The 71,014-nt window shown below is 41.3% G+C and overlaps 4 protein-coding genes across 5 annotated transcripts in view; 2 read left to right on the forward strand and 2 right to left on the reverse strand.

The window, feature by feature from the left end:
* Positions 1-15,299: 15,299 nt before the first annotated feature.
* On the forward strand, positions 15,300-18,450 carry LOC140542921 (uncharacterized). The gene is made up of 5 exons (XM_072665876.1): positions 15,300-15,447; positions 16,717-16,812; positions 17,169-17,226; positions 17,345-17,424; positions 17,528-18,450. Exons 1-5 carry the CDS (start codon positions 15,397-15,399, stop codon positions 17,597-17,599), a joined length of 357 nt encoding a protein of 118 aa, XP_072521977.1. The 5' UTR covers positions 15,300-15,396; the 3' UTR covers positions 17,600-18,450.
* Positions 18,451-18,757: 307 nt separating this feature from the next.
* On the reverse strand, positions 18,758-39,425 carry slc45a1 (solute carrier family 45 member 1). Of its 2 annotated transcripts, XM_072666329.1 has the most exons (10): positions 39,218-39,425; positions 36,614-37,057; positions 34,975-35,067; positions 32,039-32,263; positions 30,181-31,067; positions 28,353-28,506; positions 27,116-27,292; positions 26,291-26,496; positions 23,431-23,656; positions 18,758-19,514 (listed from the first exon to the last, which is right to left on the reverse strand). In XM_072666329.1, exons 2-10 carry the CDS (start codon positions 37,035-37,037, stop codon positions 19,486-19,488), a joined length of 2,421 nt encoding a protein of 806 aa, XP_072522430.1. In that variant the 5' UTR covers positions 37,038-37,057; positions 39,218-39,425; the 3' UTR covers positions 18,758-19,485. The 2 variants fall into 2 exon arrangements, with proteins under 2 accessions (XP_072522430.1, XP_072522429.1); XM_072666328.1 differs by lacking the exon at positions 18,758-19,514 and having other exon boundaries at positions 21,613-23,656.
* Positions 39,426-42,607: 3,182 nt separating this feature from the next.
* Positions 42,608-53,284, forward strand: prxl2b (peroxiredoxin like 2B). The gene is made up of 7 exons (XM_072665442.1): positions 42,608-42,777; positions 43,935-44,139; positions 45,080-45,131; positions 46,033-46,096; positions 46,189-46,264; positions 47,376-47,494; positions 52,831-53,284. Exons 1-7 carry the CDS (start codon positions 42,715-42,717, stop codon positions 52,855-52,857), a joined length of 606 nt encoding a protein of 201 aa, XP_072521543.1. The 5' UTR covers positions 42,608-42,714; the 3' UTR covers positions 52,858-53,284.
* A 4,275-nt stretch (positions 53,285-57,559) lies between these two features.
* Positions 57,560-71,014, reverse strand: part of mmel1 (membrane metallo-endopeptidase-like 1) — a 15,572-nt gene continuing 2,117 nt past the window's right edge. Inside the window, exons 2-24 of the mRNA XM_072665441.1 lie at positions 70,619-70,786; positions 70,359-70,388; positions 69,170-69,232; positions 68,934-69,095; positions 68,721-68,801; positions 67,954-68,049; positions 66,978-67,096; positions 66,571-66,636; positions 66,332-66,466; positions 65,203-65,292; positions 64,977-65,113; positions 64,132-64,225; positions 63,457-63,585; positions 62,612-62,710; positions 62,126-62,209; positions 61,801-61,904; positions 61,634-61,692; positions 60,674-60,793; positions 60,333-60,466; positions 60,065-60,130; positions 59,880-59,975; positions 59,299-59,375; positions 57,560-58,522 (exon numbers count right to left, since the gene is read on the reverse strand). Coding sequence (XP_072521542.1) covers positions 58,423-58,522; positions 59,299-59,375; positions 59,880-59,975; positions 60,065-60,130; positions 60,333-60,466; positions 60,674-60,793; positions 61,634-61,692; positions 61,801-61,904; positions 62,126-62,209; positions 62,612-62,710; positions 63,457-63,585; positions 64,132-64,225; positions 64,977-65,113; positions 65,203-65,292; positions 66,332-66,466; positions 66,571-66,636; positions 66,978-67,096; positions 67,954-68,049; positions 68,721-68,801; positions 68,934-69,095; positions 69,170-69,232; positions 70,359-70,388; positions 70,619-70,775 — 2,298 coding nt within the window. The 5' untranslated portion in view covers positions 70,776-70,786 and the 3' untranslated portion in view covers positions 57,560-58,422. The remainder of the gene's footprint in view (positions 58,523-59,298; positions 59,376-59,879; positions 59,976-60,064; positions 60,131-60,332; positions 60,467-60,673; positions 60,794-61,633; positions 61,693-61,800; positions 61,905-62,125; positions 62,210-62,611; positions 62,711-63,456; positions 63,586-64,131; positions 64,226-64,976; positions 65,114-65,202; positions 65,293-66,331; positions 66,467-66,570; positions 66,637-66,977; positions 67,097-67,953; positions 68,050-68,720; positions 68,802-68,933; positions 69,096-69,169; positions 69,233-70,358; positions 70,389-70,618; positions 70,787-71,014) is intronic.

Genomic DNA, 71,014 nt, shown 5'->3' on the forward strand with positions numbered 1-71,014 from the left:
TCTTCTCTTAAGGTTATGCAGAGCAGCTCCCATTTGTCCTTGCACCACTAGATGGTAGTACGAGTAGTTCAGCTGGTTTTGAACCCAGCAGGGACAGCTGCTGTTGCTAGGCAGTCGTGCATTTCACGCTCTTAGTGCCGCACTGATTCTCACTGATGTTCTGGACTTGTTCACTCCTGAGGTAATACTGGTTTTCTTTCTGCTTCAGTTTTTTTTTCCCCATCATTTTCCAAAACCTTCAACATAAGACCCAAAAGGGCTGACCTACTTATACTTACAGGTCTCCATCAAAAGCACACACTGCTCTCAAAGCCTTCTTCAGTGTATGGAGAATGAAAATGACAGTGCAGTCCATGTCTGCTGTAAACACATGCTACATGGCTAGGTAGTAGCATCAAACACACACCGGACTAACTGATTAAGTCCCATTTTGATTACTCCAGTACCTGGATGTTGTAGCTGTTACTGCCCAATCAGGCTAGTAATATACTTCCTGTTAACTACTGCATTTGCACACGTGTGATGGCTGCCTCACGTATCCTGCATCCATTTGGTCCATCGGTTGTCCTTAGAGGCAGTCAAAGGTGTTGGGTTGATTTTGACAAGGGTGGGGACATAAATGATGAGGCCTATCTGCATGTATGATAGACGTCTAACCTTTCTTCTGTCAGTCCGTTCCTGAGACAGTAAATATACAATGGTGATACAATGTTGACCAATAGCACAGCACAGTTAGCTTTCTGTACTTCCAGACTGAACATCTAAACAACGTTATTTAGGGATTTATAGGATTTTAGCCCACACTAAATTTCACTAATTCATTCAGTCATTATGCAACTTTACCTGTGACCCTGCCTCGCGACCTGCTTCTCCTCTATCTGAGCTATTACACAGGGCCGTCAATGTTCAGCAATTAAGATTTTTTGTCTTTGTGCACACTACTGCTCACTTAGCCTACATGCTAGCAGACAGTGCTTTGGCGCTTGGTATAACCACAGCCTCTTCCACGTTAGCAAGAAATTGCAAAGCCAACGATAAACGTTTGAAAAACGGATGTGGATAGTAAGACCAAATTATGAACTGGCAATGCTGTAAGAACAGTCAGTGATGTAGCCTGAACATGTGCATTGTTGGAGATGTGGTCAGCACCTGGCAAGGAAACGGTTAACTGAAACCCTGCAAGCTTGGTTATTTTCATCAAGCCATGTACAGGAAATATGCACTCGAAAGATTTTCAAGAGCTCTTCGTTTTGCTAACCATGCGCAGGCCTTCATTTGGTGTCCTTCATTTGCACTGCCCTTGACCACACACAGTTACTTCATCACACACCCTGAAACCTCTTAACGGACCATGGTGCTGAAAATGCCCCTCATTCTCGGCCCAGCTGGTCCCCACCCCTTGGTCTCTCTGTCCCTCTCTTTCTCTCTCTCCTGTCTTAGCTCCACTTACTAGGCAGATGGCTCTTTGTTGAGGCTTTACAATAGGCCGAGGGTCTGTGTGGCCGTCTCTCAGCACACACACACACACGTACACACACACTTCATGTCAGCTATCTTTGTTCCTTTTGATGCTTCATGAAGAAGATGTTGATCTCTTCACTGTACAGTGCTCGCTATATAGACAGGTCATTAAAAGGCTTCTTCTGATTGACCCCCGAGGTCGTGGTTCATGTATACGCTACATTTATTCTCTTATTTATTTAACATTGGATAGATCCCTCAGAACAGACAGTAACAACAAATGTCTAATGTCATAATAGTCTGTTTGCCTAATAACACATATAGCTATTTATGAATTGTATGGTAATGCAGATATTGTTATGTATTTACAGGACTGTACTGAATGAATAGTGCTCGCCTTAACTTACCAGACCTGGGCCTGGAGCACAGGTGTATACAGTGACTGTAGAATACATGTTCACCATGCTTCAATTTTTTTAGTCCTAAAGAAATTAAGCCAGAATTGTCTGCCATGTTGTCAAATTTGCAACCAGAGTCTGCGTAAAAGAGACCAGAGGCAGAGCCAGACTTGCCTACTCATTTGGTATACCCGTAGATTTTAAAAGTAGATTTTTGATGGGCAATTACCCAACCAGGACTGACCTGACACATGCCTCCTTCAACACACTGCCTCTATTTGAACTGCCACCAATGCAATGTCACTGGGCAACCAACGTGCTTGGAGGAAAGCGCCGGGTGCCCAGCATGACATTGAGGCGATGTGGGGAGAGAGGGTGAGCCATCTACCCATCCGGAGAGAGCAAGGCCAATTGTGCTCTCTCGGGCTCTGGCCGCTGATGGCAGGCAGCATAGTGGCCTGCTTGGTCACTTAAATCCACCCGGATACACAGATTGCTATGGGGATGAGCGGAGCTACACATCATACTGCAACCAGCCAGCAGAGGCGCTAGAGCTGTGGTTCCTTGACTTTTGAGAGGCATTGAGCTGTTCATGTTTTCTACAGTCATTGGGCTTATATGGTATTTTGTGCTAAATCATTACCCCATAGGTCAACTGTAACACAGTGAGGGGCTAGTTGCTACAAAGGTCTTTTACATTGATGTAAGCACAATGAATTAAATACAAATCTGTATTGTTTGAGTTAATCTGCTAACTCTCACTGTGAGTTAAGATATGCTTCTGTATTACAGCCACCAGATTAAACTTTTAGAAGGTTCCTTTTATTGGCATTATACGTCTACTCTTGTACAGTCAATCTAGGAAAGCTGGAGTCAGCCATGATATGTATCCCCTTGGAGCACAGAGAGCAAAGAGCCTAAAGTGTTCGCTTCACATAATGCAGCTTGGTAAGTGGGGGTCAGAGGGGTAGCAAAGAAAGCTAAGAGCCTTGTTTAAGGGCCTCCTAATGGTACACTACATGGACAAAAGTACTGGGACACCTGCTCATTAATTTCAGTCTCTTCTGAAATCATGGTATTAAAAAAGAGTTGATCTTGCTTTTGTTGGAGTAACTGTCAATACTCTCCAGGGCTTCAAGACTTTCTACTAGATTTTGGAGCATTATTGTCAGGATTTAATTGTATTGAGCAAGAAGAAAGTTAGTGAGGTCAGAGATCACCACCCCAACCCACCCCACCTCATCCTCAACTCTAGAAAGTACTGGATGAAGTATCATCATTCCACTGCTACACAGCTCAATGCAGAAGGGGTTTATACCCCTCTAGCCCACGCCTGGCATTTACATTTACATTTACATTTATGGCATTTAGCAGACGCTCTTATCCAGAGCGACTTACAAGGTTACACGTATTACAGGGGTGGGCCAATGCAGTGTTAGGAGTCTTGCCCAGGGACTCTTATTGGTGTAGCACAGCATAGTCACCCAGACCGGGAATCGAACCCTGGTCTCCCACATGGTGTTGTTGTAACGCAATGGTAGGTGGTGGTGTTATCTGTTGCGCCACACCAACCACTGGCATTAGGCGTGATGCCAATAGGTTCATGTTTATCTGCTCTAGAGAGTCCTATTTTATGGGCAGTACTTCTCTACAGGAACTAGACAAGCTGTGTGTGTAAACAACAGGTGCAGCTTGAATGGATCTAAATGCATTCATTTGTAGGGGGTGTCCATAAACATTTGGGCATATTGGACATATAGAGTGTGTTACCCCTGGAGCAGATTAAGAGCCTAAAGTGTTTGCTTTGCATATCCCAGCTTGGAACGCTGAGGCCAGAGGAGTAGCAAGTGAGCAAGGTTAGGGGCCTTGCTCACAAGGGCCTCTTAATGGCAACTTAGCAGACACAGGTATCAAACCCACAACCCTGTGATCAATAACCAAGCACTCTAACCACTGAGCTACAATACAGTGGGTATAAATACCGGTTATAATAGAAAGTTCTAATAGAATATAAAGAAAGGAAAGAGCAGCACCGCTAGCTAGTTAGTCAATAACTCTATAGGCAGGGGTACTGCTTTACGCTGCAGGATGCTAAACTGTGGGCCGCGGTGGCTCAGAGGTTAGAGCACCAGCCTATTAATGACAGGGTTCTGGGTTTGATACCCGAGCTCTTGAGCAAGGCCCATCACCCTCTCTGTTCCCTGCACGCCGCAGCGATAGCTTCCCACCACTCCGGGCACGTATGCTCACTGTGCCCACAGTGTTTGATCACTAGTGTGTATGTGTGTGGGTTGAAGGTGGAGGCCAAATTTCATCTGTGTCCAAAACAAAATGTTCAATATGGTTTTGTTAAAACTGAACAGATGCACCATGAATGAGAGCGATAGGTGTGCTGAGCAAAAAGAGAGTCCAATCAGGTTGCTCTCTGTGACACTCTGTCCCAAGCAGAATTCCAGTCATTTATGCCATCACTATCCTGCGAATTAATGCAAAGTGGGATGTCTGTATTCATCCTCTAGGTGCCTGTATCATTTTGGAGCATGGAAAGTACAACCTCCACACAGGGGGGTTAGTTTTAACACAGGATTACATTAAGGCCTCCTATAGATGTCAGTTACTATTACTCTGATACTTGTAGCCACCTTTTACTAAACTATTTACAGCATTTTTATGCAGATACTTGTTTGTATTTAGGTTGGAAAACCCATCTGATAACACCAATCATATATAACTGTGTTGAATTAGCTGTATTTGCATCGAGTACTTTTTCAAGCCCCTTATTCTGTTACAATAAACCCAGCCTATGTGGTTAGTTGTAACATTTGCATTACTGTCACTTTCAGCCAAAATGTTAATGAAAGGGGATGAAAGCAATGTTTACCTTTTCATTTGTAGTAAAGATGTACAGGCTGCCTGTGTAGAAATCTTATTAATCTCAATTAATCAAATATTTTCTAAATAATTTAACAAAAAACTCAAAACTGTCATGTTGTGACTCCGTCTCCTCTACATGTAAGCAAATCTAGCCTGTTAAGGTTAAAACTGGTCACTCTTGAGGGCTGAAAGAACTTCAGACGCAATCCAAAAGGGAGAACGTCAGCTGGAGCTGAAGAAAAAAAAATGCTAATTTGCCATCTGGATTATTAGAGGCAATCGTCTGATTCCCTTGTGCTGTAAAACTCCCCACAGGCCCCGAACAACTGAAGCTGAAGCTGAGTCTACTCAAAAATCAAGCCTTGTAGCTTAGTTGGAGGCAGTGAATTCTGACAAACAGTTTCACGATACTGTAATTTACACCCAGGACTGTAAATGTGGAGCTCTACATGTTCCAACAGCACCTCTGGAATCAAAAGAACCCTAATTTAAGACGAGTGCAAGCCAAAACATGCAGGCAGCCGGGCTGTAAGTAAAACTAGCTGTTTGGAAACTTAGATCATTAGCCAAGATCTGACGTCTCTGAAAAAGAAAAGAAAAAAGAAAAAGAAGTAGGACGTGGTCTTGGTGGTGGAGGGTGCAGGTAAGGGGAGGGCTGGTGGGAGGAAACTGCTGAGAAGACCCTCCTCTCTGTGAATCAATGGAAATTTCCACCAGAAAGCCAGAGGCTGAGGGTACAGTTCCTTCAAGGTCTCCAAAAGCAAACTCCTACCAGTGCTTTCACTCGTACAGCTGTACTTTACCCTACCTGAGGATTTGGAAGACCTATATTTACTTTCTTCTTATTCCCAGCCTCTGTGGTGTTGTCTTGACCAGACCTCTTGTGTTTTGTCTGTTATGCCATGTGTAGTCACCTGTTTCACTGGTGTTGAATGTTAAATGTGCTCTATAAATAAAGAAAACTTCAGGGGGCTCTTAATTGAAGCATCTTCTCAGAATTGCTTTCTTACTATCACTTCTTACTTATATCAATATATTACTCAAAAATGTGGTTTCACATTTGAATGGGACATCACAACGAAAAATCCCTCCAATCCCTGATGTATCCCTTTCCCAATTCTATATCCCGCCAAAATATTGTGATGATTCTAAGACAGTAACCATCTGAGCAGTAGATTCTTTAATAAGCCCTCTGCGTTGTGAGGTGGGGCCTACTTGAGCATTAATGAGCCTTGGGCTCCCATAACACTGCTGCTGGTTTACCAGTTGTCCTTCCTTTGAGCACTGTTGGTAGGTACTGACCACTGCATACCAGAAGAAAAAAAAAACACAAGTCCTGCCTGATGTTATGGAGATGCACTGGCTCAGTCCTCTAGCCATCACAAATAGGTTCTTGTTGAAGTGTCCCAGTTTTGTTATGCTTGCCCATTCTTAAGCATTTTAAACTTTAGATTGGACGTTGGACGTTTCACTTGCTGCCTAATATATCTACCTCTTGACAGGGTGCAGTGGAACCACATAATCAATGTTATTCACTTTATCCTTCTCTTTAACATAAATATTAAACATGTAAATAAATGTTAGTAATTACTACCCAACACTTATTCATTTTGACTTGACATGGCAATGGCTGCACTGCATTTACCTTCCTCTAATTTGTAACTACTACACCCTTCCTGAGACTGATGCACTCCAATCTGAACCTTTCCACTGAACTCAGTTTAAGTGATAAGTGGACTCCTACCACCCACATCACCTTCTATTAGGACGTCTGTGTTTACACAGGAAACCCTGTAGATTGACATGTAGGAGATTACTGTGCTACAATACATGTAACTGAAGAAGCTGTATAACAGTAGACCCTAAAACAGGGGAGGGGCTTGATTATCCACTTGTACTGAAGTCTGGAGACAGTATTCACTTGCCTTACCTATTCGAAATAGTAAAAAATGCAGCCGATTGTGGAACAACTCCTCTACAGAGACTCACTACAGCTTATTTACTGGCTATACTGCCAGTTATTGGGTATTTGCATAACATACTGGATCAATTACAAAAAATTGTGGTATAAAACTATATGTGAACTACAGATAAAGCTATAAAGTATATTGGCTATATCACAACACCCATTTTGCAAGCATTTTGCAAGTAGCTAACTGATGCTAGTCAGCTAATTAAAGCATTTGCCTCACTGACCTAATGTGTGTTTTGGTAGGTTCTACAGTTGTTAGTGGACTTAACCAAAACATACAGCTTTGAGCTAGGAGTGCCGCATTTCTTTTAAATATTTACGAGCAAATTATTTCGCTCAAAAAGCAGAATTAGCTGTGTTTGGTAAGACACTGATGCATTATGGGAAACGTAGTGCATGTTGTGAATTTGCGTGGCGTGTCCTGTAGATCTGCTCAGCAATTCAGGGTTAAATACATGTTTACTACTGTGATTTTAGTGGAGCACATACTGGGGTAACTGGTACCCGAGGAAATTGGGTCCTAATTACACCTCTGGTCAGAATCAGAAACATCTGTGAATGTCAGAATTTGTATGAAAAGATAAAAGGATATTTTTTTCTTAAGAACGATTAAATGAATGAGGCAGAATGTCTTGAAACAATAACGCTGACCAGGCTACTTCCATTTTTGGAAAATTCATAGGAGTATGGACAACTTTAGCTTCTAGCTTGGATTTATCGCTCAGGTTACTTTTGGAGGTGCTAGCACCACACAGCAGCTGACCTCAGTCCACTAAAAGGGCATTCAAGGTAAACTAAGAGTGGCCTTTAATATGACTGAGCAATTACAGCGAAATAGCTAATCACCAGCTCAAACTCGGTATGTTTACACTGCATGTCAGTGTTTTGCTATTAATGGTCATGAACAAGTACAGAAAGAGTGACAGTTTCCTCCAGTGTGTAATACAACATCAGGCTTCACTTTAGTGGGCTTTCATGTTGCACAGATTTTAGCCAGGTTCGCTGCAGGGTCATGAGAAAACCGGCCATAGGGCGCAGGACACTGCTACACTGAACAAAAGAACACAGTTTGCCCACAAAGCACCCCCTCTGGTTTTTCCAATTATCGTGACCCCTTTCCCTCCAAATCCTGACCCCTGAACCCCTCCCCTTCCTGCCCTGAAGCACCAGCATTCCGTGTGTCAGGTTTCAAGCTTTTGTCTCTAGATTCAGGTGTAATTGTGAATTACACTCCTGACTGACCAGAGAGGAAGTTACAGACTTAATGGCTGATCGGATGCCTCCATGGTTACCCTGGAAAGTGGAAAGAGGCTAAACTAAGGGGTTGGTTAGTATGGTTCTAAAGGGGTCAATTGGTTGCTTGCGGAAAACTTAGCCTCTTTGACCCTGCCATTCCATTCGGAAATCTGATATATGGCAATGTATAGATTCATTCAAACATATGATATACTGTATATTAGTATTAGAGTTATGGAATTCCCTAATATCCAACATATTGTTGCTGTCAAGCAAAACCATTTGCACCTACTAAGTAAAAATATATGTATGATCCATATATTATGCATGTGTCCAAAACATGATGTTCATTCAGATATGCATACAATATGTATGTACATATATAACATGTGCCCAATACTTAATGATATGCGTGCATATATGGCTATAGATCCGACTTCTGTATGGCTTTTATGTAAATTCAACAAGCAAAGGCTGAATTTCCGCCTGCTTATCCAGCAGAACCTTGGCAGGTGGTGTCTAGCGGTGGAAGTGTGGAGAGGGGAGGGGCCCATTTTAACTACAACGCCATGATTTTCTGCTAGCAAATCAAACGATTTGACAAAGCAGTATTTCCTGCTGTGACTCACACAGTCTTTCTTGATTTTTACACATCCAACGCAACCTCAGAGCCAGTCTGCTTAATTCCACTGTAAAATTATACATAATCCACACATCATTATGGATTTGCTTGCAGACGTGCACCAATATACCATATCAAAAGTAACTGCCTTGGAGGTGTTACTGATCCAGCATTAGATATTCCTCAGTGAAAAGATCACTCACTTCCAGGAGGGGGGACCTCACCCTATAGCTCACAGTTTCCCTGAAGGTCATAATCACCCTATAATTACTAGCCTCTAGCATCTAATATTACTGAATAATTTATCATGCTAACTAGGATATTCTGCACAGATATGAACACTGTGAACATCCAGTAATCCAGTGCCTTTTTACATTCATTTGGTTGCTACATAGAAAGACAGAATGGTTGCGTCTCATTCATGTTGAAGTTATATATAATGAGTTCTTTAGCTCATATATTTCTGAAAAAGGCAAAACGTAGGACAGCCAATCAGCCAATTTCTTGGCTCAAAGAAAAAAGTTTCGGTAAGTTACGAGAATAAAGTGTTTAAAAGGCAAAATCTAATAAATATATCCTTTTAAAAAATGATGAGAGGTTGGGAAATGTTCACGTGAAAAGGACAAATGGAGCTGGTTTGGGAAATTTTTAAATTGCTTAGAGCACCAATATGCTCAAACTAATTTAAAACATCATAATATATCACATAATATATCAATGTATAATATCATTTATCGCCCCATGGCTAATACACACAATTCTTCTGGTGTAGTGGCTTTCCATCTGCAGCAATTTAAGATAACTTACAATTTAAGATAACTTAGACATTGCCAGACATTATTCAACCCTAACAGCAATCTACCAACTGTTAAACATGGTGGTGGCACCATTATGCTCTGGGGCTGTTTTGCTGCCAGTGAAAATGCTACATCGCAAAAAAGTGAATGGAATAATGAGGGAGGACTACCTCCAAATTCTTCAACATAACCTCTAACCATGAAATGTGGACACAACTGGGTGTTAAAACTGGGTGATAAAGCAGGCTAACATTACTTTACTGGAATGGCTTCCCAAAGTCCTGACTTCAACCCTACCAAAGCACCTGGTCACACGGTGCAACTTAAATTCAAATGGAGTTATGAAACAACTAAAGTTTGGCAGAAGGCCCATGCCAAACTCTTCCTCTACATTATTACACACCCTATAGAAAAAAATCAATTAGAATACCATCACCACCCCAGCTCCACCTTTTCTTCCAGCTCATGTTTGATTTTTGCTCGACAAGAGGAGGATCTGCGAAGCTGGCCAGAACTCCAGCCCAAGTTTCTCGAGTTCCCCTTCCTTGCTTCAGCCCACAGTTAATGTGGTCTATAAACATTCGGTGTGTTGTATGTGTACGGTGGTGGCAGCATCATGCTTTGGGGCCGTTTTGCTGACACTGGAACTGGTACGGTGCACAAAGTGGATGAAATGAAGATGTTTCTTGATTTCTAAGGGTTAACTAGGACTGCTGTTCCACCTTTAGTTGTAAATGTAAATTTGAGAACCGAATATCATTTAATACTTATATAACACTACCGGTTCTAGGTGGGAGTGATCTAATTGCTGCACAGCTGCAACACCCAGAATGAAATCTCCCAGCCGACACCTCGAAAAAGCTAAAAATATCTCAGTGTGGAAATGTTGCAGTTATCAGCCATGTCGCATGAATGAAAATCGCTGGCATACAGAAATAAATGGATCCATTTTGTACCTCCCATCCCTGCCTCAGCGCACCCACTTATTCGCAAATCCAACCTCATCAAAAAAAAAAAAAAAAGAAAGAAAGAAAGAAAGAGGGGGAGAAAAAACACAAACCACTAAAGACCAGCAGGCAATTTTTGGATGTGATCCAGTATCCATGGAAACCAATGGAGCTAGTAGGCAGGCTGTGGGTATACCAGAGGGAAAAGCACTACAGGAAATGACCTAACAAAGCCTCCTCTCCCTTTGCTCCCATTTTCCAGTCGCACAGAATGAGTAATGCTTGGACCTGAGCTTTGGGTTTTTCTTCACCACACTGACTGCTACTTGTCTGGATCTGTACGGCAGACGGAGTGTGGCCCTCGTACTGCAGACGGCTGTCTGAGCATGCCGTGCTCTACACATGGTCTTCATTTCCTAAATGAAAGAGCCTTTCTGTATACAGCATGTGTTCCACTGGCTAAAGACAAACGACAGGCTTCATACGTGATTTGATTCATCTCTTTTCTACAGCCTTAAACGCTGTCCTTCTCCATGTGAAGGTCCATGGCCAGTCACAGAGTGTGGGGCTCTGCGGTTCCCTGGAGCATTCAGAATACATCCAACGCGTTAAGCGCTTTCATCTCCGTGTGTAATTACAACCAGTCTTCCCACTGGCCATAATTATATTCTTTACTTCAGAAGATTTGTGATGCCGTTGTCAGACCCCTGAAAGCTTTGCATTTGGCGGTTCTGAAGCTGGAGGAGATGGCAGGAGAACAGTCTTTGACAGTTCTAATCACAGGCATTGTTTTCAGCGAACGCTCACTGAAATGCCTCTTCACTGGTCACCCAATGACCTTTACTATTCACATTCTTAATAAATAACAACAGGCTTCAACTGCAGGCTCTTTTGTTTGAAAGACTTGTGCTTGTCTTGGCAGGTCTGGGGTACAAAGTTGGCCAAAGAAATGGCATGAAAGTGATTTTAAACAATTCAAACCACAAGCACTGGCAAGGTTGGGATGTAACAGTGTCCAAAATATTGGGTGCATATTACAGTGAATTTAAAGAAAATCAGAAAATCTGTAAAAGAAACGCATCAATAATCAACTACCAGCTATTTTAAAATCAGCATAATGTATAGGAAATACATGCACTGCATAGAAGCACTGCAGTTTCTGCTAAAGCATTAGTACAAATCACTGTGCTGATCAGTTATTTATCTCAGTGTTACTGAGCTCTACTAAAGCCTGAGTAGACTGATAAATCACTGTGCTGATCAGTTATTTATCTCAGGGTTACTGAGCTCTACTAAAGCCTGAGTAGACTGATAAATCACTGTGCTGATCAGTTATTTATCTCAGTGTTACTGAGCTCTACTAAAGCCTGAGTAGACTGATAAATCACTGTGCTGATCAGTTATTTATCTCAGTGTTACTGAGCTCTACTAAAGCCTGAGTAGACTGATAAATCTCTGTGCTGATCAGTTATTTAGCTCAGTGTTACTGAGCTCTACTAAAGCCTGAGTAGACTGATAAATCACTGTGCTGATCAGTTATTTATCTCAGGGTTACTGAGCTCTACTAAAGCCTGAGTAGACTGATAAATCACTGTGCTAATCAGTTATTTATCTCAGGGTTACTGAGCTCTACTAAAGCCTGAGTAGACTGATAAATCACTGTGCTGATCAGTTATTAATCTCAGTGTTACTGAGCTCTACTAAAGCCTGAGTAGACTGATAAATCACTGTGCTGATCAGTTATTAATCTCAGTGTTACTGAGCTCTACTAAAGCCTGAGTAGACTGATAAATCACTGTGCTGATCAGTTATTTATCTCAGTGTTACTGAGCTCTACTAAAGCCTGAGTAGACTGATAAATCACTGTGCTGATCAGTTATTTATCTCAGTCTTACTGAGCTCTACTAACTCTACAGTGCAAATTAATTAAAATTACAATAGCAGACTTTTCCCTGTGTGCTTAGACCAGGATTTCAGTGAACACTTACTGAAGTACCTCATTATTGCTCTCTGTGAACCCTTTACACATCTAAGCTGTCAAATGTGGGCGCATTGAGATGCTGTTTCTTTAACATTCAAATCCAGTCCAGGTTTTGTCATTCATGTCTGGAACTAGCATCACAATGATCACAATCACAATAATATCCAGACGGGGAAAACAAAGACTCCAACTTGACCCCTCACAGAGCATGCAGTGACTCCACACCATCTGTGGCCACCAAATGGGCTTTGTCACCAACGTTGACAGATCTGATGAAAGCAAGATAAGCCTAAGAGGCCGTTATTTCAGTGCGACCATTGGACAAATCCTAACACACCTTTCTTTCTTACAAGGTCTGTAATTAATGTGGAGCTCTCTGATGGTTTATGCTTCAGGTTATAAATCTTGCACAGTGATGCAAGACTTCACAGCACTCCATGTGCATCTCATATGAGCAGTATGGGGAATTGCACAAGGTAAGGCTCGATCCACACGAGACCAGAGCAAAGCGGAGGTGGGATGGCAGGGAGAGCTGCAGAATTGCACTCCTTGTGCAACAGGTTGGCTGCTTTGGCTCAGCATCCAGAACCAGGTCAGACAATGAAGACATTGCAAGCTGTTACAATATCAAAGAGGCGGTGATGTGTGCTTGGACCTTCGCTGGAGTGGGTGAGGGGGAGTTAGCATGTCAAAGTGGGAACACAACAGCTGCCTGCTGCGTCTCCATCTGGGCCACAATGGCCTTTTACACACAACATGCTAATGAAACAGTGTCTGTAAACAAAGACGCTGCAGCCGTTCGGGTCTGTATGTGCAGACAAGGTGGCCCGGGCTCACCACAAGCCTATTAAAGGGGCAGAAACAAAGACTGAGATGGGTGCTTGTAGTAAACTATGTATGGTGAAGGAACATAGTTTTAGCGAGTTAGTGGTTTTAAAGCTGTGGCTTGTGAAAAAGCTGTGGCATTGCATATAATGCATCAATGCATTTTTCCCACCAGAGCAGAGCTGAATGAAGCATGTTGTAGATCTGTTTCTGCACCACTGAGGCTCACAAAGGACCCTTAAAGACAATGGTCACCAGAGGGTTCTGCTATAACAATAAAAATGACTTTTTTAATAAGATGCACATTTCTTTATTCTGTCCTCAATTATTATTATTATTTTTTAGAATTGTGCCAATAGGGGAACTGAGGGCTAATTGTGATATCTAAAAATCTTTCATGAACATATCTGCCCAAGCTGTTATCTGTGCTGATGTGAATGTATATAAAATGCAGAAACTGACACTACATCCACTTGAATTAGCATTACAGAGAAATACATCATTACTTTCTTAATATAACATTCATTTGAACATTACATTTAGAGTTATACATTGCGCAAAATTCATAAAAATGCAAATATTTAATGATCTAAACAAACTGCTCTTCTAAAGTTCAATAAACACAATAGATAAAATCATATAACCAAATACTGAAATACAAGCAAATGTAAACGTTCATTCAGTCCTAATAATGTATTAGTTAATATATCTTCTGATAATGTTGTGATTGTAATCTCATTATGCACCCCTATAAACCTCCTGTAGACCGCATTCAGGTGTAGCTATTAACTATCATGTGATGACAGGCCTAGATTGCACAGTATCACAAGAACACTGAATTTGGTATTGTTTCTAGCTACTATCAGCTAGCATACTGCATGCAGCGGGAATAGACTGTATAATACGGCATATTTTTGGATGTGATATCTGCTGTTGTGGAGAAAAAGGCATAGCAGCATATTTTTTTTCCACTGCGGGACTAATAAAGGACTATCTTATCTAATCTTATCTTATGGGTATAAAATACTGCTCACAAGTGATCATGCATGTTCGATGGATTGAAGGTTGTGGCAGTGTTTGCTGCACACAGTCAGAGAGAAAGGCATAGCAGCATGTTGTGGGTAACAGCATATAGTGCAACATGAGTTACATCTCACCAGTGATCAGGTGGCAAAGTATTGTTTGTCAGTGTTGAATTTAACACTGACAAATTTGCTGTGAAGCTACAACCTACTTGCATGCTGTAGGAGGGATAGGCTGAAGGCCTATTTTTAGATGTGTTACCTGCTGTGGCAGAGTACGCTGCACACTGCCGGTAAAAAGGGCATAGCAGCATGCTGGGGGTTACTGTTAATTCTGGTGTAAAATGAGTTTTGGCGTGGCCTTTTTATACCGGCCACATGGAGCAAGAGCTCGCTACGTCACTTCTGTTACAAAACATATAGCCGGGGTAATCACCAGTACTCACCTGTAATGACTAGGTATTGTTTCTAATAGAAACAGCTTGCCTGCTGCGTACGGCAAATAGACTAAAGATGTATTTTTTGGATGAGGTACCTTCTGTGGCAGCCTGTCCCATTAAATATTGATAAAATACAAAAATATAAGTGTTTTAGACACAGAACAACTGAAGTGCCATCATTTTAGTATGTCTCACTAACTACACAACCATGTAACCCTGCCTTATTATGGGATGCTTTTGTGCTTTTACTGAAAATACAGTATGCTGAGTACTGTCTCACTTCATTGGGTAATGAGACAAGGACAAGCACTGTCTCTACACTTATACATGCTATGTCCAGGTATGAAAAGTTTAGGCGCCCCTATGTTCCCCGACACAAATTAGAGAACTGTGATCAGCAGGGATCCATCTTTCACTGATGCTTTTACCTTTATGTGAAGCCTTAAACGCTAAACGGCCATTAGTCTTCAGCTGATGTTTGTAAAAGACCGGGTAGGAGATGCTTCACCAATTAGACGACGAGAACGGCTTTAAAGTGGGCGGGGCCAGAGAGAGGCGGGATTTAAAACCAGCGCTTCTCCAATGACACTGTCTGACATTTTGACACACGTTCTTCTACCCAATCCGATTGCACAGCCCCCAGCTACGTCACCTGCGCCTGTCCAATCAAATGCCGCAGCGGGTTGCCGCGTCACCGGGCTGGTTTTCAGTTCTCAGGTTTGAGGCGCTGTTGGTTCACTCTCTCCGTCCTCATCCAGCTGCACGGGGCTCCTCTCCTCCACAACTTTTTACATTATTTTCCAGTCCGCACCTAAGAAGCCATGGCCGATACCGCTGTAGACACGACCACTGCCCCTGAGGTCACCGCAAAGGTAAGTTTTCTCTTTCTCGGGAGGGAAGAAGTCGGAAAGCAGAGGGGGTGGAGGTTAGCTGGTGCTGCGGCGGTGGAGGTAACTTGGCGTTGTAACGGTGGCTCAGCTCCATCAGTGTGAAGGTGAGGTGGGTATCAGTCAGGTGGGGGGTTTTATTATTTATTTTTTATTTTAAGTGAAATTAGTAGGTAGTTTGCTTATGTTAGAGGTTAATCTGACAGAAAGTGGTCCTGAAGTGTGAGGTTGGCTAAGTTTCATTGTTGGCTCGTTAACGCTCGCTTAGAGAAGCCTGTCAGGAGGGCAGGCTAACGCTAGCGGGCTTGCTAAGGAGCGTGGTAAGGTAGGTAGCTAGCTCTACTGTTAGGGGACCGCCTTTGTCGTCTGTTTTAGGGCTGTGTGTGTGATTGTTGTTGTATTTTAGATGTATTTTACATTCATTGGTTTACTTGAAACTTGCGTTTTGGGTTTATTAGAATTTTTTTTTTTTTTTTTTTTGCGGAAGGATAGTTTACTTTCGTCTTACCTGCTGTTTTTCCATAAAAAAAAAAAAACATTTATATAAACATCTTATCACTTATTCCTGTATTTTAGCTTATTTTCCTGCTCTGCTCTGAAGCAGCTCCGTGATTCTCACCGAAAGGGCGGGAAAGCGGGTCGGTGAGTGAGCGCGCGCTCAGGGCTTTGTTCGCGTCGGCCACGCGCTTTTCTTTTTGTCTTCTCCTCCTCCTCCTCCTCGTGAACGCGCCTCGGTGTCCTTCGAGCAGCTGCTGAATTCGGGGCGAACTGAATCCAGCCATAATTAATCACACTGTTGTGGATTATAAGTAAAATATTAAACACTTAACCATTAATTTAGAGATTGTGGATCAGCTGTTGACCCTTTTTTTAAGGGTTTTTGGTGGTTTAAGGTTTAATGCAGCACGTCTAACAGATGTCTGTTAGAATAGACGAGGGTAACGAGGAAGGTCGCCAGGTTTCAATGGAGGCTTTTAAAGATCCGTGCTGTTTGCTCACACATGGCTTTGTGTTTAGCTCGGCTCGACTCAGCCAGCGCTTGTGGGCTCTGTGGTTATGACGCTCATGCTCCTTGTGGGCGGAGGAGCTGGTGGAAATGCACTTCCACTCAGTTACTAATTTGGAGCCTGAGAGATCTGTGCTGAAGTCATACCACAGCCTTCTGACTTGTTGTGGTGTGTGTGTGTGTGTGTAACTTGATGCAAACGTGTAATGGTGCACATTTGTCTGAACATTTCTTGTAACTTTGTGTAGGACCTTAAGGAGAAGAAAGAAGCCGTGGAGGAGGTCGAGGAGGCCCCAAAGGAGAATGGCAGTGGGGACACACCTGCCAATGGCAATGGAACAACGGTGAGTGAGTAAGACATTGGGGGTATTTCCCAGGAGGCCTCGCAGCACTTGGCCCTAGCTTGCAGGTGTTTGGAGGCCCATCCCCCTTACCGCTGTGCTCTTTTGTTTGGGCTTGAGAACTGACACAGATGTAGCTGAGCAGAGCTGGTATTAGCTTCTGCTGTGAGCCTGTTTCTCAAAGCAGTGTGGAGCCCTAGTGGGAGTGGAATTTCATTAGTGGTCCTCCCACAATACATGGCAGCCTCAGGCTTAAGTCACGTACATCACTTTGTGTACATGGTCACAGTGAAATGCTTACCAAATGACTTTACATTTAACTTATTAACTTAATTAATTTGATTTTCTTCTGTTTTTAGACCAATGGCGATTCCCACAAAGAAACCAGTGAAGAGGAAAAGGAAGCTGAGGAGAAGGGTAAGTGGATGAGCGCTGAGCTTTATTGCTGTTTTGCAGCAGGCATTGTTTAATGTTGAGTGATGTTCATTTGTCTATAATTAAACTCATAAAATGAAACTCTGGTGTGGTGGAACAGCTCCAGAGGGGGAGGGTGAAGAGAAAGCTGCTGAAGAGGAAGCAGATGGGCAGGCAGTGAAACGTCCAGCGGAGGAGGAGGTGGGTTTGAAACGTTGCTCGTCTGCTTCTCAGCCATGATCATGATTGAGAGAAGTCACATTGCTGGCAGTCCTGACACCTTTTGTTTGTCTTGTGTCCCCAGGAGTCAGTTGAAACAAAGAAACAGAAGACAGAGGAGAATGGCGAATCCACAGAAGCTGAAGTGAAAGCCTAAAGCCTTTGCTATCCTCCTTGGTAACTCTGTCTGCATGGTCAAACTGACCTAGTAGAGTTTGTGCTTCTCATTTAATTTAGACATTCTGTTGTCCCCTTGGACCCTCCACAAGACACATTGCACTGAAACCTATATCATCATGACCCCTTCCTCTTTTGTAAGATGTTATTTATTGGTGTAGGAGCATTTTTAGGACCCTTTTGTAAGATTAACAAATACCTGTGATTTAAGACACAAGTTTGCAAGCACACATTCTACTGGGGTTTTTTGACCAGCAGATACACTCTCAATGCCGCTGTACCCTTTCTCTTCATGTTCTGACATTTACATGGGTGATGACTCTGATCCACTTAAGACCAAAGATAAAGTTTTAAGCAGGGGCTAATGGACAATGTTTAATCCTGACTGTTTGTGCTGCTAGTAGTTAATCCCTTGCCTGGCTGATCTGTTAATGCGACAGATGGCATACGTAAATGAAAGGGTCTCGTTACTGCGCCTAGTTGAAAAGAAAAGATGGCTTGTCCCTTTATGACTGGCTTATGTCATGTTAATTAACCCCTCTTAAACCTTAAGGTTTTTGGTCTTTTGTTCCACATGCATTCCAGAAGGATTGTACCTTTTTTCATATCCTTATGTACAGTTTCAGTTTTTTGTTTGGTCGGTTTGTTTTGTATGGGGGAGTGCAGGATCGAAACAGCCTATATCAGAACAACATGCTGGCACTGGTGTTCTCAGTCCTCTAAGCGATTCTTTTGTTTGTTTTTTTTATGATTGTGTTTTGGTTGCTTTTGACCACTGCTTTGTATATTCTGGTTCAGGAGTATAAATAAAATCAATCTTGTCTTTTTAAACCAGTGTTTCTTCATTGTCTTCCAACCGACTGTGGTAGTTTTGCTTTTAGTTAGGATTAAAGCATAACTGAGAATGTAGTTCCTCAAAGCTTGGCTTAATTTTAATTTGCTGCGGCGCCCTCTAGTGGAAACCTTGTAGATTACTGTACCTAGCTCAACTCTTAACAAGCTGGAGTACATGAGGCCTTTCTTTTGTCATCAAAAGACCCCAACTGAACAGTATCCTTTCCAGTAAAAGTGTCTAGTCTAGGCATGCTTATAAACTGCACAGTGGAGAAGATGGTACTGGGTTCATGAGCTTTATTCATCTGTTTGGATTGAAATGTCTTTCTGGACTAGATCAGACTTTGTTTCCCAGACTGGTTTAAAGGGGAATTCCCCATATTTGTCAAAATTGTAAAAGTCATTCAGGGGTTTTCTATTAGAGGCCTGTTTAAAGCGAAATGGCTTGCATGAAACTTCTGAATAAGCTTGAGACACGGTTACGGTGGTTCATAGAAAAGCGCTTAGCCTAAACGGTTTCATAAAAATAAAATGCATGCAGGCTGCTGTAAGGCAACACACTTAACAAACATCACACACAAAACCTCACTGGTCATTTAAGATATTTTTCATGATCAGTAAAAACCACTCTGAATGACTTTGTTTACATTTCAATTATGAGCTTAAACTCAATGATAACAGATTGAAACCTGGCATTCCCCTTTAAATACCTGAAGCAGTCTTTAAAAGCTTGGATCCCCGGGTTAAACCCAGTCCAGGAGCACAAACTCGACCAGATAAGTTGAGGAAAGCGCAGCTGGACATTGTGTGCGGGTTCCAGAGAAAAGCATGAAGTTCTGCCTCCTAGCGGCCATGGAGAGAACAGCCCCGCTCCTTATTACCAGGCTCGCCAGCAGCGCTCCTATCAGAGTGCTGAGCAGAGTCCGGGTTAGTCACTGCTCTCACTGTGTCTTCCTGACCTCCTGCACCTCCCGCCAAACCGAAAAAAGGGGGTTTGGCCCGTTTCTTCCGTTTTTGGACCCCTGTAGTCACTCACACCCCAGTCTCACCGTCCGCTCTGCCTGATAATGACAAGAACCACTGTCATTAAACCAGCATGCCGGCGCACAGGGCAGCAGGCGGAGGAGCGTGCGGCTACTATGGCTCACTATAGGAGGGTGCACGACAATGTTGTGACCATTTCATACAATCAATCGATCAATCAATCAATCAATCAATGGATAGATGAGGTTGTTTTTGGAGGGGGCGTGACTCAGCGGGCGCATGCAGTCGGAACAGCCGCGCTGCTCAGCTCTGTTAAGACTCTATGGTGGCAAATCCAGGTCCAGAAGGTAAAAATCCGCCCCGTGATTTTCTTCCGACTGCCTGGACTGTTCCGCTGCAGGCAGGCGACACAAAATCCTGGAGCGGATCTTTACCGGCTGGACCTGGATTTGCCACCTCTAGTTAGACTCCTTTGAGCTCCAAAACAAAAGCATGATGTCAGTGAGAAGATCAACCATCATAAATCCACAGTTTATGATTCTCATTTTAATTATTCGTGTGTCCAACTGCGTAAAGCTGTACATTCAGAGTGGAGAACATGCATGTGGAGTATGTGGTGGTGGTGTGTGTGTGTGTGTGTGTGTGTGTGTGACTAAAGCCTGATAGGCCTACCATAACAAATTAGCATACCCAGTCTATTGCTAGTGTTGCTTGGTAGTGTGTATGTATGAGACTGTGTGTGTGTGAGAGAGAGAGCAGCCTAATGCTGGTGTAATGGGCTAGTGTGTGTGTGTGTGTGTGTGTGTGTGTGTGAGAGAGAGAGAGAGAGAGAGAGCAGCCTAATGCTAGTGTAGTGGGCTAGTGTGTGTGTGTGTGAGTGAGAGAGAGAGAGAGAGAGAGAGAGAGCAGTCTAATGCTAGTGTAGTGGGCTAGTGTGTGTGTGTGTGTGTGTGTGTGTGTGTGTGTGTGTGAGAGAGAGAGAGAGAGAGAGAGAGCAGCCTAATGCTGGTGTAATGGGCTAGTGTGTGTGTGTGTGAGAGAGAGAGAGAGAGAGAGAGAAAGAGAGAGAGAGCAGCCTAATGCTAGTGTAGTGGGCTAGTGTGTGTGTGTGTGTGTGTGTGAGAGAGAGAGAGAGAGAGAGAGAGAGAGAGAGAGAGAGAGAGAGAGAGAGAGAGAGAGAGAGAGAGAGCAGTCTAATGCTAGTGTAGTGGGCTAGTGTGTGTGTGTGTGTGTGTGTGTGTGAGAGAGAGAGAGAGAGAGAGAGAGAGAGAGAGAGAGAGCAGTCTAATGCTAGTGTAGTGGGCTTGTGTGTCTGTGTGTGTGTGTGTGTGTGTGTGTGTGTGTGTGAGAGAGAGAGAGAGAGAGAGAGCAGCCTAATGCTAGTGTAGTGGGCTAGTGTGTGTGTGTGTGTGTGTGTGTGTGTGTGAGAGAGAGAGAGAGAGAGAGCAGTCTAATGCTAGTGTAGTGGGCTAGTGTGTGTGTGTGTGTGTGTGTGTGTGAGAGAGCGAGAGAGAGAGCAGCCTAATGCTAGTGTAGTGGGCTTGTGTGTGTGTGTGTGTGTGTGTGTGTGTGAGAGAGAGAGAGAGAGAGAGAGAGAGAGCAGCCTAATGCTAGTGTAGTGGGCTTGTGTGTGTGTGTGTGTGTGTGTGTGTGTGTGAGAGAGAGAGAGAGAGAGAGAGAGAGAGAGAGAGAGCAGCCTAATGCTAGTGTAGTGGGCTAGTGTGTGTGTGAGAGAGAGACTAAAGCCTAACCAGCCTAGCATACCCAACTAGCAAACCAGCCTAAAGCTAGCGATTTTGTGTGTGTGTGTGTGTGTGTGAGACACACTAATGCCTAACCAAACTAGCATAACTGACTAGCCAACGTCAGTGTAGAGGTAATGTCTGTGTGTGTGTGTGTGTGTGTGTGTGTGTGTGTGTAAACCAGGCTAGTTAAACCGACTAGTACACCAGCCTAAAGCTAGTCTCATGGGGTAGCATGTGTGTGAATTAAAGGGACGCTCTGACCAAATGAAAAATGTACCCATCACTACGTTTACCGTAAACATGCCTACTCTTCTGGTTCAGCAGTGCTGAGGAGCTCCTACAGCAAGACTTTCTCTGTTTAAAGACAAGAAACCCCCCCTCTGACGACGTATCTGGAAGGTGGGAGGAACATTTGAAAAACTACAACCACTTTGGGGCAGAGGCTCGATGACAGGCTGTCATCACATTTGTAATGTGTTTATTCCTGCTAAGAAGCCAAATATCACATCATTATTTATTAGCCAAAACACCAGTGGCTACATTAGCAGACAGCATTTCTTTACCATTGTTCCCAATGGTTGTAGGGCATTTACCTAATGCATGCTGGGTACTGTAGTGAGAAAACGTTGAAAACTGAAAACATGACAAGGCTGAGGGATTCAGTGAAATACAGAATACAGCATAGCACGACAAATAACACACTGAATGCTAGTTTTAGGTTAAAATGCCCCTTCAGGCCTAACCAGTCATGAAAATGAACTAGCTTAAGCTACCTTCATCCTAAAGTAGTGGGGCGGTGTGAGTGTATGAGTGTGTGTGTATATGTAATCGTGTGTGTGTGAGATCAAAGCTAAAACAGCCTACCATCATTCAACTAGCAAAACCCAACTAGCCCAAATACACTATATGGACAAATGTATTGGGACACTTGCTCATTTATTGTTTCTTCCGAAATCAAGGTAATTAAGAGAAGTTTCTCCTGCTTTCGTTGGAGTAACTGACTCTACTGTCCAGGGAGAAAGGCTTTCTACTAGATTTTGGAGCACTGCTGTGAGGATTTGATTGCATTGAGGTCAGAATATTGGAGGATCACCATCTCACCTCATCCTCAACTCATTCTAAAAGTATTGGATGGAGCACCAACCATCATTCCAGAGAGCAGATAGTCACACTGCTCCACAGCTCAAAGCTGGGGGCTTTATACCCCTCTACCCCACACTTGGCATTAGGCATGGTGCCAATATGTTAATGTTTATCTGCTCCAGAGAGTCCTATTCTATTACGTCTCTACTGGGACTAGACAAGCTGTGTGTGTATGTGTGTGTGTGTGTGTGTGTGTATTTGCACATCTACGTCAGCTATGGGTCCAGCTTAAAGTAGATGAATGCTTTAATTAGAAGGGGTGTCCACAAACATTTGGACATATAGTGCAGCAAAACCCAACTACCACAGCCCAACTAGCTCAATTCAAGCGTAGTATTCGTATAACTGTGTATGTGGTTTAAGGCTTACCTACAGCGTAATGCTCGTGAAGAGTGTATAGCTATGTGTGTGTTTGTGTGTTTTGTGATTTAAGGCTTACCTACAGCATAACTAGACAAATGCTAGTGTACGCAGCTTAAGAAAACGTTACGACACACACACGCACATTCTCTGTTTTACTGTTACACAGTCAGAAACAGAGGCCTACAGTAAGGCATTAGTGCTGAGTCACATGCAAATATACAACTGACATCTTCACACAGTCCATTGGCGAGTTCACCAGAGGGTACCCTTGCATTTTAGGTATGTGAGAGTGGATTTTGGTTTCGTTTGGCAACCCATCAGTCAAACCCCCTAAGATAAATGGGGTGGGAGTGGTGGGGGTGGGGGTGGGGGTTGTAACATCTTTGGATTCAGAATGTATTTTTCTTCCCCATCACAGAATGTCACCCGGGGCGAGACACACACTCTCACATATCTCCAACATTGCATGATGTTTGGGCGAACAGAACTGGGAGCGGAAACGCAGGCCGATGGTGGTGCGTGTGAGCTTATGATGCATCTTAAAGTGTGTGGAAAGGTTTATAAAAAATCTAAAGTGTGATGTCAGTGATTGGGACTGTGAAAAAAAAAACTATGTGCACGTCTTACGTGTTCAGGTGTCCAGATGTGTGTGTGTGTGTGTGTGTGTGTGCAGTATAAGACAAAGAGCGTTAAATTTAAATGTGCACCAGTAATGGCTGACTCTCACTCTGCGGGTGCTCACCCTCCGGAGGTGGCAGCTGGTACACCACACACAGCGAGGAGTACAGGCAGCCTACAAATGACATCAGACTGGCAAAGTACATCACGCCTTGGGCCCCGCCCACCAGTGAAGTCAGAGGGCCCATTGCCACCGACACCAGAATCTGGGCCAGGAAGTACTGGCAGCTGAGCAGAGAGATGTCCACCCCCATGCCCCGCCTGGTCCCATCCTCTGACGAGCCACAGAACTAGGGGAGATAACACACACACAGACACACAATGGAGAGGTCATGTTTCCCTGATTATGCTAAATGTATCATTCAGAGTAACTGTATATAGACTGTATATAGAATCAAACTGCAATGACTAGACCACTGGACCTAGAACCTCTATAAAAATTCAGGCAGGTCTTGTGGTCAGGCAGTGTGTACCAAATGTGGGACAAACGGTGAACAGACAACAAGGTCATGGGTGACTAAGGCTCACCGATGCTAATAGAGGCCCCACCTCACAACATAAAAGGACTTAAAAGATATGCTGCAAACTTCTTGGTACCAGATACCATAGGGCGCCTTTAGGGGTCTTGTGGAGCCCATGCCTTGAAAGAATCAGAGCTGTTGTGGCAGCACAAGGGGGACCTACCCAGTATTAGGCAGGTGTTCCTAATGTTATGGCTGATCAGTTTATTACAATACTGTGAGCAAGACAACATATTATAATATTTGGCATGATATAAAAACATACCATCATCTGCATAAAATTATCCAATCTAAACAACTGCAATTTCAGAAGTCACTGCTATCTATACAACACTGCCACCTAGTGGCCGGTGGTTTAAAACACGACATGCTCACGGGTTCGAATAATGCTGCTAGCCATCAGCAGCCGAGGCCCAGAGAGAGCACAATTGGCCTTGCTCTCTCCAGGGTGTGTAGATGGCGCTTCCCTCCAGACGCGTTGGTTGCCCGGTGATGTTGCATCAGCGGCAGTTCATAAAATGAGAGGCTTGACCGCGCACACATATCGGAGGGGACGTGTGTTGGTCCGCCCTCCAATTTTATTCATTAAGAATCAATACTATGTTTTTGAGAATTTACATAATATTGCAATACTTTATTATATGGATCATATCTTACACGCACCTATAGGGCAGACGTTTCTATTAAAGTGGCCACTGAGTGGAAGGCGTTTATAATAATGTGTGCAGTGACTGTATGCTCTAATGTGACACAAACACAGTACAGTTCACTGTGTCAGCAGTGCTCTAATGCCCTGCACTGTAGAGCTGAGAATCAAAAGACTCAGTCTGCAAACGATTCTTTCCTGCTTTCTATTTTAAGCTCTGTCAACAGCACGCCCACCCAGAGACCACTAGACAGAGCTTCTGAGGGGGTTACAGAATTAGTACCTTTATCTAGCACAATACACGAGTAAAAACAAGAAAGGGAACGCAGCAGTTGGGTAAGTGAGACTCATCCGGCATTGAGGAATAAAGGCATGACATCCGTAAGTGCTACCTGAGAAATGATGGTGTACCACCGCACACCACTGCATTTTTAATATTGCACAAAGCATAAGCCAAGTGGAATAAAGCTTTCTGATTTTCAAAGCGAGTGTGACCTAGAATGTGTGCTAATTGATGTTTTGTTATCTAGCGTTCTGGTGACACTTCTATTTTTGGCATTAAAACTCGTTTCAGCGCTACTCACATTTCACCTTTCTTTTAATATTCTTACTCCCGCTCATTATTATCCATTGTTGTCCAACTTCAAACAGACTGTCACTAAGAGCCAGTGGACCAATGGAAAGTTAAACTACGCTTTCTAGAACAGCCTGCTCGGATTGGCTGCTAGCAGAAAGAGAGAAATATTGATTTCTTTTCATTTAAGAGCCACCAATGCGGCTGCAGTGAAACAATGAAGAATGCATACATTCAGTATTGTAAGTTGTTCTTTGACACATAAATAATGAGTGTGTGACTTCAGTAGGGGTTACAAATGCTCAAATGTGGTTTTACAAGCCTATTTACCACCCTGTTATTTTGCCTTGAATGAAACACGCTGATTTTCCTCATATTACAGAACACAAAAACACTGTAATCATTCCCAAGCTGCTGTCCTCTCACTGTGTCTTCTCCGAGTGATATGCTGTACGCAAGCTAAACAGATCACAGCCAGGTTTTTTAGCCTTGCCCCCACTAGCTTCCCCAGGTTCAGCTTTCTCGAGTCATACTGGTAAAAAAAAATAAGCCAGTGTTTTCCCTCCTGATGAGTGTTTAGCTCCAGTTTAATTCAGTTGAGGTAGTCCAGTTTGTTCAAGGGAGTCTAGCACAGATCCTAGTTAGTTCCCTCTGGCTTTTGCTTCATTGCATGCCTAGTTTGAGCTCCCCTTCTGCGGACACTGGCACAGGAAAAGCTGCAAGGCCTGGCAACTCGTATTTCCACAGCTAGCTGGGTTGGAGGTGATGAGCTGCTCTCCAGTATCACCAACACCACATTCTTCTGAAGTCGCTGTTGCGTTTTACCAGGGTTAAGACTGTTGTGCAACAGTTTTGGGGTTTTGGACTTCGCTTGTTTGGTTATGCCATGTTTTTTTCCCCAATGACTCTCATTATTCAACCCTGCCTAAAGACAAAAAGTTACAAAAAGGTCATAGTATTATAGAGCAATGCAATGCTAGGCTAGGCTAAGCTAAGCTATGTTATGCTACACTGTTGCGGGCCGTTGTGCTGCTGTAAACCAGCCAATAGAAGCAAAGCTTATAATTTATTTACATGTACCAGCATGTTTTATTCTGAGGAAAAATAACAAGGTGGTAAGTAGACTTGTTAAACCACAAGTCTTTCTCACACACACCTCTCACTCCACAGAACACTCTCCTACCTGTGGGCTCTGGTAGTACTCGCAGAGCAGTGAGTAAGGCAGCGTGCAGAGTGAGGAGAAGAGAACTCCGTAGGTCACACACAGAGATAGAACCACGTACAGGTTGGTGGAGAGTGTGGCCAGGCCCGTGCCCAGGCCGAACGCCAGGTAGGCGAAGAAATACAGTGTGCGCAGGGAGAACCGCTCCTCCAGTTTCTCCAGAATGGCTAGAAAACACAGAGACAGACACAGATGCACGTCCAGTGAGGTCAGACAATGGGGGGTGTTTTGCAACACCTTCCGTTGGACAGAAAATTAGAATTGAAAGAAACATCAGAAAGTAACATTTTCTGGTTCCCTTTCATTGGTTTATTCATATACAATATACTTCATGGACAAAAGTATTGGGACATCCGGTCAATCATTGTTTCTTCCGAAATCAAGGATAATTAAAAAAAGAGTTTATCCTGCTTTTGTCGAAGTAACGGTTTCTACTATTTAGGGAAGACTTTCTACTAGACTGGAGAATTGCTGTGAGGATTTGATTGCATTAAGTGAGCATTAGTGAGGTCAGGATGTTGGATGATCACCACCTCACCTTATCCTTGTCTTCTCAACTCAAAAGGTTTTGGATGGAGCACCAATCATCATTCAAGGGAACACAGTTCCACTGCTCCACATTTCAATATTTGGGGGCTTTATACCCCTCAGGCCTGGTTTCATTAAACAGGCTGTGTGTATGTATGTGTATGTGCATTTTCATCTGTGCCAGGAATGGGTGCAACTTAAAGTATCTGAATGCAATCCTTAAAACAGGTGCACAGGTGTCAGGTGTGCCATACTGACCTGAATAAAATGCAGCACTAAATGCATAGATGCACATGCCCCAGCAGCCCATGGTAACTCCAGCGTTGTAGCGCTGGTAGGCCTCGGAGTCGTGGGGCGCTTTGGGATCCCCATCGAACACCACCTCCCCCATGAAATCCGTGTAGAAAAGCAGCATCCCCTCGAACGACAGCCAGCCTAAAAAAAGCACCACACACACAGATCATGACTGGCACAAAGTCTGTGTGCTACTGACTATGACAATTAACAGCATTAAGCTTAGATAATATAGTCCTACCCTCATTTATAGAGAGATTAATCTGAACCATAATCCACTCTTCAGACCAAACTGATCAGGTATGTAAGATCAGGGTCTTCCAATGTTTCTTATGAAATCCTTTTTTTCAGTATTGTAAAACATAATATTGCAATACTCTGATATTTCAATATTTTCTCACACCCCTAGTTATACTAGGGAGTTTGTCCTCATTTCGCTCTAGTAACAGACTCTACTATTCTAGACAGACTGTAGACTAGATATTTCCCTGAGGATTTGATTGCATTCATCTGCGAGAGCATGAGTGAGGTCAGGTACTGATGTTGGATGATCAGTTCTGGATCACAAACATCACTTTAACTCATCCCACTGGGTGGGGTGCTGGATGGAGCTCCATCACTCCAGAGAAATGTTCAGAAAGTCAGCATGGTATATATGACAAACAAAAGAAACTTGATTTGGGAAGAGGACGTCACTGTTGAGGTCACTTTCAGCCAGTGTCAGTGATTTCAGAACAATCTACATGAAAACATTAAGGGAGCCAAATGGGGTGTGTAAAGGGTCTTAGAACGTACCTCTTTTGGACCCCTAACAATCTGTCAATGCATGGTTCTTTGAATATTAGGGTCTTTGTCCTCATATTGATCTAGTAACAAATTCTACTTTTTTGCAGAGAGGATTAGACTGTATTTATTAAACAGCACCTTACCGGGATCAGTTATGATGTTGTCACAAATGTCACACCTCATCCTAAAGATACTGGATGGAGCTCCTTGGTTTCCAAAAGCTGGGGAGCTTTATAGCCCTCTATCTGACATTTGGCTTTGGGTATGGTAACCACAGACTTAAACATCTCATTCCATTCCACTTGGCAGCGCCAAGTATCTAAGTTCACTAACTAGAAGGCATGTTTGGAAACGTTTGGACATATAGACATACTTAGACAGACTTATACATACAGTATCTGCATGAACATCTTACCCAGGAAGTGGTTGGTGCACAGGCTGCGCAGTGACGGGGGCATCCTGTAGATGGCAATGCAGAGCAGCTTCATTGACATTTGAGTGTCTATGGTTTCTGTGCTGTCGCTGAGGTTACTGTCATAGCGCATACCGTTCAGGAGGATGTTCGCCACCTGGGAGGAATACAAAAAAAAGGAGATACGTGGCTAAATAGCTGAATGGCTTACTCTAGGTTTTTCTTGGGTGAACTGAAAAGCACTTTTGTAAGTCGCTCTGGATAAGAGCGTCTGGTAAATGCCTTAAATGTAATGTTGTCCTGATAATCAGAATCAGACACATCTCCAGTTCAGATGAAGTACTGCTTCAACAGGCTTGTACCCGGTCATTTACAGCATGCGGTAGAAATACTGTATATTAATCTCATAATACCGTCAGACTCTAATATGTACTAATGTAGTAAAAGTCAGAGAGATTTGCAGACATTGGGGGGTTCTTTTCTCACAGCTACTGCCAAACATCCAAAAAAAAAAGACATCTCACCAGGTTTCAATTCAAACACAAGACTGTCTTGGACGTTCTAGTGCTTAAGGACGTCTTAAAGACGTTTGACTCCCTAGTTGAGGGATTTCTTTGCTTCGAATGAGACGTGGGAAAATGACATTTACACCAGTGGGTTTGAGTCCCGCCTGTGATTTCATAAGGCTCACAAGGTCACATGACACATGAGTTTGTGAAGTGGGAGGTGAGAATTGGTACGAAATTACAATGGTAAAGGTGTTAGAATGCAATGTGCATAGCTGACAGATGTCTACGTTCAGAGCCTTTTACAGAAACTGGAACTGGATTGTAGGTTTATGGCCTACTTTCATTAACTACCCAGTAAAAAACAATAATTCAGTGCTTATGAATGTGTCCCTAGGTAGGTAGCCTTCACATACGAGTCGTTGCCTTCATTTTTATAGGTAATAAAGCAAAACATAAGCATGTCTGTTTAGGATTCCTTAACAATTCAGTGTGGCTTGAAACACGTGGGTGAAGATTTAGGCATGGGCCTTCCAACAATGCCGTGGCTATGGCTTAAGGCTCCCATTACTTAATAGCTACAGTACATGTAAAAAGTATTCACCCCCTTTTTTAATGACAATTAAATCTAAATATTTAACAAGTGATTGCATAGATATTCACCCCCATTAAGGTGACTGAGCTAATTCCACAAAGTTTGTGCAAGTAGTCTCACAATTAGTGAAATAGAGTGACATAGAGTGCAGTGAATGTGTCTGAAGTGACACCTTTCTGGAAGGTCCAGTCACCGCTTCATCAGTATTTCTGGCTACAAATACACCATTGAATGTTTTTTTCCTCTCTCACATGTATTGAGATGCCCGGTTCCAACTGTTCCATCCCATTAACGCCGGACCTGGCTCTCCAGGTTGTGCTTGTGACTGTTTATCAGCATAGACTGTATCATCTCACTCACGTTTTCATCTGTTATGGCCAATTTTCTATTGATTCAGTTTTGTTTTATTGTTGTTTTGCTTATTATTGTTATTATCCAATGTCAACCAGAGGAGGATGGGTTCCCCTTCTGAGTCATGGTTTTCCTTGCCACTCTTGTCACTGGCTTGCTTAAAAGAGGCTCGGACCCAGATCACAACATTCGTTGTGAAACACCTATAGAAATACTTTTGAATTGAACTGAATCCTTTCACAAAACCAGTAAAAGGGGAAAACATCCAAAGGGGTGAATACTTTTGGACACATGTGTTGGCTGATTAACTACATTCAGGGTAAGAAATCTAACTGTACATTAGAATTCTGTCCAAACCATCACAAGCCATGTTCTGTACCTGTTGGCTGAAAGTTACAGTGCGTCTGCGACCATTTTCCAGACCAGTGCTGGGGACAATCAGCGGGTCCTCCATTAAGGCGAGGCTCTGAGGGCGTTTCAGAATCCCTGAGGTGCTGCCCCGCTGCAATCCGGCCTGCAGAGCCTCACTGGGCTCAGGAGCCTCACAGGGCTCCAAACGTTCAATGGCTTGGACTTCTTCATTGGCTTGCAATGTTTCAGTCCCCTGCAAGCCTCCATTCGGCTGCAGCGATTCCCTCTGCTGTGAATTGTCAGTTGGAGTGGGCGCCTCTATGGGCTGTGACACCTGAATGGGAGGCGTGTCTCCAGGGGGAAGGGGTGGGGCTACAGTCTCAGGTTCCAGCGGCTGAGGCGTTTGCTGTCCAGTGTAGCAGTCAATCAACACACTGTCTATATATGACGTTCCTAGGGAAGACGCAAACTCGTTTATTCCAGTTAAGGTGTTGTCCCGACTGATGAAGCTGCCGTATTTGGGTGTTAACGGGCTGAGGGGGGAGATGGGGCTGTTGAGACCCACACAGAGCCTTGCATTGGCGCTGCATGAGTGACCAAGGGAATCCGGGTACTTGCGGCCTGAAAACTGGTAGCTGTACAGACCGTCCTCTTCTTCGTCCTCCTCTTGGTGGGTGGCAGCCCCAGCCGGAGGTGGAGGGGACGGGGGCAATGGGAGGTTAGGACTCTTCAGGTTTTTGGAGCTCTGTACAAGAGGCCGCTCAGGGATGCTTGTGAGGGTCATGGCTGTAGTGGCTATGAGGGTTATGCTGGTGAACAGATAGACGACCCGAAGCTGACCTCCCATGGACCTTCCAAACTCTGTGTGATCCCAGTTAACTCCACCCACGATGTAGCCAAACCCGCCCCCAAGACCTGCAGTAGAGAACTTTGATTAGACTACAAAAATAATAATAATAACAACAGACAAAAGGGCTGGGAAACTGATACAGGCACAGTTAACTCAGTGCAGTTCTATGTATCTTTAACCATATGCATACCATAAACTTTAACCATGTCCAAAAGTTTGTGGACACCTCTTCTAATGAATGCATTCACTATTTTAAGTTTCACCCATTGTTGACACAGATGAGCAAATGCACACACACACAGCTTGTCTAGTGCCAGTAGAGAATTATTGGCAATAGAATAGGACTCTCTGGAGCAGATAAGAATGAACCTATTGGCATCATGCCTAATGCCAGGTGTGGCCTTGAGGGGTATGAACTCTCTAGCATTGATGGTGCTCCATCCAATACCTTTGGAATGAGTTGAGGAGTTGGAGATGAAGTGGGCCGGTGATCATCCAACATCCAGACTTTGGACAAAAGCATTGTGACAGCTGCTTGTTCACTGTTTCTTCCTGAATCAAGGGTATTAAGGGTATCCTGCTTTTGTTAGAGTAACTGTCTCTACTAGAATGTTTTCTACTAGATTTTAGAGAAGCATTGCTGTGAAGATTTGATTGCTTTCAGCGACAAGACCCTTAGTGAGGTCAGGATGTTGAATGATCACCACTCCATCTCATCCCCAACTTCCCAACAAAGTACTGGATGAAGCACCAACCATCATTCCAGAAAACACAGCTTAACTGCTCCACAGCATAATGGCAGGGGGCTTTATACCCCACTAGCCCACGCCTGGCATTAGGCATGGTGCCAATCGGTTAATCTCTATGTCTATCTGCTCCAGAGAGTCATATTCAATTGGAAGTACCTCTTTACAGGGACTAAACAAGCTGTGTGTGTGTGTGTGAGTGTGGTTCAGACATCTGTGTCAGCAATGGGTTATAACTGTATTTAATGTTGTGCTTTTGTGTGATTCGCTCCCAAACAGTGGACTCTGACCTGCCAATAGTGCATGAATGTTAAGCCCTCTGTCCTGGTCTTCTGGACTGCACACGTCCATCATGTAGGCATGGCTGGGGTTATCAGCTGAGTCCGCACTGAAGTCCATCAGGACCACCCCGCACACCGTCAGCACAATGCCCCACTTGTGATTGACGGCGGTGTCTGCCAGAGCTGAGCCAATATCCCGCCCGTTTAACACCAGCGTTAGACCCAGCAGAGCGCCTGAGAACAACAGAGAACGTTTCACTTGTGAAAAACACCAGGAAACCCCCTCCTCAGATGTGTGAATTTCAGGTTGCAGTGAACACAGCCACAGTTAAAATGCCTTCTGACTTTAAACGGCAGGCTGTTATATCAGCTCACACAAGAGGGCATATTTTATCAGCACACACAAAGCAAGAGCCTAGGATGAGTCTACTGGATTTTAACAGTGTCAGATGAAGACACAAAGGGAAAGTCCGCAGGATACTGATCTCTGGCTTCCTCAATCAGGTTCTAAACAACCATCACAGCAAACTCTCTGCTCCTTAAGGTGACAATTAATATGTCTTATCTAATATCTATCAATTTTATCTGTCTACTTCTCTATATATCTACCTCTCTCTGTATATGGTGTTTCACACAGTCATATCAGAATATTATGACCATCCCTGGTTTAGAATGAACACCGTCAGCGCCACTTACAGCACCATATAGGAGCACTCTGTAGTTCTAGAATTATGCGACCATTTACTACAGTCCTATCCATCTATCCATAGATACACGTTTACTAAGAGGTTCAATCTACTGTCTTCATTAAATTCTGGGTAAAAAATCAGACCCTACGGAAATTCAGATTCTACACAAATTTGGGCTAAGGTTAAACATCTGGGCTTTAAAGGGAGGAAAAGAAGTAGTTTGAGTGATCAAACTTAGCCTTCAACCAAACAGAGCTATCCCACAACTGCCAATGGTGGAGCTAACTTCAGTCAAGCTTACATTTTTAAATAGAATTTTTTTCATTGTCAAACTTCACCCTCAAATGAAATTTTAAAATTCATAAACATAAAATAACACATATATATATATATATATATATATATATATATATATATATATATATATATATATATATATATATATACATATATAATATGTATTTTACATGCACTGTTAATTTCTAAACCTTTAAATTGTAGATTTTTTACAAATTTGTTGTAGTTATTATTATTATGAATATTATTGAATATATATACTTATTAATTAATGTCAAAAAAATAATTAATGTAAATGGTTCTTCTCTGTTTCCCTCTGCAAGGTCACACATGCTCTCCCTTTTTGGTGTTATGCTTGTTTTTTTGGCAGCGGTTCATCAGTTTCACACTTCCACCCATCCATTACCAACTGCACAGCAGTAATGCATGAAGTCGCATGCAAAACACAAACACAGTAAATACACTCACCAAGCACTTCATTAAGAAAAGCTGCACAGTTACTATATTATGCAATTATCTAATGTAGATATGGGCAATCAGCTTATGTTCATATCAATCACCAGGATGAAGAAAAAAATATGATCTAAGAAGGGATAATAAAATAAACACATCCAGTGAGCGGCAGTTCTGCAGAAGTAAAGAGAGGTCAACAAGGACTGTCCAGAAAGTTTCAAGTTGACAGACAGGATACAGTTACTCAGATAACCACTAATCTGTATAATGGTGTTAAGCAAAAAAAGCCTTTCAGAATGCACAACACATCCAACCTTGGCACATGGGCTACAAAAGCAGAAGACCACATCAGGTTCCACGTCTGTCAGCCAAGGACAGAAAGCTGAGGCTGCAGTGGCTCAGCACAGGTTCACCAATACTGGACAAAACTGTTGAAGCCTGGAGAAACGTAGCCTGGTCTGATGAATCTCAATTTCTGCCGAGGCTCTCAGAAGGTAGGGTCAGAATGAATGAATCCATGGACCCAACCTGCCTTGTGTCAACAGTCCAGGCTGGTGGAGAACTTTGGACCTGTGAATACCAATCAATCACTGCCTGAAGGCCACAGCGCCTATCTGAGTATTGCTTCTGTTGATGTGCATCCCTGTATGACGATGCACCATGTCACAAAGCAAAAGTCGTCTTTAACCGACCTCATAAACATGAAAATGAGTGCAGCGTTCTTCAATGGACTTCACAGTCACTGGATCTCAATCCAATAGAACACCTTTGGGATGCAGTAGAACAGAAAGTGAAAGTACTCTGGAAAATCTGCAGGAATTGTGGATCCAGTCATGTCAACATGGACCAGGATCTCATCTCAGAAGGAATGGCTTAAACACCTTGTAAAAAATGTCATGCCACAAGGAATTGGTGCTGCCAATTAACCCACCCATTCATAGTTCCCCGAGCACTAGCAATGCTAATATTTATGCCAGGTCTCCAGCACCAGCACACCAACTAACAGATGCCTGTGCCAGTCAACATCGCTTAAGAGTGATGAGGGGAGAGATCGCCATCTATCCCCCCCGGAGCAAACTCTGGCCACTGATGGCAAAGTGACAAGGCTCGGGATTCGAACTCATGCACCCCTGGCCATAGTGGTAGCGCATTAGAACGCTGAGCCAATCTGAGCCCTGAAATGATTCTGTTTTGAGAGAAGAGGGAGACCCTACCCAGCATCAGTCTACTGTGTCTGATAGAGTGCTTGGTGGATGTATGTGTGTACCTTTAAGGAGGGGCATTCAGAGTAACTGTGTGGTTGAGTAAACTCTTCCCATTTTCACTGAGATCATAGCTTCATTTGAACACATTAGGAACTTGTCCCTATTTTTCTCACCAGCAAAAAATCCAATCAATCCACAACTGTTTAAAGTGCCATTTTACTTCTCAAGTAGGTGGTTACATAACATAAACCATACTCAGTTAGCCGATTACTCATGCCCGTCCCTAGGCGCCAGTTCTTACCGATTGCCAAGGCGAAGATAAAAGGTCTCCGACGACCAAAGCGTGATTTGCAGCGATCACTCCATGCTCCGAGGATTGGCTGAAGCAGGAACCCTAAAGATGATAGAGTGAAGAGAAGGTGTAGAGTGAGATTAATGGCTGGAGCTCTGCCGAGCCACTGAAACTGAGAGGAGCTCAGGTTTAAGCATATTTTGACATCGAGCTGGTGTGATTCAAAAGGGCATGTTTTTAGCAATGACATGGAAAGGGCTGTCATCATTCTGAACAAACCCTGCTACTGTTCATAAGTTTGGAATCACCTGTCATATTAATATTTGTTAAGATTAAGAACACCTCACCTCCACTGCACAGAAGTCCAATGGAATTCAACCTCCACATTTAATCTACCCATGGCAGTGAACACTCACACATACACACACTCCCTCGCTCCCTCACACTAGTGATCAGGGCTGTGAAAGTGCACACTCAGAGCGAAGGGCAGCCACCTCAGCACCAGAGGAGCGATGAGGGGCATTGCTCAAGGGCACCTCAGCTATGGATGCCGGTCCAGGGGAACAAACTAACAACCCTCCAGTCCGAGCCAGCTGTTCTAACCTTTAGGCCATGTCTGCCCCCAGTTAATTTACACTTAAAATTCACATCATAAGGTATTTGAGATGTTTTATTCAATATTACAAGCATTGTGGGATCAGCAATAAGTTAGACTTTATTGATCCACTTACAAGGGAAATGAGTCATTTTGCAGCGCTCAGTCTGAAAGCAGCTCAGCGAGACGCCAGCTAAGCAACACCACTTGGGAGAGTGCAGGGTTAAGTGCCCTGACCAAGGGCACAACCCCAACTATCCGGTCAGTTATATTATTTGAACCTACAATCTTCCAATTGCTGGTAAATCCAGTACTTATTATTATTATTATTATTATTACATTATATGAACAGTAAAAAGTATTGGGACACCTTCTCATGTATCATTGTTTCTTTCTAAATCAAGGGTATTCAAAAGAGTCTATCCTGTCTTTGTTGGAGTAACTGTCTCTATTGTTTAAGAAAGAACTACATTTCTACTTTCTACTACATTTTGGAGGAGGATTGCTGTGAGAATTTGATTGCATTCAACAACAAAAGCATTAATGAGGTCAGGATGTTGGATGATCACCACCCCACCTCATTTCCTACTCCCCAACTCATCCCAAAAGTATTGGATGCAACACCAACCATCATTGCACAGAACACAGTTCCACTGCTCCACAGCTCAATGCTGGGAGGCTTTATACCCCTCCAGTGAGTCCTATTCTGTTGGCTATACTTCTTTACAGAAGGTGTGGCCACAAACGTTCGGACATACAGTGTATTTAAAGTCCTGGTGTGCCAAGAAATCTCTTCAGAAAACTGGGGAATTCTGAATATTTGTTAACCCAGAACTTTATTCTAGATGTTCTACAGTTTCATTGTTCTAGGTACTAAAAGCTTTTATTTTTGCTGCCTCCAACAACATATTAGAAGCTGTAGTGTTCACGGTTCAATTTGGTGGCCTGCCAAACCATGGATTTCAACCATGGTCCATAACCATTGTAGCCTGATTAGTACAATTCTGCAAACATGTCACAAATGCACATTTTCTAAGCACTTTCTGCTGGTACCTAATATTGGACTAATGAACCACACGAGGCTGTAGAACTGATCCGGAAGGCCCATCTGAAGAAGCACAGGGGTGACGTAGGCTGTCTCCATAGCGTAGCTGAACTCGATGCCGAACAGAATGCAGCCGTTAAAGACAAGTTCATGGAAGGTGCGACGGGGGGGCAGCTCGCTCAGGTCCAACTGGTCCAGTGGGCAGGGAGTGTTGGGCGGCGGTGGGGGCGAAGGCCGAATCAGCTTCCGTCGCTTGGGGTGCCTCTGGAAGTTGTTGGCACGGTGGCTGAGGTGGCGTGTGGTAGACGAGGGGAAGCTAGACGTTTTGGACAGAGTCGGCCTCCAGGCGGCGTCCTGGGACGTCCCGAGCCGGTCCCCTCCCGGACTGGCCAGGAGGGGATCGCTGGGGGTGCCCATTCCAGGAGAGGACATCACGGTCTGGCTGGTGAGTTCTGCATATAAACCAAAAACAGACACAACAACAATAAAGGCAGGTCCAACTTTACTACCACTCCTCTTATAGTCTCACTGGTGCTGTTATTGTGCCAGCCGTGTTTCAAATTATATTATATTTAAATATTCATTTGCAAGTACAGTTTTGTAACAGTGCTGTTTAACTTTTAAGTTCTCAGACACCCGTGGCAGATGACTTCCAAACATATGACCTGGACTGGCTTAAAGGTTCTTATCCAGCCCTCCAAATAAATTACCCATGTAATTATAACCCATGTCCTAATGGCTGCTAAAACAGTGAAAATAAATTCTGCTAAACTGCACTGACCACTGACCTCCATTTCGGGTGTTTGGAGGGGGGGGTCAGGACCACCAAACCGATCAAAACCTTCAATTCAATTGAAAAGTCAACTTTTCCTGAACAATGAAACCTGCATGATTTCATATTCAACTGATTGTGACCAAGTGATTAACGGGTCAACAGATTATCAGCCAGGCTGATAACTGGAGCTGATAATTATCACTTTACCAATAATCAATAATCAGTCTTTTCACTTGTTTTCTTGCCAATAAAAAGCATAAAAGCTTTAACAAAATGACAGCTTGATGATTTCTCCTGGCTCAATCTCCCACCCAAAACCTTACTGGATTTGCTTATGTGCTGATTTTGCGTAGATATAATTACTTCATTACTTATTTCTTTATTTGTATTATTTCTAAATGTTAAATACTTATTCTTACATGTTCTCTTCACTTTTACATTAAAAAGCACTTAAAAATATTTTCTGATAAATATGAAAAAAATGCCCAATAAATATCAGCATCAGGTCTTAGGTTACCCTAGAAAAACTGGTCTGCATTTGTTGAAAATACTGTTATATTAATAATATAATAACATGTATAACATTTTGTCCATGAATAGGAATATTTCGTTTAAATATAAAAGACGATTTGGAAATATTGTTTTTTGCTTAATTTCATACATTGGGAAAGTTTAAAATGTGATGTGTACAAATGTAGAAAAATGAACATTGTATTAAATTCTGCAAACATATAGAAACTGTATTTATTTATTATATTTAATATAAATGTATTTATACTGGCTGGAAATATATACTAAATATATTAATTTAACTTTCATCTATTTAAACACTTAAATAATTACCTATCATATTTTCCTCATCATTTACTTTTACCCTCTTGAAATTAAATGTGGGCTGAAATGGACTCAGTCTTTTATATGACCACCCATGCACTGAACACTGTGTCCACATCCCGCTCTGACAGCAGCGGCTCGGTTGACATTGAACTATAGGACAACACACACTAACACACACGGCTGAGGGGCTTCAGTGGGGGGGCCGGAACAGGGGTTAGCGGTGAAAAGCATTAGCAGCATTAGCAACGAAATGTTTCAATACGTGAGCGCACACAGTGACCACCGCGGCTAGGAGGAGGCGAGCGCTGTGCTGGTTAGCCTGATGTACACGAAGCACTGCAGCTAGCGGTGGAGGGGGGTGGAGGGGGTGGGGGGCGGTTGGGGGGGTTGGGGGGGGGATGCGCAGTGCACATGTGCTTTCAGTCTGAGAGCTGACAGCACAACACAAAGCTTTGACTGTACCCTAGGCGTCTGTTAGGCTAAGCTAATACTTTTTAATTTTAATATATACATATATATATATATATATTTCAGAAATATAAACATGACTTATTAAGCGCACTCATGCTATTTTACACGCGTTTGATTTACAGTTAAACAGAAACCGGCGAGGTTTCCTACTCTAATTACCCGATTCCACCTTAAACGGTGCAGTATTTACATTCTGCTGCTGCACCTTTTAAGGTGGAATGGAAATGTCGAATGAGAAAGAGGGGGAAATAAGCCAACTTCAGTTTCAGTGAGAACTGCCCTTGAAGAAATAACACAACCAACATGTAAAAATATCTCTCTCTATATATATATACTTATTATATATGTATATAAATATATATTTTGTTTTTTGTATTTTTTTAATAAATAATGTAGCTCCTACACGCCGCTTTAGCTCCCTTAGCTGCTAAGGATGCTACTTCTCTAAGGTGAGGGTTATACAACCACAATGAAGTGCAGGGTTGAGCAGCAGGTCAGGCTAATGGAGAAAGAGGAGCAGTTCTGTTACCTCGGCGAGGTTTCTGTCCATTCAGCTCCAGCGCGCGCTCAGCCTGAGAGGGACTGACCACCAGCCGGAGGGTCCGCGCGGGTCTGCTGCTCTCTCCCTCTCGTCTCTGTCTTTGGTGGTGCAGTCATCATGTCTCAGCCTCTCCTCGTCCTCCTCTGCTCTTCCCCCTCATGGTCTGGCTCTCCCTCCTCCTCCTCTTCCTCTTTCTGTCCCTCCTCGGCTCTCCCAGGCTCTCTCTCAGCGCTACGACGTCACGGCTCCGCCCCTCCCGTGCCCCAAGACCTGCAGCATCAGCATCAGCAGCAGCAGCAGCAGCAGCAGCAGCACGAGGAGGATCACTCCTAGTCTCCTTCGTCTTTTCTGCACTAAATAAAAATCTAAATAACTAAATAACTTATTTTTTTACATAATATTAAAATAATTATATGTATAAATGATATAAAAATAATAATAATTTTATTTTCTGTTTTCAGAGTTGAAAAATAGTTTCAATGAAATTACTGTTTATTTGCTTAATTATATATATATATATATATATATATCGCAGTTTGTTATTAAGAATTTTGTGCAAATGTAATAGCACATAATGCATATCGCTGCTGTCCAGTGGAAAACATGTATCTTCATTTTTGTTTTCTCCATGGTTTGAACCCTGTCGCTGCCCTGATGTAAATCATTCTGGATGAATAGACCAATAGAAATGCTTCAAATGACCTGGAATAATCTCTTATTTTACATTGACTTCCATTCAGAGTACAGACCTTTATATTTACGTTTGTTTGTTTACAGTTGAGGATTTGGTCAAACTTTGTGATTTGACTATGGGTGCCCCTGCCCTTTTCAACACTCGCACAACCCTGTATATATAGTCACATGTAAAGTTAGGACATCTGGACATTTGAGCATCATTTCAGAGCTTCATTTCAGAGCTTCATTTCAGAGCTGGATGTCACATGACTAAACAAAATTAGTACACCCTCACATTTACTACTCCTTGGTGGTAACCTGGTTAGAGAGGATTCTGGAGGAGCCTGTCTTATTCAAACCTCAGACATTCAGTTTGGTTTGCTCTAGATCACCATTGGCAGATCCAAACAGCTTTCTGAGGCCTCCAGGAAGAAGGCTGTTGCTGCAAATAAGTCTGGGAAAGAGGTTTAAAAAGATCTCAGAACCATTAGAAATCAGCCGTTCCACTGTCTGCTACATCTTTTACAAGTGAAACAATTGCCAACATGGCCAGATCAGGTCATCCTAGCAAGTCCAGCCCGAGAGCAGACTACGAAATTCTAATATGTCTATTCTAACTACAACAATTCTAATATGTCATCACAGGATCTACGGGTAGCTCCCGCCACATCTGAAGTACAGCAAAGTACAGCATCTATCATCAGAAAGAGACCAAGTTAGATTTTCACCCTCTTCGCTGAAGAAAAGACATCAGGGCAAGACACAGCATTTGAGCACAAGAACCAACTGTGAAGCATGGAGGTGGAGATGTCATGGCTTGGGGCCACTTTTCTGCAGTAAGACTTGGAGAGCTCTCTCCAACACTAGGATTTGTTTATTGTATCAGACGGCGCTTGAGGAAAATGTGAGTCCATCTGTCTAAACACTAAAGCTGAAAGCTCACACAGCTGAAAGAACTCTGCATGGAGGAGTGGGAACCACTTTCTCCCAGTTGATGTAAGAGACTGGTAGATCATTCTAGGAAACATCGAACTGAAGTTAAAAGGTAAAGGTGCACGTATTTGTCCCTGCACAGTGTACAGCGAAACGTGTCCTCCGCATTTAACCCATCTGGTAGAGAACACACACACGTGTTAGGGGCAGTGAGTACACACACACACACAGAGCGGTGGGCAGCCAACTCCAGCTCAAGGGCCCAACAGTGGCAGCTTGCCGAGCCCGGGAATCGAACCCACAACCCTGTTATTGATAACCCGGCACTCGAACCGCTGAGCCACCACTGCCACTAATTATTATTTCAGCCAGTGGAGAAAATATCAGCTATTAGGACATAGGGTGTCCTAACTTTCTCCTCACAAGATAATTGCATTTCTATTAATTACATTTTATAAATGATTTTAAAGGCATTTCTTCAGTTTTGTGTGTTTGGTTATTTTATTGGCATCACATAATCATACTTAAAAATGAAGAAAAATGCCTACATGTTTAAATATGTTTAAAAAAAAGTTTAACAATGCCTCTAGCCCACGCCGCATTAGGTCAAGTGACAATAGGTTCATAATTATCTGCTCCAGAAATTGACAACACTTTTCTACAAGGGCTAGACAGGTGTGTCTGTGCAGTTGCACATCCGTGCAGCAATGAAAGCTGCATCTAATATATATATATATATATATACAATAGTACCAATATTGCTTATATATAATATTATTAATAATATATATGGGCTGTTTTCCTCACTTAATAATAATACCCCATTCAGAAATACACCGGTGGTTAGCATTCTCCTGCAAGTGTTCAGCTGTCCAGTGATGTTGCGTTGGCAGCAGGTCTGTAAGAAGAAGCTGGTTGGCTCCATGTGACTTTTAGGAAGCATATGCTAACCTGCGTTGGTGGCACTGCGTGATAAGGAATATGGATATGACTAAATCACTGGGGAGAAAATGTATCCATTAGAGCATTAGTGAGGTCAGGTGATGATGGCAGAAGTTCTGGTTCAGAAAGGCCACTCCAGCTTACTCCAAAAGTATTGGCTGGAGCTCCATCACTCTAGAAAACCCAGTTCCACTGCCCCACAGCCCTGTGTAGCCTTTAGCCTACACACCTCAATGGGTGCACCTTACAGTGCTGAATGCATTAATCAGAAGAGATATCTGGATCCTTTTGGACATACAGTGTAGTTGAAACCTGCTGATTGGTTGCTAGTTTTGAGCTATTAGATTAAAACATCTAAAATAACTTATGTTAATAACTTAATAATCAAAATGTTTTATTATTAAATATTATTTAATTGTCTACATACGTTATATTACACATACTTCTCAGGTATTATACAAGTGATTCCAAACGTTTTCCGCGCCCCTGGCGTGTCTCATATAGCTCCTCACTCCCTATATAGTGCACCACACAAGTCTGCAAATTAAATAATGGCGATAGTGATACATTAAATAATAACTAAGGAGTGGCTCACATTTTTAGCTCATCATGATTAGAAATACTAGCCATGAAATGCTGCTGAATTTCGACTGCAGAGTCGACCCACATTGTGCACTACATAGGGAGCAGGGAGCCATTTGCGATACGGCCGTTGTGACTTTACGTAAAAGCCCCGCCCCGTGTGGCGCGTGTTTACCCATCGCTGGCTTCTGATTGGTTGATGCCAGATGTTATTCAACGCGGTTCTTACACAAGTGGGCGGGTCTGGCAGAGCGAAGCAGCAGGGTAAGGGAGTCAGTGGGCGAACTAACTAACTGAGCTGCAACGTTAGCGGAGCAAATACAGCAGCTAAATACAGTGGAAAATAGAGAGACATGGCGACCGTTAATTTAGCCAGATTAGGGTCCAACCTGCTGAAAAGTGCCACGTCTGGGGAGGTAAGAAAGCCTGGAAGTGGGTTCTGGTGGATGGAGAAATGCGAGGGCTGTGGAAACTAGCAAGACGTAAATGTGTCGATGACGATATTAAAAGTTATTTTTATGAATGAAAAGCTGGTAATTATTCAGAAAACGTTTTAATTGCGGGTTTAATGACGAGTTAATGTTGTGATATGAACGTATCGCGTGTACTTGCTATTATTTCCCAATGTGACTAATCCAGGCCCGGAAAGCAAAAATCCAGCCCAGGATTTTGCTCCAACTGCCTGGGCAGCGCTGCTGCAGCAGCGCTGCCCAGGCAGTTGGAGCAAAATCCTGGGCTGGATTTTTGCTTTCCGGACCTGGATTAGTCACCTCTGCTTCTTTCTGCGTAATTCTGAGTAGCTGAAACACTAATAACCATAGTTATTACACTGTATGAATAGTATCACCTAATATTAATTATTATCTAATACTATTACTTAATCTAGTACTAAATCATGCTGAAAAAGCACACTGCCCCTCTATAGCATTGCCCTCAGTGGAGTTTTAGGGCTGTAACGATTCACAGCACTCATAATTCAGTCCGATACGATACGGCGGTGTCCTAATTCAGTACAATTTCGATACAGCAATGTGTTTCAGTAGTTTTATTCGAGTAAATAGGTAAATAGGTAAGATCCATCAGTTTAAACCCAGAAGAGAAAGTTCACCGATTTGCCACTGGTCAAATTTCTCACTGAAAAACCTAAAGTCCTTCTGAGTTTGGGTTTGGTGTGAAGTGGCTCATTGTAGAGAAACCTACTGACTGGGGTTTCTTTACAGTGGTAATTAACAGGAACTAGGCGTATACACCGCTAAATCACTACATTAGCACCATCTTCCTTATGCCGCCACGTCAGATCTGGCCCTTCGAGGCATGGACTCCACAAGGCCTCTGAAGGTGGATTCTTTAAGTCCTGTAAGTCCTGTAAGTGAGGTGGGGCATCCATGAGCATCAGTGAGCCTTAGGTGCCCATGATCTTGTCGCCGGTTTACTGGTTGTTTTTTGTTGGACCACTTTTGGTAGGTACTGACCACTACATGCTAACTGTATATATATATAAGCTGTCAAGAAAAGTGGCATCAGTAGCCTCGCTGCTAATCCAGCTGCATCACTGTTTTTGTTGTCCCGTCAGATGGTGGAGCTCGACTCTCTGTGGCGGGACCAGACAGTGGTGCTCTTCTTCCTCCGCCGGTTTGGCTGCCAGATTTGTCGCTGGACAGCAGCGGAGGTCAGTAAGCTGGAGAAGGACCTGAAAGCTAATGGAGTAGCCCTCATAGGTGTTGGCCCTGAAGAAACAGGGCTGAATGAGTTTAAGGAAGGAGGTTTCTTAAAGGGAGGTGAGTTTTCAGAGTCCAGGAACTTCCTTGTTTTGTAACCTTGCGTTTGGTTTCTCTTCAGCCTGTGATGTTTTATGACCCGTTGTCATGCTTACACAACGTGGGTTGACCTTTGACACCTTTGGAAGTAGAGAAGCACTTGTGAAACACCTGCCTGATGTGTGTGAAGCACTAACTTTGCTGGGTGTATAATTCAATTCCAGTGTATTCTAATATTATTTAATAATCTTAATCTCAGTCTGCTGGATCTGTAGTGTATAGTCAGTTACTACAGACAATCATTTCTCAGTACTCAGAGAACAATAGATAATCTGATCATTTATAATACATTATAACACCCTTACAACACATTGACACCCTTTCTAGTTGTCCAGTCCCTGTAGAGAGGTACTGCCTATAGAATGGCGCTCTCTGGAATGGATAAACATGCCAGACGTGGGCTAGACGGGGTGTAAAGCCCCCCAAGCATTGAGCTGTGGAGCTGTGGAACTGTGTTCTCTGGAATGATGGATGGTGCTCCATCCAATACTCTTGGGATGAGTTGGGGTGGTGATCATCCAACATCCTGACCTTAGTAACGCTCTTGTCACTGCATGAAATCAAATCCTCACAGCAATGCTCCACAATTTAGTAGAAAGCCTACTGTAAATAGTAGAGCCAGTTACTCCAACAAAAGCAGGATCACCTCTTTTTTAATTCCCTTAATTTTAGAATAAACAATGAATGAGCAGACGTCCCAATACTTTTGTTCATGCCAAGCTAATGGAAAGAGTAACTTTTTCGCCTGCCTGTTGGCTTCCATTTTAAATGTGTTTTGGGTCAACAGCTTTTCCGCTCATTGCCTGTGGTAAATGACCATATGCTATACTGTAGATGCTGCAGCATTCCAAGATCGGCATGACTAGGACATGTACTGATGTGTTTATCCTCTTTTTTTCAGATATTTACATTGATGAAAAGAAACAGTGCTACAAAGACCTAGGATTCAAAAGGTACCAAAACTCTATCATACAACATAAATGTAGTTTTTAAGGGCCTATGCAAAAAAGTCAATCTGCTAATGCTATAAGTCTGTATTAAACATATACAGTGAACTCACTGTAAGTTGATTGTGTTTAGACGATCTGTAGGAACAGGCCAACTGTCTGATAACTACATGCTTATAATGTAGCTTAGAAACTTCTTCTGCATGTTTGGTTTACCTTCGACAGCCACATGAACACGCAAATCGAATAAACAGGTTCTTTAGGCACAAATTTAACTATTTAAATTTTAAACATTGAATAAATGTTGGACAGCGAATGCACACGATTATCTTCACAGCAGCTAAATGTTAGGAGCTAAATTCTAAGTGTTTGTAGGTCAATGGGCAAGAATGGAAGGTGGATCCAAGATTGCCCAGTGTTGTGTTCACCAACTTAACCACTACAGGTGGTGTTTCTTGATTGTTGACTAATGTTTCTTTGAACACAACCATAGTAAGTGCATACTAATTCGAACATCACTCTGAATGAGCTCACACTCACTCAGCAAACAATACAGTGCATCCAGCAATAAAGGTAGCCATGTGAATCTTTTGACAGAAAGCTAATATGGCTAACAGTGAATGCTTATGGTCACTGTAGAGAGTGTGCATTAATGTCACGTTCCTTTCTAATGAATGCATTCAGCTACTTTAGGTTGCACCCATTGCTGACACAGATGTGCAAATGCACACAGACATACAGTTTGTATAGAGCCTGCAAAGAAGTGCTGCCAGTAAAATAGGAATATCTGTCCTGTCCTTTCATATGTGAAATGTGACTCGCCTAATGGTAAGCTGAAACCTTTTTATTTCTACTGTGTATATATGTGACCGTTGCAGTACCACCATGTTGTTGTGTTGCCTCACAGATATAATGCTATAAATGTGCTCCCTGCTGCTATGGGGAAGAAAGTACGAGAAATTGCCTCAAAGGTAATGTAAGCCATATATGTTTTTATATTAAAGTTCATTATATGCTTTGAATGACGGGTAGAAACGCCTCTCACAGCCTTTGTTTTTCACAGGCAAGTGCTGAAGGAATTCAGGGCAACTTCAGCGGAGATCTTTTACAGAGTGGTGGGATGCTGATTGTTTCTAAAGGTATGTGCTCACTAATGCTGCACTGAAAACAGCAGGATAATTCATCTCACGTTATTGAATGATGTACACATACAGTACCAGTCAAATGTTTTACAACACTGGACTATTACGTCCACTAAATAACCTGAAATGGGACCTAAGTGTAAGTAGTCAATGACCAAATAGGGATGTTCTGATCCGATCCAGGCAGATTATAATAGGGTACCCCCTGGTGGCGGTGACAGGAAAGGAGGGAAAGACGCGGTGTCACTTTTGAAAGCGGCAAAAAAGTGTTTAATTAGAGATCTTTTAACACAGGTGGAGGCTGGTGATTGGCTGAAGAAAGGTGCCTTACAGTCTCCTGGTAGAACTTTCGCTAGAGCTTTCATTTCTCAGTCCGGATCGGGACTGCTGAGGTTAAAACAAAAACTGAACAACAACAAAAAAAGCATTTCAGAATAAAAAAAAGCCTTTTTAGGGAATTCACAGCCATTCCGTAGTAATGGAAGTAAAGTAAGCTTTGAAAGTTATTGCAAACAGTTGATGTGTCTCTTTTGCTGATTACTTGCTGATTACTTACAAACAGTCTATAAAGTGGGATTTAGACTATACTAAAACTGCATATCAGGTTTGCTGATGTCCTGTTAAAAAGCAGGTTAAGACAGGTTAAAAGCACAGATCTTTTCTTTCCTCTAGAGAAGGTGCAGGTAAAGCCAGGGTGTCTGTAGGTACAGTTTCTGAAACCATTAAAAGGCTTTTAGAAACTGGACAAACCTCTGAAATGAAGAGGCCTAGCGGACTTAAATCTTGCAGCACTGGTGGAGGTACCCATGTCTCAGTTCAGTCATAGGTTGAGTGAAGACAGTTGTCACTAAGGTGGCTTGTATTGGCCGTACAGCACAACCAGTGGACTACTGAAAAATTAGGCATGTTCTAAAACTTTTGACTGGTAGCATGTAATAATATTTGACATTTTGATAAATCTAATGTGATAAATCTTTTAGGCACTGACTTACTTTACCTACAGGTTTAGATTAAATGAATACATAATTTTATAGGAGAATTGGGTCAATTTTATCAGTCCCTAGAGGGCAGTGTGGCTTCATTACTGTCACTGTCACGCTCTGCTAAGGTGGCGAGAAGGTCCTGCTGCACTTCGTCCAAGACACACCTGGAGACCATGTGCCACTTGAAGACATTAGCAAAGCCCTGGGCATCAGTGCCAGTGTCCAGGCTGGGGTGAGACCACAGGTGAGATCAGGAGAATTATGGTGTGAAGTATAGCCTTGTTTGTAGACACCCCTTCTAAAGAATGCATTCATCTACTTTTATGTTGACACAGATGTGCAAATGCACACACACAGTTTGTCTAGTCCCTGTTGAGAAACATATATATGAACCTATTGGCACTATCCGTAATGCTGTGCGTGGGTTAGAGCTCCAATAGCCATATAAAGCCCCCAGCAATGAGAACTGTGGGGCAGTGGGACTGTGTTCTCTGGAATGATGGTTAGTACTCCATCCAATACGTTTGGGATTAGGTGGGGAGTTGGGGATGAGTTGGGCATGAGGTGGAGTGGTGATCATCCAACATCCTGACCTCACTTATGCACGTGTCGCTAAATGCAATCAAATCCTCGTAGTAATGATCCAACATCAGGTATAAAGCCTCCCCTCTAGACTGTAGATATTCTGATTTCACAAATTTGCCTCACATCAGAATGCATGAACGTCCATTCTAAAAGAGTTTCAGCTAACAGCTAAATTTTTTAAAACCACAGACCATTAGGAGACTTATAATGAGCTAATCATTGCTACAAGAGATAATGATGGATAATGAAAGGCAAAAGCTGCTTTGCTAGGAAGACGTAAACAAGGTTTTAGTTGTAATAAACAGCCCTGAAAGTTTTGGCCTCGGTTTTAATGATCCACAGGTCTATTATTTTATATCCAGAATGAGAAAGCCCTGCAACATGGTTCTTGTTATATTTAATTCTTGCTACTCATAAATAATACAATACTGAAGTAATTCAGCCACCAAAAAGCACATTTGTTTTCTATCTGGCCAAGGCAATTCTAAGAACAGCAGATTGAGCTAGATGTAATTCTCAGAAGATGCGCTTAGACACTGTATTTGTGCTGTATTTGCCATCACCGATGCCATTTAAACTCAATAAATTGATTTTCTATAGAGGGCAGATGAGTCTCTTCCACCCTGTATAGCCTGCTTTTGTATTATTAAGTGGTGTGATGACAGCTGAGGATGGGTTGCAGCATTGAAAAGGTTCCTTTTAGGGGCTCAGAGTGGCTTAGCGATCTAATGCACTTCCACTATGGCCCAGGTGATCACAAGTTTGAATCCCGAGCCATGCTGTTTTGCCATCAGCAATCAGAGTCCAAGAGAGCACAACTGGCTGTTCTCTCAATGCCGATGTATCCACTAATCAGCGATAGTGGCTTAAGCGATGTTGGTCGGCACAAGCGTCTGTTAGCTGGTGTGGCAGAGCGTGTCAGCTGTCCAACGGTGCCCTATCAGCCGCAGTTAAAAAATGTCAGGAACATTGCTAGTGTTAGGGGGATTATATTTTATATACAACTACAATACAAGATAAATCAATTGTGATCATTAAATAAGGGTACAATATGCCATAATTAACATATGGCCTTACATCCGTACACACGCCACATGTTGTTTTTGCAATGTGTTACATTAGGCAAATAATTATGCTTTTATTTTGTCATTTTCTTTAGAATGGGCAGATGTAAGTCTCTGAGAAGGATGTAAATTTATTGACATTTATAATCAATAACATGTAATTAGACCGGTGTGCACAATAGGGTTACACAATGTATTAATATATCATTTTAGCATCATTATCGCAATGTGCACATACATAATAGTCAAATTGCAGGATGTACAATGTCAAATGACATTATGAAAAATATTGCTGCTTGATACAAAAGGAAAATTCCCACTGTTTTCATTTTACATGACATCTACCTGTTATTTTACTCCAATCTTGGGTACACAGAGTGCATTATTAATATCATGACACGTTGGATCACTGACCTCTGGTGAACTCTTGTAAAATCTTTCTGTATTTTGTGATATATATATATATATATGATACGATATGATATGATATATATATGATATATATAATCATTCAGCCCTAGTGCACAAATGTTTACATATGATCGTATCAATCAGACTCCATTGAACAATGGTGATAGTAATACTATCTTGGCTTTTCTCTGGGCAGTCGATTCGATCTTTTGCCTCAGTTAGCATTGATTCTGTGGTTGTGGACTTGAAGTTCATCACTTATGACCATGTTTACTGTGAAAAGTTACAGATATGCTGCGGTCTGATATCCACTGTTTGGGGGTACTTACTATGTGGAAAAACAGCTGGGCTTCAGAAGTTCATGTTTAAAGGTTAGGTCAAAAATCAAATGAGCCCTATTTCTAAGTCGTAGATCAGGGTCTATAAAGTTTAGGGAGTTCAGATGTGGACTGACTAGGTAACATAAAGGTAACATAAAAACGGACAACAGAAGATGAAGTGGAAGTGCCGTGCAACAATGCGTCATTCAAGGTCTGACACCACATAAGCAAGTCTATTAGTGGGGAATACCATGAGTGTTAAAAGGCGTATGTGTTCCCTTATGGTCGTCACATGTATGCACACTGATGAATGGGGGTTTTCTCTAACAATCAGAGGAACATTCCAGTTTATTTATCTGGTGGTTGAGGTTGACAGGTCAATAGAGGCTTGACCACACCTTAATATAGTTGTTTGACAACTAGAAATGATATTTGACTCTTCTAAGCACCTATTCTTAGCGTCTTTAGGTATCCGCTTGCTAGTGTTGCTGGTGTGTGCTTACCTTAAGATTTAATTTACTCAGAGTACAAGCATTTGAGGTTGATCTTTGGACCTTAAATGTTTAAGAAACACTTACAAATGAAGTCTGTTGTAGTGTTGGAAACGTTTTGAGGTAGGCATCCTTTAAAAGCTGAATCAAAAGGTTTTACTGAGATGAAGAAGTTCTCAGAGAGAAGTTCCTGGAATGTTCTTAACGTGTCCCGTACCTTATTAGATTACATACAGATTAGTGAACTAAGCTGTCGACACATGGAGTTCTTGTGTCACCACATCCGTCTGTTGACAAAATAGGCACTTTATTCTGTGTAAACATGGTGTCGCTCAGAAAGCCCTATCTTAGAGCAGATCAGCCGTAACGGATCTCCCCCTGACCCAGCTCTGACACCCGTTCCCTTCACGGAGCCCCCTGGGAAAGCTCAGCATTTTCCCACCCAGTCCTGCAGGAAGGAAAGGGCTTAGCAGACATAGTGGTTGGCCATGGGGTCTCACATCAGCACAGCTTTGGTGATTTTCCTGCACCCAACACACCTACTACACTTGATAAGTACAAATGCATTGAAGCAGGCTTCAGCTTGTTAATAGCTGATCATAGACCTAAATGCACATAATGCAAAGGTTAAAACAGTTAAATGAGTTACATACATAGGCCCTGGGTGCTGGGTCTGGTGTTTTAACACAAAAGTTAGGGCTTCCCAGGAGAGACTTTGGGAACTACTGCCTCGTGGGGTTCGCTGGATCGCTTGGCTTTGTCGCACAGTTATACTGCTGCCAGAGTGACTCTACATTACAGCTTGGAGCTTTTCCCAGTCCCACTGCACAAATGACTCTTCTTTACGACATAGATGTTTCCATGGCCAGTCACCGAAGTCACTCTACATCATGGCTTGGATGTTTCCAGACAGACTCTACATTGCGCCTTGGATGTTTCAAATGCCAGGTTCTGAAGTGACTCTGCATTACAACTTAGATGTTTTCCCAGGCCCGTTCCCCAAATAACTAAATCGCAGCTTGGATGCTTCCACAGACCGCCATCAGAGTGACTCTACATCACAGCTTGGATGCTTCCAAAGATCACCATCAGAGTGACTCTACATCACAGCTTGGATGTTTCCACATTTCACCATTGGAGTGACTCTACATCAGGGGCTTGGATGTTTCCATAGCTAGCCACCATAGTGACTCACATGACATCTGGGACATTTCCATGGTCAGTGATATCTCTACATTATGGCTTAGAGCCCTCCCATGTCAGCCACCGGAAAGCGATTGTAGTTCTTGGCGCCGACACCTCTCGAGCTGAATATGACCCCCCCCCCCCCCACACTCATAAGGACTCTATCTGGGCCAGCTAAGTGACTTTACACCTTGGTTTGGGGAGCTTGTCCCCCTGCTTGTTGCAGAACTGTGTGTGTGTGCTGTGATAGTTTTGGTTTCTTGTTGATTACTTAGTTTCATGCTGAAGTAAGAGTGTCCTTTGGTTTGAGATAGGTGCTATATAAATTCTGTGCCTTCACTCATTCAGATGTTCCATTTTAGCTTGTAATGAATCATAATATCATTGGTGTTCTCAAGTCATTCCCAAAAAAAAAGTCCCTCCAGGACTGCAGTTGAGTAGGCTAGGATCTAAACCTAGTCTAGAGACATGAGCATTATAGAGACGGACAAGACAAATAAGAGTGCACTGCTTATTCAATGAGAGGCTTGTGCAAAGATGCAGACCTACGTAAAGATGCTCACTGGAATATTGAGTTTATACTAATTTCATTTCATCTCATAGCTTTGCACCCTGGCTGTTTGCACCGCAAGTGAGCAAATTAAACATGGAATGTGGGATCTCACATTTAGCTTTTAATCTCAGTTATTTTTCTCTACACATCAAGAATGGGTCACATTTGGTCTTATTCTGGATTAGCCTTTCCAAAGAACTGTTGCATTAAAGCTCCAAAGAGGCATTCATTAACAAGAATTGCATACGTCCAGTTATTACAGTGGCAAAAACACTCCCCTTCCACAGCGTACGCTAAAATAAGCATTTAAACCCAATCCCTTCTTTCATCTTCAGTTAAATGAAACACATTTGGATCAAAATCAGTTCCATTTAATGCGAAAAATTCCAGGGGCCTATATATGGACAGGCACAGTTGTTGTGTCTCTCTATTTTAGTTGCTTCATACACAGTCTATTCTATACACTCCACAGACTCTCTAATTAAATAAACTTTTTTTTAGTCAGCAGCAGCCGTCATCGTATAAGCAGTCTGTGAAAAACAGGACATGGCTTGGACCTTATTTACTTATAAAAGAGCACCGCCCGCTATTTCATGTATGACATTTCGCTACCGTGCCGTTTCCTGTCTGCTGGATTTGGACTCGGAAGGATGTGTGGTCATTACCTTCACATGGCTGACAAATGTGAGCGATAATAAATCAAACTGCTGCTCATAGCCACCACCCGTATCAGCCACGCAGTAATGAAGCACCTAAAGTGGGAAATTGTATGCTGCAGTAAATTGCATCAAAGCTTCTAAATGCGGCTTCGGGAGACTGAATGAAAGTTCAGTTCAGATGTTATTAAAAGCTTTAACGCTCGTCACCTTGTGTGAGGCCTAAGTGGGAATAATTCAGTTCATTTTCTTCACCCAGACATTTAAAGAATCCTCATCGTTCTTTTTCCTAATTTTATTTTGTTTCTTTTGTAGTGCAACGATGATGTCTGTACAAGATGAAGAACTGCTGCTGTTCTGAGGAACCGAAGTTGCAGCTTATGCACCATGTCTTCACTGTACCGTAAACCAATTGATTATTTATGTTTGCCTTAATTGTGACAGTAATCACTGTGTTGCCATTTTATAGGGAATTTAATATTCAAGTCCTGATTTTCTTTGTGGCACTCTATAGATCTATAGTGCATTCCCCAGGCTTTTTCACATGGTACAAAATATAGAGAGCATATCGCGTCATGTGTCCTCTTTTTTGTCCCATTTTTAGTTTTCCTCCATCGCTTGAACCCTGTAGCTGCTCTGTACACTGTCAACACCTCTAGACACTGACAATGCCTCTAGACACTATAGGCACTGACACAGACTAATTGCACTAATGTTGTTATACTAATATTGATCATTAATAAACAACAAAAAATGAAAACAATTACAAGTGTGTATCAATGTGATATAGGTACTGCTCTGGAGGACAATTTCACTTCATTTGAATCTTTTCTTTTACATTTTCTTAAAATTACCTTAATGAATTGACTGTACATTGCTGCTCTGTGTCCTGTCAGGCTGAGTGGGAATTTCCCCCTGCTCATAAGGACTCTACTTGTGCCAGCTAAGTGACATTACACTTTGTTTGGGGAGATTTTCCACCCTGCCTGCTGGTGAACAGTAATAGTTTTTGTTTTAGTTTCTTGTTGATTATTTTGGCATTTTGAATAGTGTTATTGGCATATTTTAGTTCTTTAACAAATAAAAGAATATGCATGTTATGTGTACATATGATATATAAGATATGCAAATTTGAGCAATTTGTTTACACTGCCAGTGTAGACGTATTATGCTACGTTTGAGATTGCTCATCTTTCTTCTGGACCACTTATTTTAATTACTACATTCACTAAAACCACAACTTTGGCCCTGAATTCTAATCCTGTTTGCAGACTTAAGGTTATGGTGAAGCAAATGATTGTATAATTGAAACAGACCAAAATAGTGTTTTATTATAACAGGCTGGCTTTCATATTCAGACATGAACATTTACGAGTAACCGTGAAAGGCTAAGGTAGAAACCAAACTCTTGCAGCATTCTTCTGCCAAAACGGCAGAGATTTTAACATGAATGTTTTGGTGAATTCTGGTGCATTTAGAGTAAGAAATTGCATAGTTATTATTAACATTTCAGAGCAATGTCCAATATCTACATTTGAGACTCAACATCCATTATAAATCTAAATCTAAAATCCAATCTAAATCATATGATAACAGCTCTCTGTTTGGACCTCATTGATTGCCAGTTGCAATGTAATTTACACAAATGAATATGAGAAAACACTTCTGTGCTGTTTGGCCTTTTTGCATACCAGCTGTTCTTGATTTGCAGACTTTGTATTAAATGTTCATAATGTAATGTGAATGACCTCTTTCAAAGAATATAGAAAAAAAAGTAGTGTTTCTGTGGTCAGTTTACACATTTACTTGCAAAATAAATGGCAAAGCAAAATTGAGTGTTTTAAATATTTATTTCTGAGGCATATACTTATCTTAAAATAGCAATAAGGTAATAACTAGTTTTTCATTTATTTTTTTGCTTTGATAAATCATCAGTGGCATAACAGCATATAACATTATAATTCCACATTCAATTTTAAAGTGAAGCGCTTACATGGTCCTCATAAATAATAAATCTATAGCAGAGACCTTTCATAATAGCCATTACATCAATGTATACAAGCCAAAAGTTGCACAGTGATGACAGAATGAGGGGAAATACAAACATTATTCATATAGCAGCATCTGTAAACTGGAACTAATGACTACAAGTGAACTGCAATGTCATGAACGTCCTTGTAACAAATCATGTATCACTGTCTTGCAGATTCTTGGCATTCAATGGCTTTTAATGCACTTAGTTGGTATGCATGGCTGAACATGCATGCACTACTTTACTTGGCAAAATCTTTTAACTTGTTACAAACAGATCTTCAGTACTGGAGTAGCTCTGTCTAAGAATATACAGAAGTCACTGAAAATTCGCAATAGATAACAGTACATACACTTGGCGTAAGCATCCAAAAAGTCAAACTTGTACATTTACCCACAGAAGTAGCAATTTAATTTATATTTTATATACATTTGTATGTAAAACTTTGGCCAAAGTTTGGAAAAATAAAATGTAAAATGTGTTATGTACAAGGGTTATAGCACATTTTATATTATGGGTCTTTTATATTTTTACTGTGTTAAATTCAGCAAATAAATAAATATTGTGGTCTAAAATGCACAGAAGTTTGTTTCTCATAGAGGACTTATTTTTCCCTCAAACAATAATAATAAACAAAACATGCAATTCAAACTGGTTGGCCAAACTTTTGCAAAATTTTATATATATATATTGTTTTTCACAAGCTAAAAATTGGCTGTTTTTAAACCTGCTTTTTCCAAGTCCTGGCCTATAAAAAGATGGTAGCAGTCCTTGTGAACTGTTAGTACACGGTTCACCCCTTCCATTATTATATTCCTAGGAATCTGAAACGTGCACTCACTTCACATTTTGCGTAACATTTGTGTGTTTTTTTACATTAGAATTGTCGATGTACGTGGCAATTTATACATTTACTGCACTACATATGAGAAATACTTAAGGCTGTTAAATATTTACACACATAATAGAACACCATCTGTTTCCCTGTCCAATTCGTCTAGCTAGAGTTTTTTAACAAAGTGCATTACATCTTTAGAAACCATTGGTTTTGAAGGTGCACCAATAAACCACTGACGACCAAAAACAGAATACAGAACACAACTCCAAGCTCCAGAACACAACTTCTACTCAACTCAGCAGTGTCTGTGCATATTATAAAAATAGAATTGAAATTGTGGCTAGTGTGTGTTGACATTTTAAAACCAAGCTTTTTTCTTCAGTTAGTCTAAACATTTGCAAATCAGTTTCAGTTACCTGTACAAAGAATCTCCTATCAACAGTACACGCCATTATGGTCCTATAAAGATTGGCTAGCAATAAAGCTTTGAAGGCAGATATGAATATTCTGTTCATCAGAGTCTCTATGATGAGAGATAACAGTCATGATCAATATCCAAGGCAACCAGATTTATTTCTCCTCCTCTTTCTGTGTATTGATTGGACTAAGCTTTCAGAATTTATCACTGTTCATACACTGCCACTCACAAGCTTGTTTGATCTTTTTGCTCTGCCCTTTCAGTTTGGTTCTAGTGTCATTTCTAGTTAATCAAGGTGGTAAATAACAGCGACCAGCCCTGACTGCTTCCTCTAATAAGAAGCCTATCTCTTTGCAGTGTCCATCTCAGAGAGGAGAGTGGACTGTCACCTTGGTTGCTATGCTTCAGCTCACGGCCCTGATCAATTTAGGAGATCAGGAACCTCCACTGCGATTCCCCATGCTCCTCTCAGCCTTAAAACCTGATAAGACCTTCAGAGCTACTTCTTTACAGCAAGTCCACCCCACCCTGACCCAATGTACCTAGATGTAGTGGTCAAGATGTAGTAAACTAAAGTGTCCTTTATTTTCAAATCACATGCATGTTCCCAAAGATAGCAGCCTCCTGCTTTGGTGATTAATCACACCTAATTACATTTCAAGCAGACGGTTTCATAGAGGGCCTAGTGACTAGGCTAGGCTTTAGTGGTGCAGTCTAGTCGGAAATAGTGGCTATACTGTTCTTAGATTCCTCTGAGCCATTTAGAAGCAAACAGCTTTTTTTCTGTTCTTATCAGTATGTGGCTATAATCCATGTACGACCTGCATTCGTCACTTGGAAAACTTTTTTTCCATTTTCATTTTGCTTTTAATTTCAAACTCAGTCAGTGACAGCTAAATAGGTCTTTTACAAGTGGTTATCTGCAAATCTTAGCTGTTTTCTAAGGTTATACAAAGTATGTGTGCATTTCACATTGACTACACCGCTGATATCTCACATTTACATAAGGGGTGAGCAAGGGACTATTTTATTGTATCACTGTTTTATTGTATCATCATAAATGTTATTATTGTGCTTCTCAATATATTCTTCTGAGCATATTGTGAATACTGTCATTATTTAAAGAATCCTGCCAACCTTTATAGTGCATATTTCACTACAAAGAGTATAATTAATCCTTGAATGAAGTACAGCAAATATGATGAGAAATAATATAGCATACTACTTGAATTGCAGAACAATATGCCAATATTAATGTGCATTCTTTCAAAATATGATATTGATGTATTTAAATATTGTGATACAATAGTTTTGCCATATTGCCCATCCCTACATTTACAGCAATAATTTTTAAAAGCCTTGCACTAGAATAAGTATATAAAGCTATATATATTATCACTGTGGGAACATATGCAATATATTATTTTGGTCAAAACTGACTAAATAAAAACACACATTATACTACAACTAGCCTTTGCATGTGTTCAAAATGAATGGCATGTCAAACTGCTACACAAAGAAACCTTTGAATTGATGTGCTTAGCATTGTAACTTGATTGTATGTACGTAAACATCAAATTTTCTGTCTTATGTCCCTTCTATTAATGTCACGTTGGCTGGACTGGTCAACATTTAGTCCAGTAGTTAAATTCTGTAATGAATGTCTACTAATATATATATATATATTAATGTTGTAATGTAAATAGTTGCAGGATATCCCCTGTGTGTGTATATATATATATATACACAGGGGATATCCTGCAACTATTTACATTACAACAGCATGAGCAACTTAATTAAGCCATTTCTTGTACTAACCAGCACATATGCAAAACATTAAGATTAAAGCCTTATGAACTTAACAGTCTTAAAGTCTTCAGGTAATTGCTCCAGCTGATGGAGGAAACACAGCTTCCGTGTACAGGTCACATTTTGCTAAGCCCTGATTTTGTAATAGATCTAATCTATGAAGAGATACATAATTTATTTATGACTTTAAAATATGTTTTGCTCCTATGATATAGTATACTGTTTTATTCCAAAGCAACATCCTTTCTTTAAGGTTGTTCTGTGCCAAAAAGGACACAATACATTTTCTGGGTTTCAATTCTAATCAAAAAACTGTGTGGGCTTCAAAGCCTGCTTTGGCTGGCTGAAGGATTTCTTGAAATACAAAACATGTTTTGAAGGTCTTGCCGCAGTTAAAGCCAGCAGTAAGCATTTATCTATTTACATCATATTTAAAAATACATTTCTCAGATCTGTATCATAAGTTATATGTATATCATACCAGCTTCAGATACTACGCGGTGATGAGTCCCAAACACACATTTGCCAGACCGACAACTCACTTCACACCCCCATCTTATTATCAACATAATGTGATAAAGAGTCTCTAAAACATTCTCCCTCCCTCTAAAGTCCTCTAAACAGTGTGTGACTCATGTCTGTGTGTGCCTGCTCATAAAAGTATTGTAGCCATAATGATCTCACTTGTTCTGTCTAGAGACAAAACAATAAGGCAGCTCATCACCAGTTGTATGCAACACAAAAGGTCAGGAATTTCCCCAACTACTGCCTTGGTAAAGAAAGCAAACCATACGTCAAATACAAGACAATCTACCACACTCTGCATTTCTCCTCCGGATTCATGGGTGTTCCTCTCTCGCATTGGAAGGCCTCGGAAAAGGCTTCAAAGTTCTGGAGGGACCCCAGTACCCTGGTGTAATGAGGTGGTAAGAGAGGATTCAAGGTGATTCAAAATGATTACTTGCATACATCCACCATTTATAACACAGACACAAGCTGAAACCATCTCACCTGATATAACATCATTAAGCACTAATTTACCAAACCAGGTGTTGGATGATAACTATAAATAATAGATTTTCATGAGGAGAGCTTTGGAGATATTTTAAAGACCACAGTGATGTAAAAATCACTACTATTTGTATGAAGGTTATTTGTATTTATTCTAAAAATAAGCTTTTTTATTTATATTTTATTTTCACAGATGCCTAAAATAGTAATTAGTAGAAGTATCATTTATTAAAGTATATACTGTAATAAATTACAGTACTACTATGTTACTTCTACTCTAACTTCAGACTTTAAATACTTGCTGAATGATGAAAAAATAATAATAATTTAGACATTTAGAATAATCAACAGAATGCTTGCATGTGCAGCAACAGTAAGGAAGATGTGACAAGAACTCACAGTAAATAGATGCCTAGCTATTTGTAGTACTCTATTGTTGTTATTCATGTAGTCCTCTATTGTTGTATCCAAACTTTGAATATGGTAATTTAATGCATTTAAAATACTGAATACCATATTGTGTCCACAGTGGCATATTTTAGTTTAATAACATTTCATGATTATTATGAAAAGTGATCATCTTTTGAACAGTAGAGTACTTAGAACACATTACTCACCCTAACCCATAAGACATTGATAAGTTAAAAGCTTCACATTGCTGGAGGAGAAATTCACCTGTACTCCAGAGGGCTGTGAGGGTCTGTTTTGATGGACTGGATGGCATATTCAGGACGACAGGCACCGCACCATACCTGAAAAAGGCAATACGATTCTATCATTTTCACTATCAATGTGCCACTGTATTTTTTTATTTTTTTTGCTGCAGGCTAATGGCGTTTCCAAATTTGTTTGATATGTGACATTTAATCAGTGTCAGTCAAACACAAGACACTCCAAGAAATGTAAAGATATGGGAAACCATTTTGGTATTTAATGTTCTTTGTTCTGACTTTGACTCCCATATGTGCATAATATGAAATGTCTACCCACTGGCCTGAGCTAGACTTTGTTATCAGTCCTGTCATTTAAAAGCTTAACCATCACACAGGCCATTTGGGATCCTGTGATCCAGACAGCAATGTCTGAACTGCCTCAAAGATATTAGGGAGCATGTAGCAATTTACTTTCAGAAGGTAGGACCTTTCCTCTCCATGCAAGTCAATTTAATTTGATGCGGTCTTCTCCAGATTGGTCAGAAATTCACCTTGCATGCCTGTCAAGGTGAATAATTATACCAATTACTTCCTGTCACTCACCTGGGCAAAGTTGAGGAAGAACAGCTGCTTATGGTCCAAGTTCAAACCAGGAAGGCAAGGTTCCACGCCTTCCCTTTCTATCCACTTCATGTATGCCTGATGGCCCACACACAAATACAAAAATACAACCTCATCAGTTTGGGGCCTAAATGTTCAAGTTTCTGTAGAGGTAGAAGAAAACCTACCTTATATGCTTGCCTAACTCCTCCATTATCAGCAATGTTCTCTCCCAAAGTGGTAATGCCACTAACCTGGGCAAGGCAAATAGAAGGCTTTTCTGGTTGACTTTCCTTCTTAGGGTTAATTGGCAAATACAGATTTAAGCACCAAATATGATAATTTTATATATACTAAAATGGTTAATCGTGGTTTATTGAAATAATAAATGTTTATTGCTGTTTTACTGTTTTTTTTGTTTTTGTTTTTTTTAACTGTTTAAATACTGATACTTACATTTTGACCTCCTGCAAGCTTCCAGGTGAATTTGCCATACTGTTGCACCATGCATTTGGACTGGTCCTCGAAGTGTTCAGTAGAGTAGTTGCTCCACCAGTTGTACATGTTCCCATCTTTATCAAAATTACGTCCTACGACAATCAAGGATGGCATGGTTGCTATCAGGGCTGCTTATAGATCATACGGCTCCAGAGAAAAACGCAGTGATGTTTAAAACCCTCTAAGCTTTGATTGTAATATATCACTCGCAAATTAGACAGTGATCTAATGAGAACTGTTAATTTTGCCAAAGCATGCTAAAATTGATGCTATTAATCAGTTGAAGGTGACTGTCTCACCATGGTCATCAAAGCCATGAGTGATTTCATGTCCTATAACCATCCCAATGCCTCCAAAGTTTAGTGCTTGGAGCTGCTTCTCACTGAAGAAAGGAGGCTGTAGAATTCCTGCAGGAAACACTGTGTGACAGAGAGGGGGGGGAGGGTAGAGAGGAGAACGAGCAAGAGCAACCACTTATTAAATGAATGGAAAATCAGATGGAAATTTATATCTGTAATTTAGCAACAGGGTATTGGTTGTTCTGAAATGCATATTAGGTGAATACACGAACCATTAGTGTTATGGGTGCATTCAGAGAGGCTGGTGAATATACAGTATTTTCTCCATTTCACCCCATTGCATCAAAAACCCTGCTTACAGCTGCCTCTCTGTCTCCAGAATAGCAATTCAGCTTGAAGTGTTTCCCAGAATGTCCAGAAACATTAAAATGTGCAATCTAAGAGTAATTATGTGGAAATTACTCCAGCTGAAAATCTGCATAATCACCCGGCTTCTGCAATCTATGTATTAACCCAGCTTGAATAGCATGCTTTCTGTGCCTTCTGTGCATCTCTTTTAGCACCAGCTTTGTGTGCACTGGAGCCTGAAACTAGCTTTATATTATCTACAACAAAAAAGCCTTATAGGCATTGGGGACATTATTTCCAATGAGCTGAAAAGGCACTTAGACCAATGCGTTTGCAGCAGGGTGACCAGAAACAATGCATCCTAGTTTAGCGCTTTAGTATTTCCCTTCCCACCATGGTCCCATGGGTCCTTTACAGTAGATCATTAGACTCATCAAAAGCTGAGTTCAGCAATTCCACATATTAGGTCCCCTTAAATTCTTGAAAGCAAAAATTGTGACAGCCTGAGGTGCAAAAATAAACTGCAAATAACAAAGCAGATTTTCTCAATGTCTTTAGACAAATGCTTACTACACTACTCTCCACAGCACATTGACCCAGCTATTAACCTACCTATCTGGTTTCTGTTGTGAGAATAGAATGCATTGACCACAGCTGCACCAATGATCCACCTGACAAAACATGAGAGCACAGACAAATATCACACAAGTATTTTATGTGCCTGTTTGAATCTTGTGATTTATTTGTCTTAGTTCTGTTTTGTTTTGACTGAAACCCACAAGTCCGGGTCTACAGGTTCCCTTAGCTTCTTGTGGCCTTTCTGAGCAGTAGCTTGAAGATTCTCCAGAATATTTTCAAAGTAGTTCTCCTCACTAAAATTTAGCTGGGGGTAAAAAGATGAGAACATCATAAAATTATACATCAATGCTACATAAAAGCGCTTTCTTACTCACAGTGCATACAAATTTTAAGATTTGAACTAAGATCAAAGACATCATACCTACAGTAAATATATAATTTATTGGTAATTAACAGATTAGTTCAGCTTTAGTTCTGTTTAAATGGAAGTGACAACTCAGAACTTGACTTAAAGGAGAGTCTTACATAGGTGTACTCCTGGTCCAGCTTATGATTTTCTTCTTGCAGGATATAGTCTGGGTAGCCGATCTGCTCTGAAATAGTCATAGCCTGAAATATTTGAAAGCACTGTGATCAGCACAACACATGAGTATACATACTCATTTGGTGCCATTCTAGGCCCAATCAATCTGGAGTATGTTGTTAAAGAACATCCTTGGAAATAAAGCAAATTTGGCATGGAGAAAACATTACTGTGACCAGACAATCCTTTAGTGATCTTCTATTCACAATAGGCCACTGTGCAGTAATGACATGTTTTAGAATGGGTCAAGTCATCAGTGAATTCATTCTGCTATCATAGGGATTTGAACAATAATGTCATACATGCATAAATTTAATGTCTGATGTGACAGGACCCCCGCAACAAACCAACAGAATGGTTAATGACCATTTTGCATCATGGGACTAATTGCTTCGTGTCTGCACCATTGCTGAAAACTTTGGCTTCACCTTCTCTCTGGCCTTCTCCTTGGACTGATCATCCATCCAGTTCAGCTCTTCCACTGTTTCCACAAAAGCCTCCTGAATCTTTGTGATCAGTTCACCAACCTGGACAAAAAGAGGTTAATTAGGTAAAGTAAGCAGGCAAAATACACATACATATCATTGCTGTCACACAAATACCTTTTTTTTTGACATGTGAATCTGGCAGTCAAAACTGATGAAGGGACCAATAGAAATGCTTAAAAATGACATGAATCATTTTTTTTACGGTTTAATTTTTTAAGGTTTTTGTGTGACCATGACAATTTAGACCAGTTGTGTTATGTTGAACAAGTAGAACCACATACATCATACTGTATTTTGCTAGTACTGATGTTCTGTTACATTTGAGACATTTGGGTCAGAATTTCTCAACAGCGATAGAGTTCGGGGTCAGGATTAAAGGAGCAGGGTCTAAGTTTTGAGCTGAGGTTAAGGTCAGAATGTGTTAGGCTTGAGATAATGGAAAAGTTCTGGTAAATATACTATATATATATACTCCGTATAGAAACCAATAATTCATGTGTACTACCAGGGTCAGAAATCCTAAAATGATCCAAGTCAACAATATTACAAGCCGTGCGCTTTATGCAGACTCACTTCACATGCAGACCCTCAAGCATCTTGTGTACAATGTGAGTAAGGCCAAAATAGACCATTGGCAAAAACATCAGCGAGACAAAACTACCTTTACCAAAAATAGACCACTGGAAAGACTAAACAGACCGTTGACAATAATAATGATGTAAAAGTCAAGAGAGAGACTTCCTGTTGTACCCCGTGTTCAGACATTGTAGGTTAGTAAGACTCACCATGCGCTTGCTGTCTCCAGCAAAGGTCTCTCGCACATACAAAGCTCCCACTGCATTCTCCATATTGCTCTGGACGTAGCGTACACAGTCCCGCCAGCGTGCTTCCTCTACTGTGGTGCCGTGTAAAGCCTAAGAAAATTAAATGTGCATGTGGACATGCAACATTATGTTAACTATAAGAATCATTTTACATGCCAAAATGATGATTTGATCACTTTCTTTGCCAAGCTATTGTTAAAAAAGTATATATTGTTTTATATATACATTTATATAGTATATATAAGTTTTAAGGTTCACAACTGCTTTAAACACTTGAAAGGTTTAAGTGCTGATAAGGGAATTAAAAAGGCTTAAAGGAGAGAGCTTTCCCAAGTAGTTGTTCCTGTTCTGTTTTGTAAAAGAAATAGCAAGATCTTAAACTTACAGAAATTTACTTGATAAAAACTGTGTATTTTGAAAATTATTTTAGAGTCCCTGTATTTTTACTGATACATTCAATTCTATTTCAGTCTAATGGAAACATTTATCAGTAAAACAATATCACCGCTCCACCACGGTCATGAGTATCTTTTTAACAGGGAGTCTTTTTTTAGGATGTGACCTCTTCTTTAGGTGAGTGTTATCACTGTGAGTTCACTGTGTGTAGTCCTGCTGTGTTGTGCAAGCGTGACTGACCTTTCTGTAGTGAGCTCGCACATCTTTAAAGCGGCGGCTCAGGCTGCTGACCCTTTCCATCAGGAGCATCCACACCAAGTAATTCTGCACAGTCCTACACAGACACCCACATGATGTTACACTCATTTGGGAAAGAGAATGCGGATATGTTATGATGCACTGATTTTCCTGCACTCAACTGTGTATTGGTTTGTTGTAATATTGAGTACAAAAATATATAAAGCATAGCTTAGCAACAAATCAAGTTTACATGATTTATTACTTGTTCAAGGTGCTGTTGGATCCAAGATGTTTGGTAACAAGAGATGCTAGGCTAACATTGCTAACAAACACTGGGCTTGTTATCACCTGTTCAAGCGTTAGTGATTGTACAGCCATCCATAATCAATGAGCAGTCTCAGAGAGCAAAACTGACCTAGCTACCTCTCCCCTCATTGCTCAGCATAATGCTAGGCAGTGGGAATTTGAAATAATAATGAATGACTTAAATAATAATAAAATGACTTAAAGTGGAGTAAAAATACCTACATGCCAATGTATTAATTAATTTGCTTAAAAAATCTATAAAAAAGGCAATATTAATGTGTACTTAAAAATGATTTATTAAAATGACATGAATAAAGTCGAATCCCAGTGTTTGCTAGCAATGACAGCCAAGCATCTCCCATTCTAAACTAAAGAAACAAATATGAGTTACCAAATGTGTCGCCTGATTGCCTGTATTTGTTTTTTTTTTACCAGTTTGTAACCCAGTTTTACTTATTATTTGTGTTGTTAGTCAGTCACTGTGAAAAATTAGCTATTATTACACAACAGCACGTCCTGAAAATGGCTCAAGGTCTGACCTGCGGTCATATCGAGGCAGAATATAGTTGAGCTTCTCAAGGTATGGTGAACAGTAGACTACAATGGGCTCCTCTGGCTGCACTACGATGGAAACACTGCCCATGATGCCCTGGATGTAGCGGGTCCAGTTAAAACCCTGCATTGCCAACAAAACATACAGTGAAACATATCGTGTTAGAACGAACAACACTCTCACATAATCCCTTACTCCAATTCTTGACTCACATCAAGGCCAAAGGTATCTTGCAATTCCCGCAGGGTCATCTTGTTGTACAGGACAGTTATGTCATTGCGTTCCTCAGCTGGGGACGTGGCCTGTGGGCACAGAAGTGCAAAAGACAACAATTAAGCTACAGTAGTCTTTAGCCGTAGTAAAGTAACTAACAGCATAGATAGTGTTTATATTTTCAAATATACACAGCTGTTAAGTGTTCTTAAAGATTATCTCTCAAATGATCTCTCTTCTAGTCATCTGCCTTATATTGCTCTTCAAAAGGTGAAATTAATAAAATCCTCAGAGGCAGAGAAAAAAACCCTTTCGGCAGTCTTTTTGTACTTTCTAGATCACATTGTCAATTTGCTTTCCCACAACCAGAAACAATACAATATTTTTTCATTGGTTCCAACATTTTCAATCCCGAAAGGTTTTTAGTCCCATAATGTGGTTATATCTCAGAAACTTTGATAAACTTTCTTTTGTTTCTTACGTTTTTTGTATGTAAGAAACAAAATTACGTAAATTCTTTGTTGCCAAAGTGTATTGTCTAACAAGTGAAGTGATCTCAAGCGGGGGGAGACTGAAAATGCATAGGCATATATTTAAAAACAATAAATGCAAAAATTAATTTTAATTTAAAAGTTGTTTAATTTGAATCAGGAGCTTGTAACTAATTTTTTGGTCCAATGTCCTCATGCAGAGCTTATAATAACTGCAATTTGTTACAAACACAATAGAAACGCCTAAATAACAAACTTCATTTTTTTATTACCTTTCCAATTATTTCAGGTGTAGTCCAAAGCATTCAAGAAAAACAAACACTGTCATTTTTAGTATTCATAATATTTGTGTTCAATACAAGACAGTTTAAAAAGCTAAAATTTCATACTAACTGTATAAACTGGGGAGTAAAATCTTGAAACAATGTTTACATAGTACATACAAATCCTACTGATAAATGTTTGTTATATGGGCCCTTAAAAGTAGCAGTACTTAAGTTTTGTAGTAGTTCATCCTGAATTAATGATTTTATCTTGAGTATGAAAATTCAAAACTGACAAGTTGTTGCTTAAGCAAGGCATCTTCCCATCAGCCCAACAGTCTGCTGGCCCTATCATCAGATAACAGGCTACTTACATTAGCGATCTCTCTCTCCAGCTCCATCACTTGCATCACTTCATCCCACACACGCTGGTCGTCTTGGGTCAGGTTCCTGTCCTCCCGCGCTATTTTTGCCATGGAAACCATGAACTGAAGGTAGGCCTCACGCACCTAACCGCACAGACAAACACAGACAAACTGCTGATACCTGTAATTATAACATGGGCAATAACTATAAGTGTGAATCATGGAGACTAGAGAGAGAGAGGTATCACCTTTTTGTAGTTCCCATCACTGAGGTAATAATCTCTTGAGGGCATTCCAAGTGATGGCTGGTCAATCTTCAAATAGCAAGAGGAACATTATGTTACAAATTTAATAAAAAACATTTTAAAATGATTCTTAATGAATCAGATTCTTTATGGCATAATGTTTAATTCAAAACTACTGGATAACAGGGGACTTTATGTAAGTCAACCCATTAAATCAGTGGTCAACAACCCTCCTCCTGGAGATTTTACCTTTCTGCACATTTTCTCCAACCCTAATCTAACACCTCATTCAATAGCTGAGCCAGGTAGAGTTGTCAGATGGCGATTAGGGTTGGAGCTAAAGTCTACAAGAAGAGGGTGGATGACCTCAGCATTGAATTATTCTGAAAAAAAAAAAAAAGTTTATCTACATGAATAATGTGACGGCTTGAGTCTCGATCATCTGGCCACACAAACATTTCCAACAGAACCTTCTTGTTGTAATGAGCATTTAGGGTTGCCAGGATTTCCTCCAGACTCCAGGTTTCCTCTGTAAGAACAAATGCATGAAAGCGTCTTTGCATCACTGTTTTCAACCCTCTGAGGAAAGAGACACTGCCCTAATGACCTGTAATGAAATACAGCCTAGCCTGAGGTTGGGGTGATAGGATGGAGAATGGCCAAGCTTGTGATGAAATGAATGAAATTAGTTTCGCAAAGAGCAGATAACAGCAAGGGTTAGGGATGGGTGATACCTCCAATTTTCTTTTCCCTTTGATGCCAAGTCATATACATGATTGATATTCCAATACCAACACTCTGAGAACTACTGTGCACGTACTAAATTTAAATTAGTCCCACCAGGTTCTGTTTTAGGGTTCAGGAATCTGATGCCAACTGAGGTAGTAAGAAGTTAAGCCTACATACAGGGGTTAAATCTGTTCAATGAAAACTTTTTCAATTAAAAAAATTTGTTCAAAGAATATTTAGCAATAGTTTCTGAATTCTCAAAAAGAATCCATTCCTGCACTGGCAATAGTAAGGCATGACAGAACTCTCAGTAAAGGCAGGTGTCTATGTTCACAAGTATACTGGGCTAATGATTTTGTTTAAGCTTTCTTCCCGTATTAAGTTTAATTACAGCATTCCCACTGAGGGACATTAGTTTATAATAATTTAGACCTTGGCACCAATCACCATGGAAGGAAACTCTCCACTACTAAACCTATACAATCTTTCCACACTCTCTATGGCATGTGTGTGAAGCCTCAGCCTTCTCAATTAATCTGGCCCTTATCAACTCTGAGACACCAGCCTTAGTGCCATTGTGTTTATCCCATTTAGATAAGGCAGAGTCACTACTGTCCTCTATTATAGCGAACCAGGAGTGCCTGGTATCTTTAGTACCTGCTGTTCTGTTCCAGTCCTCCGAGGCTATGGGCCAGTCGCCAATACTGTCAATGAGCTTGAGGAGGGGCTGTGAGTCGCGCTGTTCGATCACACCTGCAGGTAGCAGTAGGAATATTCATTTATTCAGCTTGGATACGAATACGGCATCAAATTATTTTGACCACTGATGTACACTACTGGTAAAAAGAAAAACAAGCCTGTCTTCTGATTTTGCCATCTTTGCAAGGACCTTCGTACTGCCGCTCCACATGTCAAAATCTGCAGCTCCAAGTCTTCTCTTCACAGTTGAGACTTGGTCCAGTGTTAAGCCGAGCTACAAGGTGTTGTCATGTTCTGATGCTGCTGTTCTGATTTGGGTTGGCCAGACAGTTCTCAGTGCTCTCCAGCTTCCAAGATCCGTTTAACAGTGTAGACAACTACACTCACAAACCTCTGGCTTTATTTATAATACTGCTGTAGAGAGTGCAGTAATACAATCTGTTCCAATACTGCTTTTACCCAGACAGTGTTTGTAAACAACCAGCAAAAGTTTGGACATTATTTTTAAAGCTGCTCATTGTTAACCACTGACTTGTTCCCAGAAAAAAGGGAAGCATATTATGCAAATTACATTACTAACTGCTGGACTGTTAGAATGTCAATATAAACTTAAAATAATGGGGTAGTGTATATGTAAGTTGTAGTTTTTTCCATAAATGCACCTCTTCATCTGTCAGTGACCTGGTAATATCAAGTGCACACAAACATAAATAAAGCAGACTTACTCTCATTCATACACGATCTGTAGAGCATTCTGGCCTTCTTAAAAGCCTGGCGGTCACGCTCATCCTCCGTCTCCAGAATCCCTATGAGCCATCAAAAACAAGGAGACATGCAGCAGAACATCTAATCCAATCCATCAGCCTCAGACTTCGCCTGCCAGTGAGACTAAGCAGAAGAGATCAAACAGTGGACATTTCATAACTGACACAACTGACCCTTTAACACAATTTCCAGTTCGTCCCTCAGGATGTTGAAGACGCTGTGGAGTGAGCTAGTCTCAGGGATGACATGCCGCTCAAGCCATCCTCCACAGGCATACTGGTAGAAGTTCTGGCATGGGTCAACACTGGGGTCCATGTTCTGTAGTAGCCGTGCCGCTATAGGGAGAGCAGTACTGTAAGAATGTATGATGCCAATGTTGCAAAGTAAAGGGCATTCAAAAAACATTTACCTGAAGTAACACAGTCTGGGGTCGTGCAGACACTGCTGTCAGTGCCAAAGTGATATTGTAGCCCTGTCAAAAACAAACAGTGTAACTCAATGATGAACACACAGTCTGGTTCAGTACAGAATATCCAACACAGCATCTGGAATGCAGCCCAAACCGACTTAAAATGAACTGGCATGTTCTGATGGCATTCTGCAAGGAGGATTAATTTGACACAATTACACACTGCTATAGCTGGGCTGCATATGCATTATCCTAACAAAAATAATGGTAAAAACAAGGGATTTGCTTAAAAAATGACATTCCTGACATAAGGTAGTTGGAACAAGGTCACTTTAGAAAGCTTCTTTCACAGACACTGATTCTGCATTGTTCATTTGGAACTGACTTTGTCAGCTATGACAGTGCCGCTGTCTGGAACCACTGATAACACAGGAGCAGATGAGGATGGGCATGTAGAGATTAAAGTAGGGGAGATGCAGTTGTGTGAAATGTGGAAAATCCTTTTTATAGGATATAATTATGATGAAATCTGGTTCTATAGGTATTGGAGGAATTTTGGAACAATACAAAACTACTTCCTTTCTAGTGCTAACCCAAATTGGAAGCTTTCAATAAACCCTTAAGAACGAGAATATTTAAGTTTAATAGTTAATCTCAATTTAAGTTTGTTGCTGCAGTTTAGAATTCCTTTAGCCCACTCAGCTGGATTCAAATATGGAGTGTAAACTTCTATATTTGAGATGATTTATTAAACTTCTCATGTCACCATGGTACAACAATTTTTTTGCATAGTGGTGATTTCTGAGACTTTTTCTTTGTTCATCAATGAAAAGCTTTGATAAGGAAACGTTAAACTATGGCATGAGTTCGTAATATTTTAACACTTCCCATTAATTATCAATAACTGTTGTATATAAAGGACTTTACTGATGCATTGTCAATTTATTGTAGAATATTTGTCAATATTTGTATGCATTTCAGATACACTGAGGATAACCTATCTGTTCCCAGTTGTGGATTTATTTGTGGATCATGCTGGATTGCTTGTTGATATTGATGTTATCAATAAAGATACAACAATGTGTGTGTTGGTTGTCAAGTAGGAGTGTATTTATTATTGTGACTGAGAAAACACAACTTCAGTTATTCAATACTTTTACACACAAAGGGTTAGAACAACAATTGTTACCTTTTGAAGGTCCATTTCTAAATGAGTATTCTGAAAAAGTGAAAAAGCAATGTTTAAAGAAAAAAAACTGTACAAACTTATTTTTTACCTGGGCCAAGTAACAGACTTAATTATTTGTTAGAAATGCCTTTTTTATGTGTTTAAAATCTAGTTCCAACAAAGAATTTCTACAGTTCTTTGAAAAGATGCTGAATTTAAATAACTGATTTAATAATCCTTGAGGACAACGTACAGTCTCAGAAGAAGTAGGTATTCCCTACCTTTTAGTGCTGAAGCATAGAGCACTACCAGTCCTGCCAAAGCACAGCTCATCAGCAGTAACATAATGGACAAACCAATCTCCACAATAGTCCAACGATGCTTTCTTGGTTTAGTTGTCTTCTCCATGATATCCATTTGGCTCTCAGATTTTCCCATTCTGTAGTGATCTGAAATGTAAAGAGGTTATAGAAAGTAGTGTATGACTGGCACCAAGTGTAGACTCCAGGTAGTAGTATGCCAGCTTTGGCAAAGATAATGCATGAGAAACGTGACTCTTATGTAAAACAAAAAACTTTTTATACAATGGTACTTATTGTAGGTAAGTCCCATCTCAGTTTTGTCTCAAATTTTTAAAATCAGTTTAGTAAAATTATAAACATTTAACAAAACCTGTT

Source organism: Salminus brasiliensis, chromosome 21 (genome assembly GCF_030463535.1).
Source record: "Salminus brasiliensis chromosome 21, fSalBra1.hap2, whole genome shotgun sequence".
NCBI lineage: Eukaryota > Metazoa > Chordata > Actinopteri > Characiformes > Bryconidae > Salminus > Salminus brasiliensis.

Excerpts from the sequence above, each read along its gene's own strand:
- LOC140542921 (XM_072665876.1), top strand. The coding sequence starts at position 15,397 with ATGGCCGATACCGCTGTAGACACGACCACTGCCCCTGAGGTCACCGCA. Across the intron at positions 17,227-17,344 it reads AAAGGAAGCTGAGGAGAAGG|CTCCAGAGGGGGAGGGTGAA; the intron begins GTAAGTGGATGA and ends GTGGTGGAACAG. Across the intron at positions 17,425-17,527 it reads AACGTCCAGCGGAGGAGGAG|GAGTCAGTTGAAACAAAGAA; the intron begins GTGGGTTTGAAA and ends TTGTGTCCCCAG.
- prxl2b (XM_072665442.1), top strand. The coding sequence starts at position 42,715 with ATGGCGACCGTTAATTTAGCCAGATTAGGGTCCAACCTGCTGAAAAGT. Across the intron at positions 45,132-46,032 it reads AAAGACCTAGGATTCAAAAG|ATATAATGCTATAAATGTGC; the intron begins GTACCAAAACTC and ends GTTGCCTCACAG. Across the intron at positions 46,265-47,375 it reads GATGCTGATTGTTTCTAAAG|GTGGCGAGAAGGTCCTGCTG; the intron begins GTATGTGCTCAC and ends CGCTCTGCTAAG.
- slc45a1 (XM_072666328.1), bottom strand. The coding sequence starts at position 37,037 with ATGTCCTCTCCTGGAATGGGCACCCCCAGCGATCCCCTCCTGGCCAGT. Across the intron at positions 32,264-34,974 it reads TATCTTCGCCTTGGCAATCG|GCGCTCTGCTGGGTCTAACG; the intron begins GTAAGAACTGGC and ends TGTTGTTCTCAG. Across the intron at positions 23,657-26,290 it reads AGTACTACCAGAGCCCACAG|TTCTGTGGCTCGTCAGAGGA; the intron begins GTAGGAGAGTGT and ends TATCTCCCCTAG.